The 72089-nt window shown below is 42.7% G+C and overlaps 1 protein-coding gene and 2 long non-coding RNA genes across 3 annotated transcripts; 1 reads left to right on the top strand and 2 right to left on the bottom strand.

The window, feature by feature from the left end:
• Window positions 1–3755: 3755 nt before the first annotated feature.
• Window positions 3756–5171, bottom strand: LOC136837965 (uncharacterized). Its single transcript, XR_010852821.1, has 3 exons — window positions 5035–5171; window positions 4780–4865; window positions 3756–3872 (listed from the first exon to the last, which is right to left on the bottom strand). It is a non-coding gene; the product is annotated as an uncharacterized lncRNA (long non-coding RNA).
• An 18081-nt stretch (window positions 5172–23252) lies between these two features.
• Window positions 23253–40164, bottom strand: LOC136837966 (uncharacterized). Its single transcript, XR_010852822.1, has 4 exons — window positions 40065–40164; window positions 37232–37389; window positions 23988–24143; window positions 23253–23393 (listed from the first exon to the last, which is right to left on the bottom strand). It is a non-coding gene; the product is annotated as an uncharacterized lncRNA (long non-coding RNA).
• A 19736-nt stretch (window positions 40165–59900) lies between these two features.
• On the top strand, window positions 59901–68697 carry LOC136837944 (uncharacterized). The gene is made up of 3 exons (XM_067102813.1): window positions 59901–60023; window positions 61484–61572; window positions 68106–68697. The coding sequence occupies exons 1-3, from the start codon at window positions 59901–59903 to the stop codon at window positions 68695–68697; spliced, it is 804 nt and encodes a 267-aa protein (XP_066958914.1).
• Window positions 68698–72089: the final 3392 nt, after the last annotated feature.

Here is a 72089-nt window from a genome sequence, read left to right as displayed (position 1 = left end):
GAGTGTGGCATCCAACTGACAGTTAATGAAGGCAGTGTGGAAATGTACGTATATTATTGAGGGAGAGAAGAGGATCAATGATGAATGATACTTTCTTTGGATGGAAAATAAGTGGTTATTTTGGATGATGCTGCATCAAAGAAATCTTAGGTGAATAAGCTCAGGATGTTGCAGTTTGGAAGAACTGGCCTGAAACCAAGGTTACTGGATAATTTAGTGTGTTTTGCAAGTAAAGTGTTGATGTTGAATGCAATGTGTCACACAAAAGACAGGAGCTTCCATGACAATCAAATACTACAAATGTGAGCTTCTCTGTTTTAAAATACTAATACTTATATTATTGGGATCTTGTTTAAAACCGGGTTCAAAATAACCTAAATACATGAATAGCATATAAATAATACAGAATGGCCTCAGATTAATGAATAATCCCACAACTACACATTTCACCAACCAATGGACAACATCGTCAATAACACAACCACAAAACTACTTTGGTCATTACCATAAAAATCCAGTGAAGCCCTACAGCAACTGAGTGGATGACCTCAACTCCTCCAAACTTGTTGACCCAAGAAGCACCTCAACCTACAATGCATTGCAATGCGTAACATTTATTCTTCATTCATTCTTTGCTCTGTGCTTGATTCTCTTGATTAGAATCCTTTGTCCCAGGAATACATCTAATGTAATTCCTAAAATGGAAGAAAGAGAATATGCAAAGAGGTGTAGTAAAAGGAATGAAAGGGGCTGCAGCTGGGGGCGAAGAGACGCTGCAAAGAACTTTAAGTAATGACTACAGTGCACTGTGTGAGGTCCACTGATGGTACAAACCTCCTGTGGGAAGTAGGCCAGATTAAATGACCAGTTGTTGTATTGAAATTATATCTGCACGAAGCCAAACATCATCTGCTGGTGGCACAGAAGTTACGTCTCGACCAGACACCACTTTGTGGCACATCACGTTACAGTACAGCCTACTTCTTTCTCATGAGCCTAAAACTGAACTGAATGTTTACCACATAAAAATTTGTATGTTGGTGGTAATACAAGAGCAACGATTAACATTTTGTACAAACCTGGAAATGCACCTTTAAAGGGAACAAAAAAACCTGTCAAATCCACAATGTTGGCAATTTTAACCCCATCAGCTCGTTTACATTTTACTTATCGTTTTGCTTGTCACAGCTCTACATCTAAGAATTCAAGATCAACATTATACTTAGCTGCCATTGTCTCCAACTGGTCCTGCTGTAAAAATTTTGGGGAGGAAGGACCAAGAGATGATATTGAATGGAAAAGGGATTTGTTGGCATCATCAAATCTTGACTCAATTTCAGTTAGTGGCCTGTCCATTACTGGATAATAGTGTGTTTTTGTATCCTTTCTGTTCCTCATGCTTACACACTTCTCTATGTCCAGTTGTTTCCAAGACAACAGCATCCTTTAGATGCCTCGGTAATCTATGTATTCTTTGCTTGGCAGGTGAAACCTCAATATTGTGTGTCTGGGGCATCGCAACTGCCTTCTACCAAATGCTATGCCATGCTTTTTCTGAGTGCACCAATCATTTGGGCAGCTGCTGAAGATCTAAAGATGGTGACTGAAGCATATTCAACACAAGCTTCGTTTTGGTGTGGGGTGAACATCACTAAGCATAATATATATGCAAAATTAAGGTTCATTAATAAACTTCTTGCAGCATGTGCATGCTTACCTGTGTGGCACTGGGATGAAGAAATCTCTTCAAGGGTACTTATGACAGCAGGAAAGGTATCAAGGAAGCCAACCAGGATTCTCCAGACAGTACCTACCACTGCACTATAACAAAACTGGTTACACTAACACCATGGACATGAGTGGCCAAACACCCACAGGTGTTTTATCAAACTTTTATAGTTCACATTCAGATCTGCATTGAAAAAAAAGTTATACTGTACAGACAACTTAAAAGAAAAAAGAAGTTCCAACTTGACGATCAGTTAGAGCACAGCAAGGTATCTTCACACGATTGCACCCAAAGAAAATGGGCCATCTCATGACTTCCTCCAATTAACAACAGTTTCCAGTCCATGCTAAGGAATACAATATAAAAGGTTTGCTTTATATTTCCACAGGAAGTTTGTACAAGTGCTGATAACTATGATGATATACTGAAACAATATTCATAAAATAATTTTTTATTCATACCTGTACACTATGATTACAATGAGTTTACAAGACAATAAAAATGAAAACAGTGATCAGAACCTTATATGGAATGGAATATAGAATTTAGGACAAAAGCCAAGCGCTGGGACCTGTGGGGTCATTCAGCACTGAAAGGGAAATAGACAGTGAGAAGGTCTGAAAGGTGCAACGAGAGAAAACCTCGCTGTTGCATTATTGTTAGAGAGGGTGGAAAGTCAGATGGAAGAAAAAGAATATGAACAGAGGTACAATATGGCATTGTCAACAAAGTCTCACAATGGCACAAAATGTGTCTTAAATGTGGTCACAAAAAATATCTGGCTTTCTTACATAACATATCCAGACAATTAGGAAACTGTTTGAGTGCCAAGAAGGATGTCATAGGTATACTTCGAGAGGCATCATAATTAATATCACGCATGCTCACTCGAGATTAAAGTTAAGAAGTCCCTGTTGATTCTTGCAAAAATTGCAAAAGGTTATAACATCAATTGCAGGTTCTGCAATAACTGTCTGAAATAATTGAGGATAGTCATGACCAAGTGCAATGCATTGTGACTTCAACCAGCATCTTATTTAGTCCTAAGTCATTTCAATTTTAAGAGGATGAACAGAAACATAAACAAACGCAATGCGTTTAACTTTTGGGACTAAAAATTAAAAGTAAAAATTAAGCTAACTGACCTTACTTTATCAGGTATCAGTAGAATATAAATACAAAATGCACATATCACTGGTTAGCAATACTCAAAAATGATGGTTCAAACAGGGAATGACTCGTAAAACTGATATTCTGAATTAAAATTCTGAAACAGCTAATGCAGTGCACAGTTAACATTCAGTCAACTAATAAAAAGGTCCAATGAACAGTTTCTACAAGATGCTGGACAGTTACGAACAAATCTAGTTCTGACATTCAGGCCTCATTCCTGATTTCATTGTTGGCAAGTCAATCATGATAATGAAATTATACAATCACATACACATATCAGTTACAAAAGAAGCAGTTATAAATTCAAAAGAATAGGATACATTATTTATATAAATACCACCCACTACCATATATGAACTTAGATTTTGAAAATACAGGAATCTAAGATTTAAAAGAATACATATTACAAAAAAATATTGACTGTGTACATCAAGTGGATTGAGCAGCGGAAATTGCATCAGCACAATTTACTTAACCCAAAATTATGAAAAGTTTATATAAAATATACTAAGCAACAAGGTTCAAGTTACTACCACAATACACAGCCTACCCATACCTCTCACTAGGGGTCAGTTAGACATTACTGCACCAGTCGTAAGGGAAACCACGTATGCGACTTGTTATAAATATAGGAAAGAGAATTCAGAACAGAATGGTCTTCAATGTGAAACCATTTACATAAAATGAGAGTAGTTTATTTTTCTCTTAAGGTAAAACAGCAAAACATAATCAACTTGCAGAAATATTTTTTTTATATTTGCAACTGCTCAGTTATGTAAATTGGTAGTAACTGCATTATACTACCTAGTCTCTAAGCCTCCATTATAAAGATGGATGCTGAGGAATCAGTGTTTCTGTACTAACAGGTAACCGAGCAAAATGCATCACATCTCTACCTTCATCTTGCTGCAATTTTTGTATAGTTTCTTATGTGCTTATGGCTGCATAATTTTCAGGATTCTGGCAGTAACTGTGAACATCCCAAAATGAGGAAAAAATGAATGCATTACAGACTTGTGCCTAGTCATTAGCAATTAATTTTATGGAAAAAAACAATATTATTAAGGGCACAAATCCAGAATTTACCACAAAGAGATTTTTCCGTAAGTTAAAGGCGAAAAGAAAGTATAAAAGACTTGAACCTGGACGAGAGCAGTAAAAGGATTCATATAAAAAGTAAATAAAGGATTTGTGATGGAAAAATAAAAAAATGCAAATAACAATGTGTGCATTTCAGACATTGAAAGAGGTTGGCTATCATTTTACTTTACTCCATCTTTGCTCTACTTTTTTTTTTTTTTTTAAAGTTTCAATGTTGCACACCTATCGCCAGAGAGAGTGAAGGGACGGAGAGGGGAGGTGAACACTAACTTTGACTTTAATTTTAACCAAAGACCATAACACAAACTAGACAGAGAAAGGGTTTACACAATGTATGCACAAAGTGTATTTACACATACTCAACATATGGAGAGAAGATCACATTATGATTGTTTATGTAACTGAGCATCATGTGAAAAATGGACCAGTAAATGGTTTCAACCCACCTTAACATTGGTTAATAGTAGTGAAAATGGAAGGGAAATAAATGGCATACTATGAAAATATAGAAGGGAAATAAATGGCAAAAGTACTGCTGTGCACAAAATATCGTGAATGAAACAGCACCCTACAGTGCATTATTTTTTTCAGTCGCAGTTCGTGGTAATTAAAGTATTAATGCATTGTCAATGTTGTTGTAAGTTATCATTATAAATGTAACAAACTGTCCTGCAGACATGACTTCTAATTAATAACATACTGAAGATGCTTATACTTGCAAAACTTAACATTTTTGTGTGACTGCTACTTACAATCAGAAATAAGCCATTACATACCTTCAAGAAACTTTCGGCAATCAAAAGCACACAGAAATATAGAGTATATTTGAAATATTAGTCAGTGTGCACACTCATAATGAAATCTGCAAATAGAAAAGTGTACCAATGAGAAAAATTTGGCAAATAATTTTAAACATTATAGTTACAAGAGCTAACTTCATCAAGCAAAACTCAAATGGAAAAAAAGTGAGGAATGTCTCGTTCTTCTAGCAATTATGAACGCTATATTACACAAGGAACCCTCTTTCTCACCTCAACTGTAGCACCAGGCTCCTAGTCCAACCTTGGCTGATTTTCTTGTTGTGGGGTAGTGGTAGTCGTCATGGTATTTGAGGATGGCGGTGAAGAGGAAGCAAGGGTTATGTTAGGATTTTTAGTATCAGTAGCCATGGTAAGGTTCGCTTGGGACTGGTAAGTTCCATTATTCTCTTGAACTTTTGCTTTGACACATACACTGGTAGTTTGTCCCATGATAATATCAATATACACTTCTATCTGAGGGATAGGTAGTTCAATGAGCATTATGGGTGTGCCCCAGTAATTGAATGTGTTGAATGCAGGGTTGTTGTCAAGATGGACGTGAGGATGGCCCTCTGTACCTGGCACAGTAAGGGAATTACTCCGAGACTGGACACCATCCACAGGACTTGAGAGTGTGTTTGGAGGTATGGCTGGTGCAGTGGATTGCACATTTACTTCGTGTTGACTTAAGGCTGACTGCTGGGGGAACCAAGGGGATGAAGACTTTGTGGAGAGAGATGTTGAGGTACTGGTTATTGCTTCTATGGCTCACTTTCTAGACAGTCCATTCCTGATATCCCACCTCCATCTGCCTCGCCTTTCATAATCTTGCTGCTCTGGGGGAGGTATGGCATCACAAGGAAGTTTTAGCCTATTCTTTCTTATCCTCTTCACTTTCACTATCACCTGTTTCTTGTGTACTGCAGTTTTTTTCCCTGTAAGAAAGACCAAGATCTTTTGTAAAATGAAAGTTTATGTGTGTACATAAACACAATTAATCTTTCTTCAGCAGCCACAGTATGAATGTGGCACAGGCGGTTGTGCTGATTTTTTCAATGGAGCTGCCAGCTGTTAAGAAAACTGACTTAATGCTGGAGGTAACACTGAGACTACAATCAGTGCAACATTCAAATTTAACTACTGAATCATGAACCACTTCATACACACTCATCTGAGCTGAATAATAATCATTACTGAAAACCACTAAGAAAACCCTTCATTACTCCACAAACTGGTGAAACCAGATCTCTTTTCCATTTATATAACCAGTGCTTTAGTGAACCATCTCAAAAACCTAAATATGCTTTAGTGGTGTGCTTGAGGCATTTTATAGTCACAACCTCTGTGTCTTTCAACTTTTTTCATTCTTATCATTATGTTCACTATTCAACAGCAATCTAACAACCAACCACTTTCAGAACTATCAAAAATGTGCAAAAGTTGCCAAAGGAATGAACACAAACAGTTTCAGTTTTAACTATGAAATCTAATCTTGGCTTCCAACACAATAAAGCAATAATTTAAACCATAAGACAAATAGATTTCAATGTTATTTTCAGTTAAAATTGCTGACAAGATTTTAATTTGTTCACTTGATATACAAAACTCCATAGAATTTATTGTGTTCTGGCATTTATACAAACTACTCAATTAATATTCTGCAATCAGAACTGTTATCAAGAGAGACAGAACACATCAACCATTCCACGTTCCATTACCTGCTTCCTGACTGTCCATTTGTTTCTCTGGTCTTGCTTGATTCATGCATAAGAGAACAGCCATGAGGACATGGCAAAAGACTTAACTCTCCCACTTAACAAGTAACTCCTCTGTCTACATCTTTAACTTAATTTTAAAACCATTCATAAAATCAATAAAGGGCATTAATCTTCTAACATAATGCACTCCATAAAAACTGTGGTCTGCTATGTTCTTCTACACAGCCTAATGTGGGGAATCCTTTAACCACAGACCATATTCCTAACAGTAAATTTTTTCTGAATGATCAAAACTTGTTACCTCATACATGCTCAATCAAAATCCTCAACACAGGTCCTCTCAAAATCCATAAATCCAGGCGTTTTTCCATTTGGGTAACAGCATGGATTGTCTTATTAATGTCGACAAGCATCACTTCCACACATTCACAACAATAAATGTATTTGCTACTTTAGATTTTTATTTTGAGGATCCATTTACTTAAAATCTTAAAATAGTGTTTAGGATATAGCTATAATAAAATACTATGAGGTAAATGAAGACGAAAATATTCTGTTGTCTATTAAATGTTCAACTACTATCATTTCACGGCATCAGAAAAAACAAGGAAATGAGATGTGTCATCAGAGCAGTCCACCCATAACTTGAAAATGAAACCAACTAACGTCCAGACATTAATAAACATTTAATGCAAGAACACTGATAACACAGACAGCCTCCACTGTACTCACATCAGCTGGAAACCTTCACCTTGAAATAATGAAGCAAAAACAACCCCAACAAAAAAAAATCCACAACAAATGATGAAGGCAAGTTCGACATTCCCCAGACATTGCACAAATTATTTTAACATCTTCAATTACACTAATAAGGATATATTTGTTATAAATGAAAAGGCCTTAATAATTTGTATGTACCTGAAACCCATTTGCAAACAAAAAAGAAATAATAAACAAAAGACTAACAATATTGTGACAACTTAATGGATAACATTCAAAACACTTAATAGCAATATTTTCTTCATTCAAACGTCAAATAACGTGTGATAAATGCAGAGGCAACAAATATATTAAATCCAACTTCTCATAAGCATCAAATCAAAGAAACATTACTGTTACAAAAATAACAAAAAAAATTAAGGTCCCAATCAAGACAAAAAACGTTTTCTCTATAACAAAATTTGACCATCGACAAAAACACGTTTACTTTTTAAAAATATCTTACCAGTGTTTCACATAATCAAACACTATGCTATCTATGTATCTCAAAGGAATTTCAAAGGTTTCAAGAAAATGAAACTAGGCTGTGCTCATTCAAACCTTATGGTAATATGAAACTCAGTGGATAATGCTTTGGTGGAAATTACCCAACAACGAAAATTAATAAATGATAAGACAAGCGTACAGTACTTGGTCATGGGACACAGAAGCATCATTAGTATAATACAATATGGTGGCCAAGTTCAGGAAAGTTTGTACTCAAAAGCAGAGCGCAAATTAGACAACATTATCAAGGATGAAATCTCCTAACACAAAGAAAATGAAAAACATAATGCCCAATAAGTGACGTATATTCATGGACACGGTTAGGGAACATAAAATACAGGGCTGAAGGCCATCAGTAGATGAAGGCGGAGGGAATATTTGCATGTTTTTGCACAACTTCGTGGGCCATGACCCTGCGCCTTACCGTAACCCCTTCCAGCTGCTGCTACCAACAGCTGTGCCGCAGCTGTCGTCCGACCATCACCACAACTCAAGTGACCGAGACCGAGCTCTCCATGGAATTCTTCGACAACTTGGGCAAGAGGAAATGGGAACTGATCCCTTCCAATATATCCCATTTTTGGCAACAACACCGCTGAGAATTCGTCATAAAACTCCGTCAGTTCCTGAATCTCTACAAAATGGGCATCTTGAAGTTCTCATCAGTAGAGACAAAGGCTTGGAGAATATGGAGACCAAATGGCACAGTAAACACATGTGCCCACAGCATTCAACCCCCCCACCTCCACCCCACTCCTTCTACCTCGATATCTCCCACAAACCGTCTGAATTCACGTCTGCTTGGAACAAACGCCAAACAAAAGAGCCCAAAACAAACTATTTCCCCAAATCTAAACGCAGGTTTTGTTAAAACTTACCTTTCAACTAATGTGGAAAATATGAACCATTACACAATTTTAACAGCGCTCAATCTCAATTATCAGCACTACCAGCAAAACAAAAGTTCTAAAAAGAAAAAAAACACTAAACAGTTTTGGCCATTTCAGTACCGAATGACTTCCTTTCCAATCCTCTGCAAACATAAAAGAGGTAAAAGTCTAGTACAGAAGAGTAAGAGGAACAAAACAAGAACGTGATTACTGCCACATGAATCTTGTACCTACCCACGCAACTCAGCAGACAGCAATAATGTGAATAAAATACTGAGGTTCATATTTACTTCAGATTTATACTTTTGTGTGTCTACTTATTAAGTCTTCACCATTTCCTTTGCACCTTAGGTTAACACAATGCTGGAATAGAACAGTATACATAAAACACCGTTTCTGGTTTAAATGTTACAATAAGACGTGCCCTGACAAATTGCGCCATATCGTGTAATATATAATACACTACACCCACAAGGCATAACGAATTCGATATTAAACAATATCTCTTACTTAGCGTTTGTGAACGTGAGAAAAAATCACGTCTGTATGAGACAAAAATTCAGAAAACAATAATTATTCTAGAAAATCACAAACATTGCAGCGCTATTGTCCCAATTAATTCAAAATCACTGACTGCAAACAACACTAAAGAAGATTAAGAACAAGAATAAGAAGAGAATAAAAGAGCTGCAAACACAAAAGCCCTCAAGAACACAGCCACATGAAGCCTGCCATTTGGCTCAAAACTTACACTATATTTACCCATAACAATAAAGACATACAGATAAACTTGAACGATGAGGCAGGAAGGAAGGCAGCAGAAGCCATGGGCGCAAAGCAGCGAACAATGCAAAAGGAAATGAAATCCTTAATGACCTTAAATAACATGCTAATGTATTTCCCTCGGATGGCTCAGGGAAAACTAACAAATGGTTAGTTAAGCCACGCTTTCCTCTGGGATATCTCTCTTCTGGCTGTTGACTTTCCCCCCACTGGATATACCACTGCCATCTTATCACACCACGCTTTGTCCCCCAGACCTAAACATGGCAGCTTCTAACCACAATAAGCAAACAAGCGCATAGACCAAACTCCCGTGACCATACATCACCAATTTCATCGGTATGATGTACAAAACTTCAGCCTGACGGATATACAATTCGCCCATAAAATCGTCTGCTTAATCGCGAAAATATAATGGATGAAATATAACGTGAGTTTGAAAATTAAGAACAAATCTATTATCCAGCTAAGTCGGTCTGTCAACAATTAAGCTTCTTCCACAAGGATCACACCACTACAAAAGGATGCACTACTCTACCGTAATGGCAGTTTATATAAAAAACAACTCACACACTGGCGATTCAACCCGACCCTTAGCGGCAATTTATATGGAAGAATACGCGTACATCAATTCGCATTCACTCTACTAGGAAATGAAGTGACAGCACCTTTTCTTACAACGGCGAAGAAACAGCAGAGTTATATGTGTCATTACATACCTGCATACGAGAAACTGAACTGACCACCGAAAAAGTTCTCCATCTAGTATAACACAGTGTTACTCGTGGTACATAATTATCAAAGGCGAGGGAAGAAAACCTGTGCATAATCACCCATCAGAACAGCTGTACTCATTATAAGGAAACTTCCTCCTCCCTATCCCAACGCCATTCCAGCCTTCTCTCTCTATCCTATCTCTCTCTCTCTCTCTCATTGGACGCCTCTCGTTCTGCTGGAATGGTCGATATCATTCTCAGCTATCATTTCTCTGAAGGGTCTGAACGCAATCTCCGGCCGGCCAATGAAGAATTAGAGGAATTTATTTCTGGTGATAGAAAATTCACTTCTCGCTATAATGTGGTTCGCATTTCCTCATCCCACAATAAGCTGTAGGTCCCGTTGTTAGGTAACCAATTGGTTCTTAGCCACGTAAAATAAGTCTAATCCTTCTCCAGCCTTAGGAGAGCTGTTAATCAGAGAGCTCAGTGGTCTGTTAAACTAACGTATACTTTTTCTCTCTCTCTCACTTCACTGGAACAGCTGTTAATGTCTTCAAATCCATCTTGGCGAATCTGACTTTACAGTTGCCATAGAATTCTACTGAAAATCCTGTAAAGCCTCGCTAGAACGACATCGTTGTGAAGGAGCTGCAAAAAGCATTCAATAATGCCGAATAGAAGAGGTGAACAATCAAACGTATCAGCACTGTCTTTACGGTGGACGGCCGAAAAGAATTATAGTGTTCTTAAAGAAACTACGGAATCATCTTAGTCTTTTACCATTTCCGTATAACGGAAAATAATTAGGTCTCTTTTACAGAAGCACACGATCACCGTACTCGAGGACACTCTTGATTGCTCACTGTAGACGATGTTGAAAGTAACAAATCAGGAGAAAAATCAAATATAACCAAACAATTAACACGTATGAACAATATAAAACTTTTCAAGTACAAATACGAGACTAGGATAATAATAAAACTGAAAATGGCCTCTGTAGAAGAAGAAAACTTGCGTAGACTTCCCGATGCCAACTCCACTTCCTCCCTCCCACCCAGCCTTCTCCTCCTCAATCCTCATCCTCCTTTCCAGCAGCCCCTCCCTTTCGATACCATGCCTTGGTTACCATGCCTAAGTGAATTGGCCCCAAAAATAGACATCAACCACCACAACCACAATCACCCTCTCCTTCCCCTCCCCCTCCCCTCCCCACGACATCTACATCAACCCCCTGCGACGAAAGCTGCTCCTTCTTCCTTTCTTCCCTTCTCGTTGCTTGTCTGTTGCAGCTGGTGCTGCTATCGTCGTCATCCGTCGCCCTGCTTCTTATTTTTATTATAACAACAATTCTTTTACAGGTGCGAACTGTCAGGTGACGAAGAAACATCGTATGGTAATAATGAAGATGGAGCTTCTCGATAGGATTTGCAATATATGAGTCACTTCTGAACACCAAAGCACTGCAGACTCAAAACTGGACTACTTACTGAAGTTCCTCTAGTACACAGCCAATCATTGGTCAGATTTACTGAAAAAATGCATCTTTCTTTCTTCTACATCACTCAAGAAATTACATAAAATGTTTTCCATATTGTCACTTGAAGAAAAAGTCAAGTGAAAATCTGGTCAACAATGACACTTTGCATACTGATGTGTTTATGTGACAGAGAGAGAGAGACAGAGAGAGAGAACACCACCTAGAGAGAGAGAGAGAGAGAGAGAACAGTGTGTATTTATTATCTTGGGCCCCACAACCCACCTTTCCAAAGCAAACACAACCCTGACATCCTTCTTTCTTCCCTTCCTTCCCATGTGTAATCCAAGTGCTTATCTCACAACACCATCACCCCAGACCCCTTTCCACATGTCGTGGGTGACTTTCACCCTCCAGCCTTTCCTTTCCTTTCCTGCCCTCCAACTCGCCTCGTGGCCTTCCCAAAAGTAAACTTCCGGCGCAACCCACAGCATAAGCCTGCACCAGACGCGCCCTCCTGGACAAATGTATTGCAAGGATCGAGGTAGGGCGGACACCTTAAACCAACTCCTGTACAGTGCCACGCACATGTACGTACATATGTACGTACAGGGCAAGTCAATGATGCATTGTCAGGAAAATCTGGGAAGGGGCTTTCACTGGGATACTAATCTTGGAAACAAAACTTATACTAGAATGAAAACCTGAATACCACGCACCTTCTACCATCAGCACTATAATGTGGCCACCCCATATACTGCACTAAATTCACCAATGTTTTAAGATATCCCTGGATAAATTTTTAAACTGCATAGTGTATGGGTTTGTGTCAAATCTGACACAAACCCATACAGTACGCAAACGTATTTTTCCGACGTTATGCAAAAACTAATTATACATGTGCCATACCAGGAACATTAGACCTGGTGGCAGAGGATTAGGACCTGTTCTACTGCTCCTTTTGAGGAGGAGGAAAGAGGAGGAGGAGGAGGAGGAGGAGGAGGAGGAGGAGGAGGGAGGAGGAGGAGGAGGAGGAGGAGGAGGAGGAGGAGGAGGAGGAGGAGGAGGAGCTTCCATAAATCAAGTAGCGTGGAACGAAAATGAGATATATCCAAGTCTCTCTTCCCAGCTTCTTCCTCCAACCTTACGGAAAAGGCAAAACAGCCCACTCAGGCCAAGCCAATAGTGCCATTACCCTGCCTCACACCTGCAAACTGTTACGTTGCTTACTCTGAAGATATGATCCTGAAGGGAAGGAACACCGCCCTAAATTTCAAGATGTAAATCAAACTGAGCCTTACCAAAAATCATTTCAAAATGCCGCATCTTATTTCTAAACAAGGTAACATTCCCTTCACTGCAAGTTAGTCAATGTCTGCATGTAGCAGCTTGTGTATGAGTTCACCATAATGTATAATAAATACATACATACATACAATAGTACATACACACACACATATATAATATATATATATATATATATATATATATATATATATATATATATATATATATATAAAATGTGTGTGTGTGTTAACAAGACGAATCAAGACAACTGAACCCCCTTAACTTGAGATTAACTGTGGGTACGAAGACGAATACGTACTGGTGCACACTGTCAAGATTCTGTACAATTACACAGGTGCGCAAAAGCACACACACACACACACACACAAATGTCTAACTGTGAAATTGCAACATAAGATTCCCCTCTCACACATTCAAAGCGACTTATGATATATTTATACACATCCACAAGTAATTCACTCATATAGCTAGAGGAGTTGAAATAAACACACATGGTTAGGCTACGCTCCAGTCAACACATCCATTCTCACTCTCACCTTTGGCATTACTCAACACGTATTTTAGGAGTCAACAGAAATACTCAATAGACCAAATAAGGATTACCCTAACTAGGGTAGGATTTGCGATGACAGTTTACTAAGATCTGGCTTTATTATTTATCCCACTTAACACACGAGCACGCACACGCTTTCACTGACCCAGTCCCTTCAAGAAACCATACAGAACACTTGTACTCACTTTTGAAGGCAGGAGCTAGGGATCTGAGGTGTACCAATGACCAAGACGCCGTCTTCATTGTAGTGCAATCCTGTGGTGGACGCATCTGCAACAGTACCGATGAAAGGACCAAGGTTCTGAAATGCTGCTACAAGCACCCACCTGGAAAGAAAAAAGAAAACGTTCTCATTCACAGTTCAGCGCGAGCTTCCATTTCCTCATCTGAGCTGAACAATAATCATTACTGAAAAACACTATGAAAACTTATTACCACACAAGCTGGAGAAACCAGATCTCTTATTTATATAACCAGTCTTTAGCGAGTCGACTAATAAATATGCTTTAGTGGTGTGCTTGAGGCACCTTATAGTCACAACCTTGTGTCTGCAAGAGAGACATAAATATCATTATGTTCACTAAGTAACAGCAAGGATAACCCAGCCACTACAGAACTATCAGGAAATGTGCAAAAGTTGCAGGGAATGAACACAAACAGTTTCAGTTTTAACTATGAAATCTAATCTTGGCTAGCAACACAATGAAAGCAGTAATTTAAACCATAAGACAAATAGATTTCAACGTTATTTTCCTGTTAAAATTGCGACAAGATTTTAATTTGTTCACTTGATATACAAAACTTTGAGGAGAATTTATTGTGTTCGACTGATATACAAAACTACTCAATTAATATTCAGCAGATCCTACAGGCATCCATCGATGGTAGCACAGCAGGGAAAGACCTGCAATACTTTCTCCTTACCTGCTCTGGTCTGTGAGCAAAGAGACGAAAACTGGAGACCATTTGTTTTTTCTGGTCTCTAGCGAACATGCACAAGAGAGACGCCCATGAGGACTTCTGCGCAAGCTTTACGAACTCCCCACACGCCGTCCTCGCATCAGCACACGAATTTTGAAACCTGGAAAAAATAAAAGGAAAGAGCGTTGAAAGTTAACATAATGCACTCGTACTGTGGTCAGCTATGTTATACCTTGCCTCATGTGGGGGACATCCTTTAACTCGGCAGACCATAAGCCATAACAGTGTATTTTTTCTGAATGATGAGAAATACCCTAGCATGCTAACAACGCTCTCCAAAAGGTCCTCTCAACTATACACAGAAGATCCAACGCTGGGCTGGAGACAGAGTCGGGGAAAGCAGCATTGGCGGGATTAAAGACAAGGTAGTGAGATGTTGTCTTATCTTACATCTCACTATCTCACTCCCAAATGCCTTCATTCCCCAACAATGCCTAACTGCCTTCCATAAGCGATAACAGTGCTGTATGCTAACGACACTCTCCAGATCCGACACACACAAGTTGTATCTGCTGGGCTGGAGTTGGAGCCGGGGTAAGCAGCATTGGCGGCATGAAAGACAAGGAGGCGAGATGATGTTCGTATCTTACATCTCACCCCTCAAGTCCTTCCTCCCGACAATGCCTATCATCGTCCTCCTCCACGTACTGGAAATTTCACTTGGAATGTGAAGAACCTCTCCACATGATTCAAGTCTCCACAGTACCACAAGGTATACAAAACCTTCTCAGTCACTTTAAGGCTACAAAAAATGAAGTTCAAACAATGAGGCCTGAAAAACACTGCTTTAAACATCAGTTTATCACAGCAGTTTACAAGCATCGCCAAACAACATGAATATTCAATATCTAATACGATCACAAAATAAAAAAGGCCTCTTCAATAGGTATCATGTCATCAGTGTAAATATAGAAAAATGAACCCATTACTGTTACTCAAATAGGACAAAATACAGGTACATTAAGACAAAGACGTTTTCTGTATGACATCTCCCAAGTGGAGAAGTGCATTCAAAATACCAGTATAATAAGACACTATTCAGTCCTTCATTCAAACTTCAAAATAACGGTGCGGATAAATGCTAAAGGCAGCAGTAAAGCATTTATGTTTGACAACTACTAATAAAATCATATATCACAAGAAACATTACATAAACAAAAAATAATATAGTACATGAAAAATTAACTGCCTAGAAATCATACAGTACAAAAATTAAAATATACAAAATTTGCTTAAGACATCATTTCAAAAACACGCTGCTTATCTTAAAAATATAACAACACTACATATACTTAACTAGACGTCAGAGAGAGAGAGATCAGGGAGGGGTCATGTACATCCGTCCACTGACTAGTTCTTCTGACAACACCAACAGCGCTGCCTGTGACGTCTTCCGAACCTTCAAGAGGAACTCAAAAGGAAGTTCAGGTTAATTATAAAATATGGAATGGAATGGAATATAAATTTAGGCCGAAGACAACGCGATGGGACCTATGAGGTCATTCAGCGCTGGAGGGGAAACTGAGAGCAAGAGGGTTTTCAAAGAATAACAGGAGGAAAACCTCAAAGCAGATGAAGAAGAAATATGAATCAATTGTTGGGAGAGGTGTAAAGTACGATGGAAAAGAGAATGTGAACAGAGGTACATCCAAAAAATTTTTAAAAAGGAATGAAATGGGTTGCAGTGGCGGAGGTGGTGGTGGTGGTGGTGGAGGAGGGCGGGAGATCACCAAAGGTTGAGTGCCATACGATGTCCAACATCCCCGCATCGCACCCACTTTGATGACCGCCGCAAGAACCCTCCTTTTATTTTCTGTCTTCTTTAACTTCGCCTTCTCCTGTTCCCTATGTTCAGCAGGTCGTCAGGAGACACACCGAAAAAACTCACTTCCAAGGTCGTCCAGATCACTTACCGACCTCCCTCGCTTAAAAGCAGATGCTATGATGTCAATATATAAAGTTCTTTATTATGTTTCATACCTTATTTATAAATGAATTAAATGAAAACTCAGACAACTTAATTATCAGAACAAAACTTACTACAATCGAAGGGTAAGATTCACCATATAGTGATAATAAACCTGGACATCTGAAGCTTTCTTATTTATTTACATGGGAATAATACCTGACTGACAAAAGAACCCAATAATAATCCTCCAACAGAAAATGAAGACAGTATATACATACAAAGGATATGGAGAAAAAAAATGTTGCACTATACCACTAAAAGGGTCAGAAACCAAGCTCATCAATCAACACACCTGCGCAAAATCACGAGTAGGCTAAACGTAGAAGGCAACTGGGGCTGATCGTGGACGTAGAACCCGTGCTTCTCGAAGAGAGGAGTTGCGTCGTCTCTCATCAAAGCCGGACGTGATATGATTGAATGCAACCCACACATCACATCCACTCTGATAAGCGACGCCGCCACACCAAATTAGCTGTTGGTTGCTGGACTTTCTAACAGGGGGGCCATCCACAACAAAAAGTAGGGGGTATTCGGGCCAACATTTATAAACAATTGAAACTTAATTACACTTCCATGCGAATGATATAAGGACCAGTATACTTCAAAGTTTATACAAAAATATGCATTTTCATAAAATTTTAGGGGTAATCTTTCGGTACCACTATCTGCTCACTTGGCTGATGGGCGGGGAAAAAAGTAGGGCCGCTTCATACACACACGAAGGAAATATCAAAACCAAAGTCAAGTGGCCACGAGGCAGCCCTTTTCTTTCCCATCCTCCACTCTCTCTCTCTCTCTCTCTCTCTCTCTCTCTCTCTCTCTCTCTCTCTCTCTCTCTCTCTCTCTCTCTGTGAAACGGCAGAGACCAAGTAATCTTCGAAACTCGCCAAGTAGTCTGTGATATGGTACATCACTACACACCACAGATCACTTAACGGATCCGACGACCACAACCCACAGCATTAGCCTGCACCAGACACGCCCTCCTGGACAAATGTATTGCAAGGATCGAGGTAGGGCGGACACCTTAAACCAACTCCTGTACAGTGCCACGCACATGTATGTACATACGGGGCAAGTCAATGATGCATTGTCAGGAAAATCTGGGAAGGGGCTTTCACTGGGATACTAATCTTGGAAACAAAACTTATACTAGAATGAAAACCTGAATACCACAGATCAGCACTATAATGTGGCCACATAAATGCACCAATGTTTTAAGATTCACCCTGAATGTTTTAAGATATCCCTGGAGGAGGAGGAGGAGGTAGGGGTTTGTGTCAAAATCTGACACAAGGAGGAGGAGGAGGGAGGGAGGAGGAGGAGAGGAGAGAGGAGGAGGAGGAGGAGGAGGAGGAGGAGGAGGAGGAGGAGGAGGAGGAGGAGGAGGAGGAGGAGGAGCATAAATCAAGTAGCGTGGAACGAAAATGAGATATATCCAAGTCTCTCTTCCCAGCTTCTTCCTCAAACCTTACAGAAAAGGCAAAACAGCCCACTCAGGCCAAGCCAATAGTGCCATTACCCTGCCTCACACCTGCAAACTCTTACCTTGCTTACTCTGAAGATATGATCCTGAAGGGAAGGAACACCGCCCTAAATTTCAAGACGTAAATCAAACTGAGCCTTACCAAAAATCATTTCAAAATGCCGCATCTTATTTCTAAACAAGGTAACATTCCCTTCACTGCAAGTTAGTCAATGTCTGCGTGTTGCAGCTTGTGTGTGAATTTGCCATATAGTGTATATACTGTGTGTATATATGTGTATATATATATATATGTATATATGTGTGTGTGTGTGTGTGTGTGTGTGTGTGTGTGTTAACAAGACGAATCAAGACAACCGACCCCTTACCTTAGGTTAACTGTGGGGACGAAGACGAATACGTACTGGTGCACATTGTCCAAGATTCTGTACAATTACATAGGTGCACAAAAGCACAAACACACACAACTATCTATTTGTGAAATTGCAACATATAATTCCCCTCTCACACATTCAAAGCAACTTATGATATATTTATAGACATCCACAAGTAATTCACTCATATAGCTACGCTCCAGTCAACACATCCATTCTCACTCTCACCTTTGGCATTACTCAACACGTATTTTAGGAGTCAACAGAGATACTCGAGAGGATAAATAAGGATTACCCTAACTAGGGTAGGATTTGCGATGACAGTTTACTAAGATTGGCTTTGTTACTTATCCCACATAACACATGTGCACGCACATGCTTTCATTGACCCAGTCCCTTCATGAAGCCACACAAAACACCTGTACTCTCTTTTGAAGGCAGGAGATAGGGAATTGAGGTGTACCAATGACCAATACGCCGTCTTCAATGTAGTGCAATCCTGTGATGGACGCATCTGCAACAGTATTGACGAAAGGACCAAGGTTCTGAAATGCCGCTACACGCACCCACCTGGAAAGAAAAAAGAAAACGTTCTCATTCACAGTCCAGCGCGAGCTTCCATTTCCTCATCTGAACTGAACAATAATTATTACTGAAAACCACTATGAAAACTTATTACCACACAAGCTAGAGAAACCAGATCTCTTATTTATATAACCAGTCTTTAGCGAGTCGACTAATAAATATGCTTTAGTGGTGTGCTTGAGGCACCTTATAGTCACAACCTTGTGTCTGCAAGAGAGACATAAATATCATTATGTTCACTAAGTAACAGCAAGGATAACCCAGCCACTACAGAACTATCAGGAAATGTGCAAAAGTTGCAGGGAATGAACACAAACAGTTTCAGTTTTAACTATGAAATCTAATCTTGGCTAGCAACACAATGAAAGCAGTAATTTAAACCATAAGACAAATAGATTTGCACGGTATTTTCCTGTTAAAATTGCGACAAGATTTTAATTTGTTCACTTGATATACAAAACTTTGAGGAGAATTTATTGTGTTCGACTGATATACAAAACTACTCAATTAATATTCAGCAGATCCTACAGGCATCCGTCGATGGTAGCACAGCAGGGAAAGACCTGCAATACTTTCTCCTTACCTGCTCTGGTCTGTGAGCAAAGAGACGAAAACTGGAGACCATTTGTTTTTTCCGGTCTCTAGGGAACATGCACAAGAGAGACGGCCATGAGGACTTCTGCGCAAAGCTTTACAAACTCCCCACACTCGTCCTCGCATAAGCACATGAATTTTGAAACCTGCACAAAATAGAAGGAAAGAGCGTTGAAAGTTAACATAATGCACTCGTACTGTGGTCAGCTATGTTATACCTTGCCTAATGTGGGGGACATCCTTTAACTTGGCAGACCATAAGCCATAACAGTGTATTTTTTTCTGAATGATGAGAAATACCCTAACATGCTAATGACACTCTCCAACTATAAGGTCCTCTCTAAAACACACATTAGTTGTATCTGGTGGGCTGGAGTCGGAGTTGGGGAAAGCAGCATTGGCAGAATTAAAGACAAAGTAGCGAGATGTTGTCTATATCTTACATCTCACTACTCAAGCCCTTATTCCCAACAATGCCTATGCATGCTAAAATCCTGTCCTCCGACGCTGGGCTGGAGTTGGAGTCTGGGAAAGCAGCATTGGCGGCATGAAAGACAAGGTGGTGTGATGATGTCCATATCTTACATCTCACCCACTTTGATGAGTCTTTCCTCCCGACAATGCCTATCATCGTCCTCCTCCACCTACTGGAAATTTCACAGGAATGTGAAGAACCTCTCCACATGATTCAAGGAAGACAGTACCACAAGGTAACAAAACCTTCTCAGTCACTTTAAGGCTACAAAAATGAAGTTTAAAACAATGAGGCCTGAAACACTGCTAAAGTAAGTTTATACAGTATCGAATTAAACAACAACATGAATATTCAATATCAATACGATCACAAAATAAAAAAGGCCTCTTCAATAGGTATCATGTCATCAGTGTAAATATAGAAAAATGAACCCATTACTGTTACTCAAACAGGACAAAATAGAGGTACATTAAGACAAAGACGTTTTCTGTATGACATCTCCCAAGTGGAGAAGTGCATTCAAAATACCAGTATAATAAGACACTATTCATTCCTTCATTCAAACTTCAAAATAACGGTTGGATAAATGCTAAAGGCAGCAGTAAAGCATTTATGTTTACAACTACAATAAAATCATATATCACAAGAAACATTACATAAACAAAAAATAATATAGTACATGAAAAATAACTGCCTAGAAATCATAAAGTACAAAAATTAAAATATACAAAATTTGCTTAAGACATCATTTCAAAAACACGCTGCTTATCTTAAAAATATAACAACACTACATATACTTAACTAGACATCAGAGAGAGAGAGAGGGGTCATGTACAAACCAACTGACTAGTTCAATTCTACAACACCAACAAAAGCGCCTCTGTTGACGTCTTCCGAACCTTCAAGAGGAACTCAAAAGGGAAAGAAAGTTCAGGTTAATTATAAAAAACCCATGGAATGGAATATTTTAGGCAAATATTTATAAACCTACAGGTCATTCAGCACTGGAAGGGAAAAGACGATAAGAGGGTTTTCAATACTTGAGAGTTTATACAAAAGAAGAAATAACGATTGTTGGGAAAATTTTAAGAACAGAACAGAGGTACAGTAAAAGGAATGAAATGGGTTTTTCAGTGGCGGAGGTGGTGGTGGTGGTGGTGGGGTGGTGGCGGATTTTCACCAAAGGTTGATGCCATCAAAAATCCAACATCCCCGGCGCACCCACTTTGATGACCAAATATTTCCTTTATTTTCTGTCTTAATTAACTTATTCTCCTGTTCCCTATGTTCAGCAGGTCGTCATTGCAGACACACCCAAAAAACTCACTTCAAAGATCACTTACATTCCCTCGCTTAAAAGCAGATGCTATGATGTCAATATATAAAGTTCTTTATTATGTTTCATACCTTATTTATAAATGAATTAAATGAAAACTCAGGCAACTTAATTATCAGAACAAAACTCACTACAACGAATAAGATTCGACCAGTGATAATAAACCTGGACATCTGAAGCTTTCTTATTTATTTACATGGTAATAATACCTGACTGACAAAAGAACAAATGTAATCCTCCAACAGAAACCAATGAAGACAGTATAACATACAAAGGATATAAGAAAAAATGTTGCACTATACCACTAAAAGAGTCAGAAACCAAGCTCATCAATCAATCTTTTGTCACGTACAGGGCAAGTAATAACTGGGACTGATTGTGGAAAATCTGGGAAGGGGGACGTGGGATACTCATCTTGAAACAAAACTTATATGATTGAAAACAACCCACACATCACATCCACCATCAGATATAATGAAACCGCCACACCAAATTAGCTGTTGGTTGCTGGACTTTCTAACATATCCCTGGCCATCCACAACAAAAATAGAGGTATTCAAGTTTTTTATAAACAATTGAAACTTAATTACACTTCCATGCAATGATATAAGGACCAGTATACTTCAAAAATATGAATTTATCTTTTGCAAAAACTGCATTTTCACAGTGCAGGAAGGAAATATCAAAACCAAAGTCAAGAAGTTGAACATTTTAATTCTCTCTCTCTGGTGTGAAACTTTAGAGACCACTAGGAGGAGGAGGAGGAAAAAGAGGAGGAGGAAATAGGAGGAGGAGGAGGAGGAGGAGGAGGAGGAGGAGGAGCAGGAGCAGGAGGAGGAACTAGGAGGAGGAGGAGGAGGAGGATCACTACACACCACAGATCACTTAACGGAGGAGGAGGAGGAGGAGGAGGAGCCTGCACCAAATCCTGGACAAATGTAGCGTGGATCGAAAAGGGCGATATATCCAAGTCTCAGTTCCCAGCTTCTTCCTCAAACCATACGGAAAAGGCAAAACAGCCCATTGTCAGGAAAATCTGGGAAGCCAATAGGGATACTAATCTAAACAAAACTTATACCTCACACCTGCAAACTCTTACCTTGCTGACTCTGAAGATATGATCCTGAAGGGAAGGAACACTCCCTAAATTTCAAGACAAGATATCCCTGGATAAATCAAACTGAGCCTTACTGTCAAAAATCACAACGAGGAAAATGCTGAATCTTATTTCTAAACAAGGTAAAAATTCCCTTCACTGCAACGTTAGTCAATGTCTGCCACTTGTTGCAGCTGAAGTGAGAACTTCAAAAATCAAATAGTGTATCCAAATGATGCATATGAATTTCTAAACTTCCCAACTTCTTCCTAAACCTTACGTGAATAGGCAAAAATATATATATATATATATATATATATATATATATATATATATATATATATATATGTGTGTGTGTGTGTGTGTGTGTGTGTTAACAAGACGAATCAAGACAACCGACCCCTTACCTTAGGTTAACTGTGGGGACGAAGACGAATACGTACTGGTGCACATTGTCCAAGATTCTGTACAATTACATAGGTGCACAAAAGCACAAACACACACAACTATCTATTTGTGAAATTGCAACATAAAATTCCCCTCTCACACATTCAAAGCAACTTATGATATATTTATAGACATCCACAAGTAATTCACTCATATAGCTACGCTCCAGTCAACACATCCATTCTCACTCTCACCTTTGGCATTACTCAACACGTATTTTAGGAGTCAACAGAAATACTCAAGAGGATAAATAAGGATTACAATAACTAGGGTAGGATTTGCGATGACAGTTTACTAAGATTGGCTTTGTTACTTATCCCACATAACACACGTGCACGCACATGCTTTCATTGACCCAGTCCCTTCATGAAGCCACACAGAACACTTGTACTCACTTTTGAAGGCAGGAGCTAGGGAATTGAGGTGTACCAATGACCAATACGCCGTCTTCAATGTAGTGCAATCCTGTGATGGACGCATCTGCAACAGTATTGACGAAAGGACCAAGGTTCTGAAATGCTGCTACACGCACCCACCTGGAAAGAAAAAAGAAAATGTTCTCATTCACAGTCCAGCGCGACCTTCCATTTCCTCATCTGAGCTGAACAATAATTATTACTGAAAACCACTATGAAAACTTATTACCACACAAGCTAGAGAAACCAGATCTCTTATTTATATAACCAGTCTTTAGCGAGTCGACTAATAAATATGCTTTAGTGGTGTGCTTGAGGCACCTTATAGTCACAACCTTGTGTCTGCAAGAGAGACATAAATATCATTATGTTCACTAAGTAACAGCAATCATAACCCAGCCACTACAGAACTATCAGGAAATGTGCAAAAGTTGCAGGGAATGAACACAAACAGTTTCAGTTTTAACTATGAAATCTAATCTTGGCTAGCAACACAATGAAAGCAGTAATTTAAACCATAAGACAAATAGATTTGCACGTTATTTTCCTGTTAAAATTGCGACAAGATTTTAATTTGTTCACTTGAGATACAAAACTTCGAGGGAATTTGTGTTCACTTGATATACAAAACTACTCAATTAATATTCAGCAGATCCTACAGGCATCCATCGATGGTAGCACAGCAGGGAAAGACCTGCAATACTTTCTCCTTACCTGCTCTGGTCTGTGAGCAAAGAGACGAAAACTGGAGACCATTTGTTTTTTCTGGTCTCTAGCGAACATGCACAAGAGAGACGCCCATGAGGACTTCTGCGCAAGCTTTACGAACTCCCCACACTCGTCCTCGCATAAGCACATGAATTTTGAAACCTGCACAAAATAGAAGGAAAGAGCGTTGAAAGTTAGCATAATGCACTCGTACTGTGGTCAGCTATGTTATACCTTGCCTAATGTGGGGGACATCCTTTAACTTGGCAGACCATAAGTGATAACAGTGTATTTTTTCTGAATGATGAGAAATACCCTAGCATGCTAATGACACTCTCCAGAAGGTCCTCTCTAAAACACACATTAGTTGTATCTGGTGGGCTGGAGTCGGAGTTGGGGAAAGCAGCATTGGCAGAATTAAAGACAAAGTAGCGAGATGTTGTCTATATCTTACATCTCACTACTCAAGCCCTTATTCCCAACAATGCCTATGCCTTCCGCTGTAGGAAGATCCGACGCTGGGCTGGAGTTGGAGTCTGGGAAAGCAGCATTGGCGGCATGAAAGACAAGGTGGTGTGATGATGTCCATATCTTACATCTCACCCCGCAAGTCTTTCCTCCCGACAATGCCTATCATCGTCCTCCTCCACCTACTGGAAATTTCACTTGGAATGTGAAGAACCTCTCCACATGATTCAAGCGAAGACAGTACCACAAGGTATACAAAACCTTCTCAGTCACTTTAAGGCTACAAAAAATGAAGTTTAAACAATGAGGCCTGAAACACTGCTAAAGTAAGTTTACACAGTATCGCCAAAACAACATGAATATTCAATATCTAATACGATCACAAAATAAAAAAGGCCTCTTCAATAGGTATCATGTCGTCAGTGTAAATATAGAAAAATGAACCCATTACTGTTACTCAAATAAGACAAAATACAGGTACATTAAGACAAAGACGTTTTCTGTATGACATCTCCCAAGTGGAGAAGTGCATTCAAAATACCAGTATAATAAGACACTATTCATTCCTTCATTCAAACTTCAAAATAACGGTGCGGATAAATGCTAAAGGCAGCAGTAAAGCATTTATGTTTGACAACTACTAATAAAATCATATATCACAAGAAACATTACATAAACAAAAAATAATATAGTACATGAAAAATTAACTGCCTAGAAATCATACAGTACAAAAAATTAAAATATACAAAATTTGCTTAAGACATCATTTCAAAAAACACGCTGCTTATCTTAAAAATATAACAACACTACATATACTTAACTAGACGTCAGAGAGAGAGAGAGAGAGAGGGGTCATGTACGTCCGTCCCACTGACTAGTTCTTCTGACAACACCAACAGCGCCGCCTGTGACGTCTTCCGAACCTTCAAGAGGAACTCAAAAGGGGAAGAAAGTTCAGGTTAATTATAAAATATGGAATGGAATGGAATATAAATTTAGGCCGAAGGCAACGCGATGGGACCTATGAGGTCATTCAGCGCTGGAGGGGAAACTGAGAGCAAGAAGGTTTTCAAAGAATAACAGGAGGAAAACCTCAAAGCAGATGAAGAAGAAATATGAATCAATTGTTGGGAGAGGGTGTAAAGTACGATGGAAAAGAGAATGTGAACGGAGGTACAGTAAAAGGAATGAAATGGGTTGCAGTGGTGGTGGTGGTGGAGGGCGGGAGATCACCAAAGGTTGAGTGCCATACGATGTCCAACATCCCCGCATCGCACCCACTTTGATGACCGCCGCAAGAACCCTCCTTTTATTTTCTGTCTTCTTTAACTTCGCCTTCTCCTGTTCCCTATGTTCAGCAGGTCGTCAGGAGACACACCCAAAAAACTCACTTCCAAGGTCGTCCAGATCACTTACCGACCTCCCTCGCTTAAAAGCAGATGCTATGATGTCAATATATAAAGTTCTTTATTATGTTTCATACCTTATTTATAAATGAATTAAATGAAAACTCAGACAACTTAATTATCAGAACAAAACTTACTACAATCGAAGGGTAAGATTCACCATATAGTGATAATAAACCTGGACATCTGAAGCTTTCTTCTTGATTTACATGGGAATAATACCTGACTGACAAAAGAACCCAATAATAATCCTCCAACAGAAACCAATGAAGACAGTATAACATACAAAGGATATGGAGAAAAAAAATTTTGCACTATGCCACTAAAAGGGTCAGAAACCAAGCTCATCAATCAACGCACCTGCGCAAAATCACGAGTAGGCTAAACGTAGAAGGCAACTGGGGCTGATCGTGGACGTAGAACCCATGCTTCTCGAAGAGAGGAGTTGCGTCGTCTCTCATCAAAGCCGGACGTGATATGATTGAATGCAACCCACACATCACATCCACTCTGATAAGCGACGCCGCCACACCAAATTAGCTGTTGGTTGCTGGACTTTCTACCAGGGGGGCCATCCACAACAAAAAGTAGGGGGTATTCAGGCCAACATTTATAAACAATTGAAACTTAATTACACTTCCATGCGAATGATATAAGGACCAGTATACTTCAAAGCTTTTACAAAAATATGCATTTTCATAAAATTTCATAAAACCATATCTGCTCATTGGGCGTTCACACACGAAGGAAATCTCAAAACTCAAGTCTCTCTCTCTCTCTCTCTCTCTCTCTGTGTGTGTGTCTGTGTGAAACGGCAGAGACCAAGTAATCTTCGAAACTCGCCAAGTAGTCTGTGATATGGTACATCACTACACACCACAGATCACTTGACGGATCCGACGACCACTCACATTGACCTGAAGAAGCCATCTTGAAAAGCACTACCATAACACCCAATGCAAATCACATTCAATACAAACACCTCCAATAGAGAAGTGACACAAAAATAACGCTGTTTCTGGACCACGGTCGCCCAACATTAACCTTCTCCTCCTCCTCCTCCCCTCCTTCAACGTTGTTGGTGTTGGTGATGGTGGTGGCAACAATGGGCAACGTTGACGGAGGAGGAGGAGGAGGAGGAGGAGGAGGAGGAGGAGGAGGAGGAGGAGGAGGAGAGCCCTTACTTGGTAGAAGGTCCATATACAGTAATCAACCTTCAACTTTTCTCAAAGTTCGAACTCTCATAACCTCACTTCACTACTTTTCCTTTACACAATGTACTTTTCCTCTACTGATTACAGGCCTCAGTGTTCTTACACTGATTACAGGCCACAGTGTTCTTTTCACTGCTCAACCAGGCGACTTATTTCAATGTCACGAAAATTTTCTCCATCTGGTAAAGTAGGCATGACCAATATTCAAAAAGAATAAAGATGGTGAACACAAAGTTATGAAGTTGAAGGTAAGGTTGGGAGAGTTTGAGGTGGAAGCTTGTTTTGTAGTACTGGGAGATGAGCAGATGTCATGTTGTTTCCTGTTTGGGATAGATTTCTTGAGGAAGAATGGATTGGTAGTGGATGTTGGGACAGGAGTTCTGGTGAAAGACGAGGTTGTAATAGGGAAGATTCAAAGTGAGGCGGTGAATATGACCAGGTTTGTGGGAATGATTGACAGGAGTTTGAGTGAGGGGAAGGATGTACTGGAGTTGGACAAGAGAGAGAATGAATTGATGACAGCGGAGGACGTTGAGGAGATGCAGCAGAAGTGCCTCCTGGTGAGTGAGTTGAGATGTATTAGAGAGGGAGTACCTACAAGAAGATGGCCTTTGTTGTTGAGTAAATGGATGCGGTTTGCTAAGAGATTTGTGTTGTGTGAAGGAGTGGTGTATTTTTTCAGAGAAGATGGGAGAGATGATGTATGTTCCAGTGTTCTTGATGACTGGAGCAGTAGGGATGTGCATTTTAGTCCATGATAAATATGGACATACGGGGAAGTTTAAGTTGATCAAGTGTATGAAAGAGCGGATGTTTCCCCCGTATTTGAGGAAGATTTGTACAGATGTGGCAGTCACATGCGAAGAACGTCAGAAGGGAAAGTATCACAGAGTGTATGCTAGCCCATCTGTTTTGAAGTTGAGTATGAAAGAACTGTTTGAGTTAGTGGCGACTGACTATGTGGCTTTGCCAGTAATTGCGAGAGGAAACGTAGGAGTGATTGTTATGGTGGATCATAAGAGTAAGTTTGTAAGTTGTGCAGCTGTGAAGAATAAAACTAGTGAGAATGTTGCAAGAGTGGTCAGCATGGTCTTGTTGCCTCCGTGCGTGAGAAAGCTGTCAAGAATGTTGGGTGATAATGGGCCAGAGTTTGTTGGTGGACCATTTGAGCAAATGTTGAAAAACGGGGCATCGAGCACGTAGTAACAACTCCATACATGCCGAGCGCGAATGGGTTGGCGAAACAAACCAGGACTCTGAGTGAGACGTTATGAATGTTGGCTGATAGAGAGAATGAATGGGATTTGTTGTTAGGAAGAGTGGTTGTTGTTAGGAAGAGTGGTAGCGATGTATAATGGGTCAGTACATAAAAGCAATGGCATACCTCCGAGTGAGTATGTAATGAATTACAAGAGGTGTGTGAGAGCGAGGTTGGATTTGAATGAAGGCGACCGGGATATGTGGAGGCAGGCAAATGAGAGGTTTGACAGTTTCGGAGTGGGTGATAGGGTGTTGTAGGAAGTTGTTGAGAAGGGAAGACTGACAGCAAGTAAGATGTGTAAGAAGCATAAAGGTCCAAATGTAATGAAAACAGTTTGGTCTAATGGATTGAGATATGTGCTAGAAGATAGGAATGAAGAAGGAAATGTAAGGGTAATACAATTCTGTGTCAAATGGGGTAATGTACTGTCGTACACCTTCGGCTCCTGAAATGGACTCCGGCAAAGGGGCAATCTCTCTCCATACCTGTTTAACATGTACACAGATGCCCTGAATGTCAAACTGAACTACCTCACTCCCAATCAGATGCACTATCAACGAAACAACAATAAACATCCTCTGTTGCACCGACGATATGGTTCTGATTTCCCCATCAGTGCAAGGTCTCCGGCGACTCATCGACACCTGCCGCCAATATGCACAGGAATCTGATATCCCATACAATGAAACCAAGACCCAGTGTATGTTGCTGCTCCCGAGATCGCTTGAGCATATTGCAGAACCACTAATTTTCCTTGGAAATCATCGTCTGGAATTCGGGCATGAATTTCCGTATTTGGGGCACATTATCACAGACGACCTAAAAAATACGGTAGACAAAGAACAGCGGCATCGTAAACTATGTGCGACTGGCAACATGACTGCAAGGAGGTTTGCCTTCTGTCACCGAGAAATGAAACTGCTGCTCTTCCGCTCGTACTGCTAGAGTATATATATGGGTGTTCCCTTTGGACGAACTATACCCAAGAAACCAAGAGACGTATCACTGTTGTACACAATGACATTCTGAGACGCCTCACAAACACTCCTCGCTATCACTCAGCCACGCAGATGTTCACAGAGAACCGCCTGGATAATTTGAAAAACACTGTGAGGCGAACAATGTCCAGTCTGATCATCCGACTGAGAAACAGCAGCAATTCGCTCATACAAAGCATCCTAAGCAGTGAGGCAAGAAGATCTAAATTGTGGGAAAGATGGAATAATGAGGCATCTGTTCCTTAAATGACTTATTCTCTATTTTTGCAATTCTGAAGTGTCATCTCCAGAATCTGTCATTATTATTATTATATTATACAGGCAGTCCCCAGTTGTCAGCGGACTTGGTTAGTGGCGATCCAGTTTTACGGCGGTTTTCAAAAATATTCATAAAAAATACAAGTTTTTTAATGGCTCGATGTCCGGTTGTCGCAACCGGTTATCGACGGCGATAACCAATTAACTTAGCCGATAACCGGTTATCGGCGGCATAAGATACCCCCTCGCAGTAGACAGGAACTCATTTCTGAGAGTACTGTAACTACACTTGACCAGAGAACGACCTGCCCACTGCTTGGGTCAACTGCGCACGCGCATGGCGGATGAATACCAAACAACCCACAGCCTCAGAAAGCATATTTTCATCAATCTGTGCGTTCCTTTCACTGAGATAGGCTACCTACTCTATTGCTGCCATAACAACTTTAGTGATTTCACCATGAGTCCCAAATGCCAGAACCCTACATCTGATGGAATTGCCGACAAGAAAAGGAAACCCATCACGATGGACCTGAAATACCACACCGTTAAGGGTTTGAAAAGGGTGGGACTTTTTTTCTTTTTTCTAGGCTGTTTGGACCTGAGTACCCACTGCCATCAGACTGAGGTTTACTTGTAAGTTCATTGCATATGCCATGAAAAACTTGCAGAACTACTGTGCAGACCATAGTAAAGGATTAGGGAAATTAAATTCCACATTTTTATAAGAGTTATTATGTATTAGGGTCAAATATCTGGCCGTGACGCGGTAGCATTTCCGCCCAGGGCGCCTGACCTCCTACCAAAAAATGTATTTACAAGGACTTCACATGGTTCTATATTATTAATTTGGCAGTTAATTATAACACATTTTTTTAATAACACTTCAATCCTTTGCAAGCTTTCTCAGAATTTCATATTCCTGTGGTTTGACCAGGTAAATACCAAATGAAAATGTGCAAGTTTGGGTAGCAATCGGCGAGTCCTGGGCGCTATTTTGCCATAAGTATACCTTAGTTTAACCAGACCACTGAGCTGATTAACAGCTCTCCTAGACAGGGCTGGCCCGAAGGATTAGACTTATTTTACGTGGCTAAGAACCAATTGGTTACCTAGCAACGGTACCTACAGCTTATTGAGGAATCCGAACCACATTATAGCGAGAAATGAATTTCTATCACCAGAAATAATTCTTCATTGGCCGGCCGGAGACTCGAACTCGGGCCCAACAGAGTGCTAGCCGAGAACTCAACCGACTCGTCCAACGAAGAACTGCTATTTTGCCATACCATAATTTATAAGTTTTCATGCTTTTGTGTGTAAAATTTACATGAAAAATGCATTACAGTGTACTGTGCTGTACTTTTGTTTTTGTACATAAATATGATACAAAGACAATACATATGTCCATTTGCGTGATCAAGAAAAATAGAGATTGTTCAGCTGCACTGGTTTTATGAATACGTATGGCAGTTACAAAGACTTCACATGGTTATATATTATTAATTTGGCAGTTAATTATAACACATTTTGTTAATAAAAATTCAATCTTTTCCAAGGTTTCTTAAAGTTTCATTTACTTGTGGTTTGACCAAATAAATATCGAATGAAAATATTGTACAGTATGCATGACACACATCCAAAAATATGCATTCACAGTACGTACAGTACTGTACAAAGACTTCGCATGCTTACTATACAGCACAGTACATTACACAGTATTTCATTTCAGTTGGCAGTTACGGTAACTCACTGTTTTAATGAAACTTCAATCTTTTGAAAGGTTTCTTAAAGTTTCATTTCCTTGTTGTCTGACCAATTAAATATTGACTGAAAAGGTGCAAATTTAGCAATCGATGCCATGGACAATATTTTACCCTATTAAAGATTACTGTATATTTACGTTACGGTCTTTTGAATGTACAGTGTACTACTACAGCACAGCACTGTATGTACTGGAGCAGATTTGGGGGGACAACATGTAAGCCTAATTTTGTAACAAATGCCCGGCCTCGCATAAGCTAATGCTTTTCTTTCAAGTGAGATGAACACCGAAATCGGCCATGCCCTTGCACTTAGCAGAACTACTGTTCAGTCTATAGTCAAGGATAAGGAACGCATTGTACAACACATGAAAGTGGTGCTTCGATGATGGCTGTTACTCATGGTGCTGCTACTAGATTAGGCAAGCAACATAACCCCAATCTCGTGGAGATGGAGAAGTTATTGATGGTCTGGCTCGAAGACCAAAACCAACGTAATGTTCCAGTAAGCCTTGGTATTATTCAAGAGAAGGCTAGGCAGTTGTATGAGGCAGTAGTGCAGAAGAAAGGGGAGGGTAGTGGAAGTGAACCATTCATAGCCAGCAGAGGCTGGTTTAATCGTTTTAAGGTTCGTGCAAGTTTGCACAACCTAAGTTGCAGGGTGAGGCTGCTAGTGCAAACGAGGAAGCAGCACAAGGTTTTCCTAGTTAGTCTCACTGAAATCATCAGGGATGGAGGCTGTACTGCTGACCAAGTTTTCAATGTGGACGAGACAGGCTTATTTTGGAAATGTACCCCTAGCCGTACATACATATCCAAGGAGGAAAGACAACACCAGGCCATAAAGTCAGTAAGGAGAGACTGACTTTGCTTCTTGGGAGCAATGCCAGTGGTGACTTCAAGCTGAAGCCCTTGTTAGTGTATCTGGCTGAAAATCCAAGGGCACTTAAGGGAATTTTCCAGCCCCAGCTCCCTGTCATTTGGAAGGCTAACAAGAAAGCACGGGTCACTGTTGCTACCTTTGAGGAATGGTTTAATGATCACTTTATGCCAGCAGTTAAGAAGTATTTGGAGGAGAAGGGTCTAGAATTTAAGGTTCTGCTGGTGTTGGACAATGCCCCTGGTCACCCTACTAATCTGGGTGAGATTTATCCTGAAGTGAAGGTAGTCTACCTTCCACCAAACACTACATCGCTTCTACAGCCGATGGACCAGGGAGTCATTGCTAACTTCAAGGCTTACTACACCAGGAGGACATTTCGCCAAGTCCGCAGGGTCACCGGAAACAGCAGTGACAAGTTAGATGTCAAGCGAGTCTGGAAGGGCTACAGCATTTTAGATGCTGTAAAAAACATTGAGTCTTCTTGGAATGAGGTCAAGAAATCCAATCTGAATGGGGGCTGGAAGAAGCCGTGTCCAAATTTTGTGATGGATTTTACGGGCTTTGAGGAGGGAGAGAGTCTTGATGTTGTGATAAATAGCATTGTTCAGTATAACAAGAAGCTTAATTTGGAGGTGGAAGCTGAGGATGTGAACAAGCTGCTGGCATCCCATGGAGAAGAGTTGTCAGCAGAGGACCTCACTGAGCCAGAGAAGCAGATGATCGAGGAGGAGGAGGAGGAAGAGGCACCAGCCCCAAAGGCCAGGGCATTAAGTGTTACAGCCTTGTTACAAGCTTTGGCCTACTTTGAGCAAGGGCTGGTACTGATTGAGGACCAACATTTCACTGCAAGTACAGTGTGTACTGTACTATACAGGGGTTATGAAGCACGACAGTTTGAAAACAAGTATGGAAATACTGTACAGAAGTACTGTACTGTGGTGTACTCTACAGTACTGTACTTTAATTAATACTGTATATATTACATACTGTATACTGCACTATGCAGTTCTAATTTTAACATTCTCATTACAGACTACTATGTACTGTATATAGTACTTCACATAAGTTCTTCGTTGGGCGAGTCGGTAGAGCTGTGGACTAGCACTTGATAGGCCTGAGTTCAAGTCTCCAGCTGGCTGATGAAGTGTTAGAGGAATTTACTTCTGGTGACGGAAATTCATTTCTCGTTATAATGTGGTTCAGATTCCACAATAAGCCGTAGGTCCCGTTGCTAGGTAACCAACTGGTTCTTAGCCACGTAAAATAAGTCTAATACTTCGGGCCAGCCGTCTCTAGGAGAGCTGTTAATCTGCTCAGTGGTCTGGTTAAACTAAGGTATACTTAACTTTAGTTCTACTTTTAACATTCTCATTACAGAATAATACGTATACTTCACATTCATCAGCAACAGTAAGTAATACCCTGTACGTACAGTACTATACAGTGACAACATGGAATGCAGGTATGTACGTCTTGTAGAGGACACCCAAAAGCTTGTAAGGTTAGTCTTTCATCATTTTACAGTACTGTACAGTATATTGTACTATAAAGTACTACTAAAGTAAATCCTATACAAGGTATATAAAATATAGTTTTCATTATGATGCCGATAACCGGTCGGAGGCGCCGTACGATTTTTTCGGAGCCCGCAGACTTTATTTTCAGTTTTCGTCGTGCCGCTCGGAACGGAACCCCGCAGACAACCGGGAACTGCCTGTATTATTATTATTATTATTATTATTATTATTATTATTATTATTATTATTATTATTATTATTATTATTATTATTATTATTATATTTCTACATTTCTTGTTATTTTTTTCATTTTTACTTCTTATTATTACTGTGATTAATATCACTGTAGAGTTTTGCAATTTTTAATATTCATATTTAGCCTTCTGGACCTGACTTCTATAACCACCTAAGGTCCCCAGATGGAAGTTAATCGTCTGCAATCTGTATTTTTTATTGTTATCATTTTCAATGTTTTTCTATTATTCTCCATATAATTACTGTCATTACCATTATTATGAATTCTGTTTTTTCTACTTCTTCAGCAACTGTGTGGATGGATACTGCCGATTATTGTTTTTATCATGTTACCTTATGTATCTAGACTGTGTGTATTGTATTTGTATATTCCATGTATATGGCCCTGGGCCGAAATAAAGCATGTTATTATTATTATTATTATTATTATTATTATTATTATTATTATTATTATTATTATTATAATCAGCTGAGAACATGGAGAGAACCACCTAAATACATAACAGGGCATCCCATTAGGAAGTTATTAAGGGAGGAAAGGGGAGAGGAAAGTGAAGAAATAGAGGAAGATATAAATTGGGGAGATGAACAGCTAGTGTTGGTGGAACCTAAGAGAAAGCCTAAAAGGAGGTGTAGAAAGAGTACGGGTACAGTACCTGAGTTGTTTGCAGAGAGTACCCGAGATGGGTTGTTTGATTTTGAGGGGTCTGAGAAGCCAGTAGGCACGAGAAGTGAGAACACCCTTGCGGTGTTGTTTGGTGGATGGTGAGAATGAGGGTGTGATTGATTTTGAAGGATTTGAGTGGGATGTGGAAGGAGGGAACTGAGTGAGTACAAGGAATTTGGACGAGGATACGCAAGAGTTGGATGAATTGGAAACAACGCCAAGTCGTGGGGAAGACGGTATGTATAGTGTGTGTGAGTTTTCTTTGAGTGAGTGCTGAAAGAGTGAGTGCGAGTGAGAGAGAGTTAGCAGTGCTGGAGAGTGTAAGTAGAGGAGTTTTGGACAGCTTGAGGCGGAGTGTGGAAGAAAAAATGAGAGTATGGAAGAGATGATAGCAGCCATGTCAGGTGTGAGGGAGGTTGGGACCAAAGTAAGTCTCCAGAGTTTGAATGAGCTTGGTGTAAGTAGTCCAAAACGAAGGCCAGGTGAGTCTAGTGTGGTTAGAGTGGATTGAGTGAAGGAGAGGTGGTGCATAAGAGGCCATGGACCCAAAGTCAAGGTCCAGTTCGTGAGTATAAATGGGTGGTAAGAAAGGCATTTTGAAGGAAACAAGATTTCCTTTATTTGAGTAAGGGGGAGTGTGGCAGGCTAAGTTTGGGTTTGTATGATGAAAGATGGTTTGTGTGAACTGATTGTTTTGTTTTTGTGATGTTTTTTATTATGTTTATTTTGTGTTTTTGTTATGAGTGTCTGATGTATGTTTTCATGTTGTTTTTTCTTTTCTCTTTGCAGTTTGCTTGAGTGTGATAGGGTGGAGTAATTGGCTTCCCCCACCTGAACCGGAAGAGGCTTTACCTAGTGCACACTGTGCTCTTTTGGGGACGGGCATGGAATATGTTTGTGTCAGCTTGTCTCGCAAGGCCGAGTACGGGACCTTGTCTGGCTGTGAGTCAAGCCATGGGGAGATTTTGTTGAAGACCTCTTCAGGTAGTGTCGTCATGGTAACGTCTGCCTTGGTCTTCTCATCTGTGATGCGCGCCATGTGGAAGTGAGCATCAGCGCTCAGAAACCAAGATACTGTGTTCTGGCGCGAAAACGGGGGGAGCTTCACTGCATCTGGCTTTGTGGGCGAAAGGGGAACGCAGACGATTTCCATGTTTCCGGATTTGCATTGTAATTCAGACTCTGCCATCTTTACTGTCACACACCAAAACGCGAGTACACGCCATATTTAGTCTGCTAATGGTGTTAGAATTTGAGTGGTCGACGTGAGTCGTGAATGGCAAGGGCCAAAACCGTTCAAAATGCCAAAACGTGCCCTTGCAGGGACGCCATTATTAGTCTGTTAATGGCGTGGGTTTCCTCTGAGGAAGGAGCTTTCAGAGGCCTAGACTGTGTCGCCGTTTTGAGTCCGCTAAAGGCTCTCAGAAGGTAAATGCAGCCGTACTTCTAGCCTGTTAATGGCTGGGCCAACACTGCATGTTTACCTGTCACTCCTCAGGTCACCAGTTGTGAGATTCAAGGCGACAGGTCTGGGTATGACCGATTTATTTTTCGGAAGCAGGTATACATCGAGGAATGCGGATGGAAAGGTGGTCACTGACCTGTGGATCCCATGTCACGCATTTGGGCAAGAATCTGTGTTTGTTAGATGACATATAAATGAGAATAATTCGTGTTACAATAACGTACAAAGGTGGTTACATACATCAGCGGAAAGGCCGGACAATAATACATATGAAGAGATATATAAAAATATGAAATAATAACAGGTAATATACATGACGAGATTAATGCAGAAATGAAGAGGCACTTGACGCCTTTACAGTACTCATCACCTGCATATTCAATATATGATCACTCCCATGACTTCAAGGGAGAGAGAAAATGGTGTAATCCCAATAAATTTGCTGAAACAAATATTGTTAAATGCTTGAGAAAAGTGGCTACCTGGTCAACAATTGGTATCAAACTATTAACCAAGGTACTGGAAAGACCCACTGGCCATGAATGATACCACAGATGAGTCTACCCATGACAAATGATTACTGCAAGATATTTTGTGGCCCTAAAAGTGATGTCAGCTTACACTAACAGGTACCTATTAATTTCATGACTGTTGTATCCTTGTGGTATCCTAAGATATATGTATATTTATTGCTTTGCTTTTTATGATGTCTGAAGGTTTTGCAACCAATTTTTGCTCATTAGTAAAGCACATGCAACTGCACATTCTCAAGACTTTCATATGTTCAGCCAATGGCTGAATGCTCCCGTACGACATTATGCACGTGCACATTGGGAGTCTTGGACGAACCAAGTCATCCCTTAGCAGGTTCGGCACAATATCTAATCACCCCAGCCCTCTTAACATGAAATGCATTCTATTAAGCAAGCAAAATCTTCTGGTGTTTTACTCATCAAAACACATTCATCTAAATGCAACAAGTCTGTCAACTATCTGTGGTTACTTACCACAATCTATCTGTACTGCCTCATTCACAGGTGCATAAACAAAACTACTATAGTTCAAAATCAACTTTGAAACTGCATTGTATCTTACCAGGATTGATGTTCCTCTATTCCAACAGTCCTGAGAACCACAAGAAGAGATAACGCTGCACACACCAAAGCTCCTCTCTCACCTGTTGTGTGGCAGGTGGCAGTAACGCCCAAGATCAACACCTGTCTCTGTCTCGTCAAGGGCAATGCACCAACCACCTGAAAAAGGAGTAATATGCCAATATTTAACTGAATGTATGATAGAGGCTAATCTAACAGTTGTTAGTATCAGTTAAATTACAGTAGTAAATATTACAGGTGTTTAAATGTTTCACCTCAAACATATAAAATGCCACTGTTTCGTTTAACCTACCTGGCCCATACCTGACCTAACATACGAGGCAACTTAGTCTTTCACAACTTTTCCCATTCTAAAGCCTTTGGAATGTGTCTTTCTGATTATAGGTCTGCATAAATATTTCATGAGCTGGACACCAAATTTCCATTGTATAAGGACCACCCTCCTGCTAAGGAAGGAGTTCATGTCCCAAATCACGTTAGGTTACATTTTTCTTCTTTTTTTACTTTCCTGTGGTTAGTCTTAGGTATAATCTGGGGGTAAGGGGTTGATTAAACACTTCCAATGGAAATAAACGTCCAATTCCCCCAAATCACATAAAAAGCCGCCAGAAAGACTGATTTCGCCACAGAAAGAACGGACAGTGACATTCCAAAGATTTACCTAGCCGTTGTAGGCTACATATGAAGCAGACTCCTCAATTAATCAGGTCTATTATATACTTCCATCATTCCTAGTGGCGGCTTCCCTTCACCTGAACCGGAAGCGGCTTTACATGGAATGGGAAATCGACACTGGGCAACTACCAAAGGAGTCGAACAGTTGGTGTGTCCGAGCCATTTTCAAGTTCCCCACAGTGGGAGTTATTATATGTCAGTTACTGAAGACAGTGACTGTCCTAAATGGGATCAGGGTTAGAGAAAGTGCTTCAATATCTGTAGGCCGACTTTGTTGTGAATGAGATCTCAGATTCTCATTTGGAGGGAGAGAAGGCCTTTGGTGTAGAAAAAGACTGCATGAAGAAATTCCAAAGTAATTTCTGCCCTCAGCTTGCATGTCATTGCTAAAATAAACTCCATAGTGATCCTCAAATTGTGTGTTGACTTTCGTGATTATCTTGGATTATTCTGAGATGAAGTGCTGAGAAAGATTAGGAACTTGAAGGGGATATACGCCAGAGTTGGGTTATCTGTTGATAATAGTTGGACTACTGATAGTATTAAGTTAGGCTAAGTTAAATATAGGAAGATTGTTTTGGTAAACTTTAGTGTTAAGTAGGAAATAAGTTAGATTAAGTACTGAAAGACGATAATTGGTAAACTGTGGCAAATGTAAATAAAATTAGGATACGGTTTTGTTTGAAGGTCTTCAGGCCACTGTAATGTTAAGGTTAACATATTAGGATAGGTGCAGAGGCTCCTAACCCTTTCGATCAAACAAAAGACAAAATGAGCAAATTTCAGGCCATTTATTACAAACCAAAGCCATGAAATAACACCAAATACGAAGAAATGAGGCCAGAACTACATAGTAGCTCCGCGGTGGTGACTGCCTTCTAACTTAACTTTTACTACAGTTTTTTGGTTGCTAATTATGAATTTACCTTTAATTTCTAGCGCTCAAGTGTAATTAACCTGTAATTAACCCCTGAAGTCCATCCAACAAGGGGTTTCCATGCGCGATCTTCACAAGACAGAGCACGGGTATATATATACGTCTGTTTCGAACGGTTCATATTCTGTCTGGCAAGTGCAATAACTTGTTAACGTATGGGTACCCAACCCACCGCCCCGGGCCAGTACTAACCACGGCGAAGGGACATTCCATTTGGCCGACAGCAAACAGATGCTTAGGGCCAGTACCAGAACCCCTAAAAGTGTAGAAAAAACCAGTTGAAGAGGTAAAAAACCGGTGCAGAGCTAATATGTAGAAAATTACCGAAATAAGCCCAAATGAGCCTACATCAATTGACGGGAGGAGGAGGAGGAGGAGGAGGAGGAGGAGGAGGAGGAGAGGAGGAGGAGGAGGAGGAGGAGGAGGAGGAGGAGGAGGCTACATCAATTGACAGGAGGAGGAGGAGGAGGAGGAGGAGGAGGAGGAGGAGGAGGAGGAGGAGGAGGAGGAGGAGGAGAGGAGGAGGCTGCATCAATTGACAGGAGGAGGAGGAGGAGGAGAGGAGGAGGAGGAGGAGGGAGGAGGAGGAGGAGGAGGCTAGGGAGGAGGAGGAGGAGGAGGAGGAGGAGGAGGAGGAGGAGGAGGCTAGGGAGGAGGAGGAGGAGGGAGGAGGAGGAGGAGGAGGAGGAGGAGGAGGAGGAGGAGGAGAGGCTTGAGGAGGAGGAGGAGGAGGAGGAGGAGGAGGAGGAGGCTACACATCAATTGACAGGAGGAGGAGGAGGAGGAGGAGGAGGAGGCTACATCAATTGACAGGAGGAGGAGGAGGAGGAGGAGGGGAGGAGGAGGAGGAGGAGGAGGAGGAGGAGGAGGACCCACCACCTGACCCCAGGGAAGGCTACAAAGGACAGCAGGAGGCCTACTTCACTCCCACCGAAAGGAGGCCTAAGAGTTATCAGACAGTTTAATTCCACAATGTTTCACCGCCATTTTCATCCACTTAGTAATATAATAATAAAGGTCTGTTGTCATTATTCCAGGAAAACGTGTGGGGGAGGGTGGCCAACCGCCCTCCCATGTGGCCAGGCTGAGCATCCCTGGACAGCCTTCACATTTCCTCGTCTTATATCTCTCTTTGTAGACGTCCGTTTCGTTAAGTGTCTATTCAAATATCAAATTACGAACGCCCCCTATTATTACTTACTGGCACATTGCGGTTCCTCTTCGTTAACGAAGAAAAATGATAAAAATTCAAAAGGCATCGTCGGTCACGGGGTTCACAAGGTAAACACACTGAAGGTCGAGTCGTTCCAATAACAAAAATCTCGTTGCCAAAACAAATACGATTTTCCAGATTTCTTTTGGGAAAGTCTCATTAAAATTTCGTGTTTGAGAAATAAACCTCTTTTTAATCATTTCAATATGCTTATATGTTACGCCGATTCCAGTTAAGGTTGAAAAGAACAAGTCTCGGGAATGAAGAAGAAGAAGAAGAAGTCTGAGTTTGTAAACGATCTTTCGAGAATGGCGACGTTCATAAGCTAGACGTAGGTCCCAGGATTCTTTTGCCATTTCATACGTCACTTTGATTTCACGTTGTAATACAACGTATCCAATTTATGGCATAATCTTTTAAGGTGGAAATTTATCATTTATTTCAATTTCCTGATAAAGGTAATGAAAGTTTATTTTAGCAACTGTTTTGTGTTGGCTATAAAATAGTTAAGAACGAAGCCAATGCGTACTGCGTACATCTGGTGATCATTCTCACGGATTCCTAAAGTCTTATAAAAATAGACTTGAGCTCATTCAACAATTCTTCAACAATATAACTGGCGATAATAATTACTGCTCTGTATAATAACTTAATTAAATATAAAAGGCTTATGTAGTTTTTAATATATAACTAAAAAAAACACAACTTTAGTGACGTCACTAACACCAATCCTGTAAAAGAATAAGGAGGTTTCTTTATTCCTCTCGCCCCGTGGATGCACATTTTAACAAGGGGTGAAGTTGCAAGCCAGTATTCTTCTGACCTCTCGGAGGAGAACCCTTGCACGATATGAACATCCTTAAAAGCGCTTTGTGTTTCTCACAAGGGATGAGGATGCAGGTCCCTACACATTTAATTCTCCACAAGGTATGAGGTGGTCAAACCCACCTGGTACCCATGCAAGAATTTCTACAAGGGATGAGGCCGCAATCCCTATTGGCTGAGAGAGAGAGAGAGAGAGAGAGAGAGAGAGAGAGAGAGAGAGAGAGAGAATGGCATGTCTCTCAATCAGTAATAAAGAGGTAACTTGAACTCAGGATGGGAATAGCCGTAATGGACCTTATGTCCTCATGATCTAGGCAGGGATTCTCAACCTTTTCAATCTGACATACCCCTTGAAGTCTTTCAGTATTGGTCACGTGCCCCTCACCCACAATGCAGCATCAGGAAGGGTGAAAAGAAGAGCATGGTTTTTGGACTTAGTTTATTAAGTTTAGATTGTGTTATATATTATGTTGTCAAAAATTGCCATTTATTCCCCTTGAATAAAATTTCCTAGTTTTCTTGAATAGGCTACTTATTTTGATGTATTTCCCAGTTTCTATGAAAAATACGTTGATGTGATTGTTTTGCTCCACAGAAGAAGTTTTTTATTATATTAACTATAGCAATGAGTATGTCTAAATTAGTACATTGATATTTAAAGTAGTAAAACACATTTTTCGCAAATTTTATCCATCTCTATAAAATTAGATGACGTCTGATTGCAGTGTTGTCAAACTTCTTCCTGTGGAGAATGTATATGTTATTTTCTTGTTGTAAGGGCACATGCCAGTAGTTTAAGCTTGCCTTCTGGACGAAACCCCTTTTTTTTTTTTGTATGTTGGGTTACGATTAAACTACTTAATGTTTGTGTTTTAGTTGATGGTTTGTTACGTAACCCTGTAGTTTTGTAGAAGTGACAACTGTGCTATCCAATGTACTCCTCCCGAGTTTTCTTCCAGGGTGAGAACATGAAGCTCTGCCTGTTTCGCAGCAAACTCCAGAAAGGCAAGTTGTAGAAGAAATTCTCGTAAAATCCAGCCCCATCACCTCGTGAACTGTCGTCGCCATTGCAGTAATTTCTTCATAAGAATATTCTGAAATCCCCCTTTTTTTTGGCCATTTATGTTTTCCTCTATCGAAGTAACGTAACGTTTTGTCAATTTTGCAGTAATATGTTAATGTTTTCTTGCTTCTTAATGTAACTTGGATGATTGTTGTGTTCTTTAAATATTAATTATATGTGTTAAACTTTTTAAATGCGTATTTGTGAACCCGTGTGGCATCACCCAAAAGAATTGGTGCAGGAAATATAGTTGATTGTTTCTCAACTGCACATTGTTGGAAAGAATGTAATGTTTCTGACTTCATGGTACATTTAAGTAAGTTAGTAAACTCCTCAGCACTGTAACTTGGTCTCATTCAAAGCTAGGGCAGGAGGGCTTAAGGTTGAATGAAATCATACCGAATGTGGGCCTAAAACTTTAAAGTTTCACCACAAGTGGAAAAACTAATGATACACCAGCAGACCTAACATACTCAAGCAATAATTATTATTATTATTATTACTTTCAATGTTAAGCCTCTGAACACTGGGCTGCGGCTTTGAGGGACACCCACACCTTCTTTCATTTCTCATAAGATCATATTCAAAGGCTTCTTCTTCTGTCCACCCCATCTCATCTCATCTCATCCCACCTATGTATGTTTCTGTTTGTGAAGACGACAAACGTCTCGCCATTTCCCACATATATTATGTGCTACTGCATTATCTATTAATCTGTCTTGAATCTCCTGATGGCTGACGATTGACGAACGCACGAACACACGTGTTTAAAGAGACGGTGTCAGGCTCTGGCAGGATGTGTGCTATCAGAGGCTTCAAGAAAAGTCAGAGGTACGAGACCGATGCTTTATTATTTTCGACAGGTGTTTATAGGACAAAAAGCAGATGGAATGGTAGCGGGCGACCCGAGACCCCCTGCGGAATTCACACAAGATTATGTTTTTTAGCAAGCATAAAAATATGTACAACATTTGTTACATGACATATGAAAGGTAGATATACATATCAGCAGAAAGGCCGTACAATGATGCATAAGATGAGGTACACAAAGAATCTGAAATAAAGACAGGTAAAATACATGACGTGATTAATGTACAACTGGAAGGGAGAAACGCAAGGAAAGAGAGGCGCGATTTGACGCCCTTACATTATAGATAAGGGAAATAAAAACAAAGAGGAAATCACTGAAAGAATAAAGAAATATAACAGATGCTCTGGAGTTCTTTATCCAATGATGAAAGATGTGTATGTACCGAGAGAAGTAAAGAAAGCTATTGTAAGAGACCGCGATGCGGTCTCTTTCGAGCGCACGTGTGTGTGCGTCATCCATCGGAAGAAACAAGACAAAAACAAGAGCATCCCGTTTTCTCTCTCTCAAGGAACACAACTTCTACCATACAATATTTCTGTCTGTTTCTCCCTAACCATTGTTGTCTTGATTTATGTACAATCACCACTACTTGCATTGCCATGCAAGCATTCTAATCATGTACTCATAATGTTCCACCGAATCTTCTGTATCAAACTGTATGTATGTTCCTGTTTGTGAAGACGACAAACGTCTCGCCATTTCACATGGATTATGCTACTGCATTGTATTCATTAATCTGTCTCGAATCTCATGCAGTTGGCCACATGTGGAATTTCCTGGCATTTCCATTGACATATGTTTTATCATTGTACGCGACATGTTTCACAATCGCCATCTGTTTGTCTGCCGACAAACACAGATGTCTGGAAACATTACCTCTGTTTTGCTCCTGCCTGTGTGTAGAAATCTACTTTGCGGCTCGCACCAGCCAATAACTACTTCGAAGATTCTGTACATTCATTTTCAGTAAGGAGCCACCAATAAACCAGACAACACCCAGCCAGTATGTCACTCTATACCGTCCTTACACTGGTGACCCCGGAGTGACCACCAAGGGAGACGATGGCAGACATCTGACCCAAGATGACGACCCACGCACCAACGAATCCTTCGTCGTCTCCCCGCTCCCAGCCGTTCCCTAGTGCTCAGGAGATGTCCGATCCTCCGAGATGACCCACCCCACCACAGGAACCCTGGACGCCTCCTCCAGGTAGCCTGGCGCAGCCCCCGAACTCGCAACAGACGACCTAACCAACAAAGGAGCGATGTACCCTTCAACCCGCTACCGTCCTCCTCGAGCTCCTGCTGGCCGGCGCCGCCCTTCAGCTTCCTACCCGCCCAAGCCTAAACCCTTCGCGCCCATTCCAGTTGTCAGCAAGACGATTTCTGCATCGACGCCTTGCTCGTTGGGGGGGGGGGGGAGTATTGTAAGAGACTGCGATGTGGTCTCTTTCAAGCACACGTGTGTGTGCATCATCCATCGGAGGGAACAAGATAAAAACAAGAGCATCCCGTTTTCTCTCTCTCAAGGAACGCAACTTCTACCATACAATATTTCTGTCTATTTCTCCCTAACCATTATTGTCTTGATTTATGCACAATCACCACTACTTGCATTGCCATGCAAGCATTCTAATCATGTACTCATAATGTTCCACCGAATCTTCTGTATCGAACTGTATGTATGTTTCTGCATGAAGATGCCAAACGTCTCTGCCATTTCACATACATAAGCATTGCATTGTATTCATTAATCTGTCTCGAATCATGCAATTGGCCATATAGGAATTTCCTGGTCTTTCCATTGATGTTTTATTGTACGTTTATTATGCTCTCTCACAATCGCCATCTGTTTGAGATGTCTGAAACATTACCTCTGTTTTGCCCTGTCTGTGTGAAGAAACTACTTTGCGGCTCGCACCAGCCAATAACAACTTCAAAGATTCTGTACATTCATCCCCCACCAAAATCACTTTCTATGTATCATAATAAAGTTTTCATTAACTCACCCATCCTCACAGACCTCATCATCAACATAGAGTTACGGCTGCTCTAGGCTAAGAGCTTCCTGTTGGGCACAAGCACTGTTAAATCTAAAAACATCAAGGCACAATTGTTTACGGGCTGCTCGTTTTCAGTAAGGAACCACCAATAAACCACACAACACCCAGCCAGTATGTCACTCTATGCCATCCTTACACTATATTCGAGGGATTGTTAACACGGAGAGCTGGACAATTACAAGTAAAGAGAGAATTAGGTCCAAGCCTCAGAGATTAAAACCCTGAGAACAATAAACAAAACAAGGAGAGATAAAATGAGAATGTTAGGAGAACAGTAGGAATGGCACCTGTGATGAACAAGATTGGGAAGGGACAGCTGAGAAGGCGGGGTCATCTAACGAGAATGGATGAAAATAAAATTGCAAAGAAAAGATGGGACTGGATACCAGAAGGAAGGAGATCGAGAGGTAGACCTTGTAAGCGCTGGAAGGATGGAGTGGAGGAGTTCCTGACAAAGCACAGCATACCAACAATCGAAGAGCTTAGAAGAGATGGAATATTTGAAGACAGAAGAGATTGGAGAAGACGACTGATTCCAGTGACAGGCTGAAAGCCTACCTGGGAGTGGAAGTGAAGTGACTATGCTTTGTAATCTTATATTATTCTTTTATTTAATAATGTCTTTTAGTTTTCACACACGCACCCATAGTATACACACACACGCAGATATACATATAATATATATATATATATATATATATATATATATATATATATGTATATATACTTATACTCACTCTAAGGCCAAGGTAATAAATGCGCCCACTGTAGTCCTGTTCTTGTCCTTCACGGTTCAAGCTCACGGGACGCATTTAACTTATTATCAACTAAAATTCTTCGTAACATATGGTTATTATTTCCGAGGTAGAGCAAATTGGATATTAAAGGACGTTTCAGCTTACATTGATTGCAGAATCACGAGAGATGTGATAAAAGTCATAATATGCTGTGCGCAACAAACGCACTACACGGTTAGCATGGCAGAGGTGGGTGGATATCGTCTCTAAATACAAAACCTGAGTTCGACGGGCGATTTGTATAAGGGAGACGATATCCACTTATACCTCACTTGCTGGCCGCATGAGTTAAATGCATCCACTGTGAAGTCCTGAGTTCTTGTTCTTCGCTGGTTCGAGCCTAACAGGACTATGAACTTATTATCAACTAAAATCTCTTCGGTAACATATATGAAAATATTATTTCGAGGTAGAGCGAATTGATACAAAGGACGTTTATAGAAGCCATTGACTGTATATGAATCACGTGATGTGGATAAAAGTCATAATATGGCTGCGCAGACAAACGACCACAACGTTATTAGCATAGAGGTGGTGGATATCGTCTCTAAATACAAAACACCTGAGTTCACGGGGATTTGTAAGGGAGACGATAATCATTTATACCCCAATTTGCTGGCCACGTATTAAAATGTAAGGTGTCAAAGAAACGAGCACGAAAAGTTACTGCTACTTTATTACAGATCCAGGCAGTTTGCATACAGCCGACTGACGCCGCCCGGCGAGACAATGGAATTGACTGCGACCTGAGGTCGAAACAATAAAATACAATATGCAGTGAACGAGTACAAATTACAATACAAAACATACAGAATTACATAATATGGATAAATCTTGATGCTCAGAATGAAGAAACATGATACACAATGTGTGACATTTGTATAAATACGACAAAGTAAAAATGATTAAAATGACTCGGGTACATTTTAGGTGCACTAATTGAGCTTGAAGAAATGGGAAGTCAACAAAGAAAACATGCTCAGCTGGAGACTTAATTAATGGCGCCACCGAACACTACGCGGCGTCGATGTAGATTTTACAAATACTCCCAAGACGCAGGACGCCAGCCTGACTAATCCTCGTATCTGCTGACGCTGAAGGTGCCGTTCTGAAGATAACGAGGTTCTCGCCCGTGAGGCTGCTGTTGGTTGGGCGGTCCTTCCTGGGCGTGCTGCGCTGCAGGGGTGAGGGCGTGCTGGAGTGCGTTGGGCGGGAGGTGCCGCGCTTGTCGACTCTCCGACAGGTGCGGCTTTAAGCGTCTATTGAAACTCAGTCGTCCTTGGTTGTGAGTGCCAGCTGGAAGCCTTGCCGTTTCGGTTCCAGCACGGAAGGTCCCCTGTAGGCTTGGTTATGGTGGACGGATTTGCAATGCATCGGACGAAGACGCGGTGGCGGATGACAGCTTGTGGCGGCGAAGGTGGTTGCTTGTCGGCGTATGAGCGCCCGCAAGGGCTAACTGCCGCCACGCCATGGAGCCGCCTGCAGTGATGTGGGAGTGGCGTTCATATCCGTCACGCTCTCCCGGCACCACGAGGGGTTCCCCAGGTTTGTTCAGCTGCAGATGGGCGCCGCCGGGCTCTGGGGCAGTTCTCAACCCGAGGAGGACCCACGGCAGCTGATGTTTCCAGTCCTCGGTGTGCAGCGGCCATGAGGGATGATCGGGACCTGTGGAACCGCTCGACCAGACCACTGGCCGCCGGGTTGTACGCCGTGGTGGTGTGATGAGTGGTTCCCAGTAGCTGAGCCAGGGCAGACCATTACTCGGACAGGAAAGCGGGACCCCTGTCAGTTGTGATGTGGTCCGGGATGCCGAAGCGGCTGACCCAACTGGCAGGGCTCGCGCATGCGCTGGTGGTGGCTTCTGTACGGGTGTGGCTGGCCAATTGCCGGAACGGTCTACCACCGTCAGGAGGCATCTGGATCCGCCTGATGGGAAGGGGCCCGACGACGTCGATGTGATGTGGCCGGGCGGCGCTCCTGGCTGTGGGAAATCGCCACCCCGACTGGCGCGGTGACGACTCCACCCACTGGTCTGGCACCGCAGGCACCTGTTTTGCCCAGGTCAGTGCTGCCCACCTCCCGTACAGACGAACTTTTTGAAAGCAGTTTACGTGAGTCCTGCCGGAGGGGTGTGAGAGGCCGTGCACTATGTCGAATACCTGGCGGCGGCGTGAGGTCAAACCAAAGGGCAGGGCTGACCTGTGCTGATGTCACAGAGCAGGCTGGGCCTTCGGGGCCAGGGTCACTGCCCTGCCACTCTGGAGGGATGTGATGGCAAAGCGGTATGCCGGGTTTCTGGGTCAAATGCCTGCCTCTTCTGGCAAGGTCCTGGTAATCTACACTGCTGCACCAAGTGCCTAACCTTGACGGAGAGGGCGTCACGGGATTTTTCTTGCCGGGAGGCCTGAGGAACAGGTACCCGGCTATGGCTGAGTGGCGCTGTTGTCTGAAGACCATGCATCCCCTTGCCTCAGGAAGGCGTGAACCAGTGGCTGATGGTCTGTGAAGATTGTGAAGGGCGTCCTCCAGGAGGAACTTGAAGTGCCGAACTGCGCTGGTACATCGACAGAGCTCCCTGTCAAAGGTGCTGTAGCTGGTCTCTGCGGGATTGAACTTCTTGCTGAAGAAGGCGATGGGTTGGGGGGGCGCCAAGTGATGATTTGCTCCAGAACAGCACCGCAGGCGACGCACTGGCGCTCGTCGTCAGCTGGAGGGGGCTCAGACTTGTGTGCCAAGGCGATTGCCTTGGCGAGGCGGCCTTCATCAGGAAAAGGCCTGTTACGGTCCCAAGACAGGACTTCGGTTGGCCTTTAGGACTTCCACACAGGGGGTCAAAGCATCCAGGGGATGAACCGCCTGTAGAAGTTTACCATCCCAAGGAACTCCTGGACGGCCTTGATGGAGGTGGGTGTCGGGAACTTGGCTACGGCTGCTACTTTCAATGTAAGAGGGCGGACGCCTGTCGGAGACACCTCGTGACCCAGGAATTCTGCTTTCTGGACGGCGTACACTTGAGTTTAAACGGACGATTTGCGGTCAGTTTCTTTTGGAGGCACTGAGGACTGCCCTGATGTGTCTCTGGTGTTCGCCAGAGACCTGAAAATATGAGAATGTCGTCGACGTAGGGGCAGACGAGAACTTTAGGGTCCCCAGGATGTCCATGAGCCGCTGAAGGTGGCCTCCATGCTCTCAGCCCAAGGTGGAGAAGGCGCACCACATAGGGTCCGGAAGGGCTTGATGATGGCTGTCTTGGTATATCCTCTGGCACAACAGGTACCTGGAAATAAGATTTGCAAGGTCCAATTTAGTGAATATTTTGGCCCCGTGAAAGGAGGCCGTGGAGGTCCTGCATGTTAGGTAGAGGGTAGTGGTCGGGCTCTGTAATGCTGAGCGCCTCTGTAAAGCTGCCGCAGGGTCTCCAGGAGCCGCTCGGCTTCTGCACCATGTGAGGGGAGGCCCATGGACTGGAGTGCTTTCTGCAGATGCCCGTCTCGCTCCATCTCCGCGAATGCTTTTTCAGCCTCCTTAGCGCTTGAGGAAGCTCATGAACTTCACATGTGTCGGGGCCCTTGGCCTATATGGTATATGCCATGCTTGGCTGGGGCCCCGGGACTTGGCGGCTCGGGCTAAATGACCAGGAACTCCGATAGGTGTGCATACTGCGGGGGCGACGGCGCTGATGGTGGGTCTGGGTCCTGCCGTTAACGGGAGAGACCGGCAGAGTCGGCATCGAGGGAGGCGCTGCGCCCCACGACTAGTGTTAAGGCCGAAGTGCGCCTGGTGCAATCGCCCCCAGGGGAGTGGGGTTCACGTCTGGGCGACAATGAAGTCCCAGGAGTAATTCTGGCCAAGGATGGAGATCACAGGAGCCTGGTGCCAGGAGAGGATGGGGTTCCTCCCGCTGGCGCCAGAAAGCGCCGGTCTGGTGCTGCCCGTTGCGTCCTCTCTGATGCTGGAAGACCGGGATGAAAGGCCCTGGGGTTTACTCAGCACTGGTCTCGTCGGAGACGGTGTCGTGACGTAAAACCTGGCCAGTTTTGAGGCCCTGCTCCTTCGCTGCTACGGCGGGCTCATGTCTCTGGTTGGTCGCCACCCCGCTTTTTTGAACGGGTGAACGAGCAGGGCGGCAGGCAGTTTCGGGCGTCCTTTCCGAACCACTTGTGGTATGACAGTAGCCCGGGACCCTCCATCTGCTGTGGTTCGGTGGACGTCTGTTGGCGATGGCGCGACGTGGCTGCTCTACGCCCTCTTCAGGGTGGATGAGCTGACCGCTGTGTGGGCCGGTTTTAGCTGCTGTGAAGCCTGACGGAGTCTGTGAGATGTTACGCCGCTCTAAGGAGGTCCGCGATAGGCATGGTGTAGGGGTGAGCTGACTAAGGCGCATTCGGGAGTGAGTTGGCGAAGGCAGATTTCCGAGCGAAGCTATCTCCTGCGCCGCTCTTTTGTGCCACCCAAGTCTGGTAGTGACAGGAGATTCACGACCATGCTCCAAGCGTCTCTTGAATTGAGGTCGTATGTGGGTTTATGGCAAGGTCGATAGCACGTACGGCCTGGGCCGCGATGGCAGGGAGCAAGCTTCGAGGAGGAACTTTTTGTGGTGCTGTATGTGAGGGTGTGTGTTTCGGTACTGCAGATGAGTTTTCGTACACACCGAAGGGCGTTGAGCACTGTGTCGGCCTGTAGGATTCGGGCCCATTGTGGTCCGCTGACTGAAGTGGTTTCTCTCTCCACCTCAAGTAGCCACATCGGGAGCGTGGGTTCTGCGTAAACGGGCGGCAGCTTTACGAGGGCGTCCCGCGATTGTGTTGCCCGGCCGCCCGGTGTTCGGGGCGCTGGTGTGGAGTTGCGGAGGGCCGAAGGGCGGGGGCGGGCGGGTGCGATGGAGGTAACCTCCAGTCTGCGTGGGTCCGCCGCTTAACTGCATGAAGGAGGGGATATCCGGCATCCATGCTCACCTTGACCCTTTACTGGAGTGCACTGCGCCAGTGCGCGACTGCGGCGCCATGTGGTTCCGCTTAGTGACGCTGGTGGTACGCTGGACGAGTCAAAGCTCGCCAAACGCTGGTTACAGCGCCGTGTTTAGGCCGCTAAGATGCGGAGAAATCCTGGAGCCAAGACTAAGTCGCCGTCAGTCCGCTAATGGCCCGGATACTCCGGGGTCACCTTCACTGTAAGGTGTCAAAGAAACGAGCAGGTAAAAGTTAATGCTACTTTATTACAGATCCAGGCAGTTTATATAACGGTTTTACCGACGCCGCCCGCGAGACAATGGAATTGACTGTGACTCCAGGCCTAAAATAATGTAAACAATAATATGCAGTGAACGAGTATGAAACATACCATAAAACACAGAACTACAATATGGATACAGTCTTGATGCTCAGAATGAAGAAACATGTGATACGCCAATGACATTTTGTATAAATACGCGATAAAGCAAAATTTACTTAAAATGCGTGACCTGGCACGCTTTAGTGACTAATTGAGCTTGAAGAAAATGTGGAAGTCACTAAAGAAAACATGCTCAGCTGAGATTTCTAATCAATGGCGCCATTAAACAATGATGCTGGCGCTCGATGTGTGACTTTGCAAATGTGTCCATCAGTAGTCCTTGAGTTCTGGGTCCTGCTGGTTTGAGCCCACGTGGACGATGAACTTATTATCAACTAAAAAAATCTCTTCGGTAACATATATGAAAATACATTATTTCGAGGTAGAGCAAATTGAGACAGCGACGTTTAGCTTACTGATTGTAGCCTATAAGGAATCACGGTGATGTGAGTAAAAGTCATATATATATATATATATATATATATATATATATATATATATATATATGAGATATATGTATATATATATATATATATATGTGTTATATATATATATATATATATATATATATATATATATATATATATATATATGTGTGTGTGTGTGTGTGTGTGTGTGTGTATTATATGTGTGTGTAGGCCTACATGCTGAAAAATTTAACAAAAAGCGTGAAAAGGAAGGTATAGACAATAAGATATTATATATATATATATATATATATATATATATATATATACATACATATATATATGTTATATATATATATATATATATATATATATATATATGTATACTGAAAATTCTGAATGAAAACGGAATAAGAGGAAAGATAGGCCTCTACAGGCATTAAGATAATGAAGACAACACAAAACTAAGTATGTGCTTATCTATACCACGAAGGTTCTTGAAAAAACTTGGATTATAGACAATGTACGATTTTTTCTGCAGTTTTTGCAAGCTAAACAGCCATTTTGTTTACTTTAGCAAATAGAAACTTTTCAGAAAAATATCTAGGATGGCTGAGTCATTAGGTTTAGGTGAATGATCATAACAATAGTGTCATTCCTTATTGAAAAGAAAATTGCATGGGCGGTGGAAGACTTCTTGCAAAAAGGCTGATAGACCTTACTTGTTTATAATTTTTATCCTACTAACTTCAAGAATGATGAATGAAGATAACGAATCTATTTAAAAATTATTACAATATATATTCAAATTATTTTATAAGTATATGTACAAAATTTGAATAATTTGAATAATTCTCTAACATAAAACTAGTATGATGTCTTAGACAAGGAAAGTGGCGCTTTAGAGCTGACTACAGTTTGAAAGTGCTAAGCTCCTTTGTTTCCACCTCCTCCTGACAATAACAATAGACAAATATTTCAAGATAATCGCAAGTGAGTGAGTGTAACTACGAAATCATGTGTTTAGGCGCTTTAATTTTACGTTACCTTTCTGACTGTTAATAGGTATGTTAGCGAAGTATGTAATGGTTACGTTATAATAGTTAAAGTTGGGTTAAGAGTACGTTTTAACTGTAAGAACGATGTATCGTGATAGCCTAGGGTCTTCGAAATTTGACGTTTCAGAACTAGGGAACTACTGTAGTCTACTCCACTACTGTAGTCTACTCCATTGATCGAGCTGTCAGGGTCTCTGAAGATCGAATGATTGATAGCCAACCATATGTATCATGTACTGGCTTCAGAGCAACATAGACGCCTTCATCTTTTCTTGTAAGCTCAATTATCCTGAGCAAACCATCCCAGTCTAACCATAGGATAGGCTAGGCAAGAACTTACCATAGACTTTGCATAGTTGAGAATTATATAACAGCTGGTGTAGCCTGGGCTGTGCCTATTGAACTGTAAGCCTCTCAATTAACAGATTGGTTAACCGTACAGTAGAACTATGGGGTTGCTCCGCCTAGGGTATTACCTTGGAAATTGACTTTTCCTATAGTATTTTGTATGCTTATTAACAGTTTACTGTTATGTGTCCCTACACGATATACAAACCGCTGGTCCTTTACATTAGGAATTACTTACAGTGGAGCTGGAAACAGCCGTTGATCTTTCAGGCAAGGTGGTTAGGCAGTTAACTCTCATCCGGGAGGCCCGCCTCTCTAGATGTAAACATTCCAATTTGCTTTCGGCCATCATGCGATGCAGACGTGGGTTTCGGTAATTCTAAGCTGAAGAAATTAGGAAGGCTTATGACAATTGATGTTTGGTTATTTTATTTGCTGAACAAGCATTTAAAATAATATTTTGTCAGTCGCCAGAATTAAATGTAATTGACCTTGAAAACTGCACGCCTGTACCCGCGGTCACACACAGCCTGCGGTAAATTACAGTTTAGCAGCAGCCGACCTGCAAAATATTACCTAAACTCTAAAGCAAGCAAAATAACAGAAAACGCCAATTGCCATAATTCAGCCCAATGCAATACTATCTAAGTTCAGAACGGAAACAAAGCATTAACATTGCTTAACTTGGGTGGCCTCATAGGTCGCTGTAGAAATGGTGCTGGCGCGCTTTATCTGCACTTTTAAGATTCCTGGTGCCTCGTATGTTCTGGCAAGAGGTAATTACTTTAAATTCTTGTTCAAAGTAAAATAACACAGGAAAACATCACTGTCAGTCTCTCGCAGCTCGCTACGCAGAAACTGCAGCTGCTGATTGGTGAACCGAAGCTGAAGTAATACGCAGCTAAGGCTTAGAATCATAGTAATAGTAATGAATAGTGCGTTTTGGAATGGCTTCCGCTTATCCATTTATTCGCCCTTTTTTTACGCTTGTTGTTCGTGTTCCAAATGACATATATGACAGGAAATACAACAATAAGGTGCCCAAACCTTTTCCCAAGTTATTTACCCCACCAAAAACCCTGAATTCCCAACAGGTCCCCCTTACTGTTAGCTATTCTTGAAAGGGTTTTACCACACCCAAAACCCTGATTCCCAATGGGTCCCCTTTACCGTCAGCTACAGTTCTAAGGTAATTTACAGCTTAATTACATTTGACCGCCAAAATATTACTTTTTTTAAATTTTTTGTTCAGTATGCAAAGTTCAGTAGAAAATGTCAACTGCCATAGCCTAGCTCACCTTGGACAACTGGCTTAGATCTACTGTGGGTTCCTTCGCTCTCTGCCCTAATAGTTGTTGAGCTGTTTTCTACTGGTGGGATCTTTCTTTGTTGTTGCTTGTGTTTATATGTGTGTGGTTGTGTATTTTGATATCATGCAAACCCACGAATCTGACAAGCCTGTTCATAAGGCTGCCTTCGTTAGCGTGTGTGTCCTGGGGTTGGCGGCAAGAAGTGCTGTAATTTCCGCTCTTAACTTGATGTTGATTCTCATGCCCTCTGTACCTCCTGCAGGGTACATGATTGTTCCAGAGACTCTACTTGTGCTGAGTGTTGCTTGTGGTTGGCAGAGCAGTGGCCGAATTTTGAAGGGAGGGAACGGTATCAGAGGAAGGCTGCCAGGGCATCGTCTAAGGGTTATACCCCCCAACTACGCCCTTGGTGGCCAACCCTTCTCACTTGGGGGGGAATGCTTCCCTTGGATCGATAGGAGTCTCCCACAACTAACCCGACTTTTGCTCCTTCATGTATGGTGGTCGAGCATCTCCTTGGTAAGCAGGCAACGGATTTGAAAGCAGCTTGACTCTCCTCGGGGCTTTTGGGCCCTCCATCCCTGGAGGGCCTCCTGTCACCTGGTGAGCTCTCCGGTGGTGACCCACACTACTCCAACCACAACCACTACCACGGTGACAATGACAGTGTTCGCGAAGATGCCGGTGACTGTCTCCATGCACTTCCAAACTCAGTGACTTCTGTCCCAGCATCCCAGCATGCAGTCCCCCTGCCTCCAGGTTTCGCTGTGGCCCTGCCTTCCCATGCTGTGCCATCAATGATGGTCACCTTGTCTGTTGCCCATATGATGGTTCCTGCTGCTCCTGTGATCTCTGCTGTCCAGGCCGTGGTTGCTGCTCCTTCTTCTCTGGCTGTCCCGGCTGCTTCCATTGCCGCTCCTGCTGCTGCTGATGCTCCTGCCACCCAGACCGCTCCTGTTGCCCTTGCTGCTCCTGTGATGTCTGCTGCTCCCTCTTGGATGGGGACTTGACCACCATCCTGAAGAAGGTGATGGAAGAAGAAGTCGAGGAAGAGGTCCTATAAGGTGCCATTGTTGTTGTTTTCATCTGCTTCGTCTTCATCGTCTGCTGCCTCTTCCCCTGTAAACAAGCCCAACCATGGGACTTCTAAGGGAGTGCCTACCTCCACAGGTGAAGCAGTGGGATCTCTTGTCGGCTCTTCCCAGCCTTTGGGCTCCGAAACTGAATCTCTTACTTCACCAGGGTCTTTGTTTTGGGAGCCCCAGGTGTGCAAACCTTGGTTTGTGCTCCCATCGCCAGTGCTAAGAAGTCCTCTTCTAAGACTGTTGCTGTGTTGGTTGCTCAACAGGGTTGAGTCACTCCGAGTGCAGGAGTCTCTAAGGAGTCTCGAGCATCCTGAACCAGTGCTGGAGAGACCTCTCACCATTCCGCTTCAGGCATAGAGCTGAGACATGCAGGTGTCTCGGTTCTTCCTGCTGGCACTACCACCAATGCCCGGCCAGGTTCCCAAACTGGCGTCTCAGTCCTGAGGGTCCGAAGAGAGAGAGAGAGAGAGAGAGAGAGAGAGAGAGAGAGAGAGAGAGAGAGAGAGAGAGAGAGAGAGAGAGAGAGAGAGAGAGAGAGAGAGAGAGTGTTCCCTGTTGAGTCTTCTTCGTGAGGTTCCCAAACTGGTGTCTCAGTCCTGAGGGTCCGAAGACCTGGAGAGAGAGAGAGAGAGAGGGTTCCCTGTTGAGTCTTCTTCGTGAGGTTTCGGCCTTGAAGAAGACTGGGGCATGTCAAGAGGACAGCGCAAATTCTCGCCAGCCAGCCACACATTCGACCCTGCTCAGCCCCGCGATCAGCTTAGCTCGCACAAACCTCTCCGCTCTCCTCAGGACAGTGCTTCACCAAGGTGTATACATTCTCCTGGACCCGTGTTGTCGTCATCACTGCTGGTTGATGACCGCGCGCGGCCCGCTCTTCCTGCTGATTCTGCCCGATCCTCCTCACCTGTCCCCTCAACCTCCTGGGGTTTTACCAGGATGCGCGAGACGGACTGGAGGAACTCTGGAGAGTCCTCTTCTCAGAGTTCGGCTACAAAGGCCTACGTTCCTGGCTCGGTCCTCAGATCGACTCAGTCGTATGCCCGAGTAGTTCAGGATGGATCTAAGGGGTCTGCCAAGGTTCTCCCTCCTGCCAGGAGAGTAGATCGGGAGGACTGCACCCTGGAAGGACTTGAGGGTCCTTCCTCAGGATGACACCCCTGAAATATGGAGGGCCTTTGCAGAGATCATTGCGCTAATTTGTCAGCACAATGATCTTGCAAGGCCAGCTCTCTGGATTGTGCCTCGAAGCCTTCTGGGGCCTTAAGAAGGAACCAGAGGTTTTGGTGGGGCTGCTGTGGTCCTTGCTTGCTGAGAGGGTGCTTGACCAGGTGAATAATCCTGCCTCTGGCCAGGAGAATTCGCTTCAGTCGAACCGCTCGGACAAGCTCATTCCCCCTCCTGAGGGGGTCCTTACCGACCCAGCAGGATGACCCGGGCCTGGGTCTCTCGCTGCAGCACCTTGTTTCGGTAGGGGTCTCCCTTTCGCAGCAAGAGGCAGCGAACCTGGAGGCTACCACCATGGCGGCCCTCCAGGCAGTCTCCTGGCTGGATCTGTGGTCGTTCACAGTAACCAAGGTGGCTGCCTCCTCAGGTGCTATTATACTTGGAGAGGACTCCGCCTTCAGGAGGCCGTGCCAGTCTGGAGTCCGGTAGAGCCATCTCCTACCTTGCCCACCAGACAGTAAACCCATGGGCAAACCTGGTGCTGAAGAGAAGGGATGCTGTCCTGAGTTGGATCGCCAGGTCTGTAGGTTCTGAGTCAGTATTTACCCTACGGAATGGACCGTTGCTGGGTTCTGCCTCTCTCTTCCTTGGAGAGTTGGTGGATGCTGCGGTGGACAAGCGTCGGGCCATAGGCAGTGACCGCCTTGTCCATCAGGCAGTGGCTAAGACTGGCCCCGGTGGTGCCACTGCAGCCCAACCTTTCGGGGCACCCAGGAACAGATCAGGATGACCCAGGCTTGTGGCTAGCAGGGAACCCAATTTGCACTGCCACACAGGGCTGCACGTCACTTCAAACCAGTGGCAGGGGAGAAGAGCAGGTAAAATGCGGCACCCGCCACCATACTTGTTGCTTCATTGGACAACATGGCAGCAATACGGAGCCGAGACTTGGGTAGTGGATGTCATTCGGGAGGGGCATCTACTTCCCTTCGAGTCTTGGCCACCCCTCATCCACTCCAGTCCATCTCCTAACCTACGTTCCTGGTTCGATGAAGGATCTCTCACTCAGGCAAGAGGTGCAAGCTGTGCTGAGTAAGGGCACTGTTGAGTTGTGTCGGATTGGTCCCTAGGCTTGTACAGCCGTGTCTTTCTCGTAGAGAAAGCTTCAGGGGTTGGAGACCGATCATAGACCTCTCTCTCTCTTGAACCAATTCGTGTGCCAGAGTCAGTTCACAATGGAGACAGCGAGCTCCGTGCCTGCCTCAGTCAGGGAGAACGACTTCATGCTTACGGTAGACTTGAAGGATGCGTATTTCCAGACACCCATCCATCTGTCCTCCTGCAAATACCTTCGCTTTATCCTCAGGGAGATGGTGTTCCAGTTCAGGGCACTCTGTTTTGGGCTCTCGACCACTCCTCAGGTGTTCACACAAGTGTTCACCCTGGTGTCAGCTTGGGCCCATTTGCACGGGATACTTCTGTCAAGGTATCTTGACAATTGGCTTGTCCTGACGAGCTCCCGCTTGCAGTTGCCTCAGGACAAGGATTGGCTCCACGAGTTTTGCCATAATCTAGGGTTTGTAGTAAATCTTGAGAAGTCAGACCTCACCCCCAAGCAGAGGATAAAGTACCTGGGCATGCTGATAGATACTGTAGCAGCAAGAGTCTTCCCCTTGGACTCTTGTATCAGCAGGTTCAGGAAGGCAGCACAGCTGTTCCTGTCTCAACGGGAGCAGCCAGCTCAGCAATAGCAAGTTGTCATCCTTGGAGAAGCTGGTCCCTCATGAGCAACTTCACCTTCGTTCTCTACAGTGGAGACTGAAAGAGTACTGGTCCCAGTCTCGAGACCCTCGATCCTTTCTCATTCCTCTCTCGGAGGAAGTGAGAGAGGATACAGACTGGTGGCTGGATGACAGGAACCTCTTACTAGGAGTATGCCTGCATACTCCCCCTCCGGGCATGCCTCTGTTCTCAGTTGCATCGACCGAGGGATGGGGTGCACACCTGGAGGAGTTGCTGACTTCGGGAGTGTGGAACCGAGACGACAAGCACCTTCACATCAATATCCTGGAGCTCAAGGCAGCCTTCCTGGCCCTCCAAGAGTTTCAGGATTGAGTGATGGGACACTGTGGTGTTGATGAGTGACAACACCACAGTGGTATATGTCAATAAGCAGGGGGGTCTCGTATCCCTTCTGCTTCACCAGTTGGCAATGCAGATGCCCGAGTGGGCGGTGGCTCACTCAATAGAGCTGTCAGCCAGGCAAGAGGAATGTAGTGGCGAGACAAGCTCAGCTGCCAGCATCAAGTGATATGGACAGAATGGTCTCTTCACTTCAACATCACGGAGAGGGAATGGTCTCTTCACTTCAACATCACGGAGAGGTTGTTCGATCTGTAGTGGCGTCCAGTCATAGATCTGTTTGCCACCCGGCACAACAGAAGACTTCAGGTCTTCTGTTCCATCGTACGGGGCCCATGGGCTGCTGCAGAGGATGCTTTTCAGTACCCGTGGGACAACCTCGACATCTATGCCTTCCCTCCATTTTGTCTGATTCACAGGGTGATCAGCCAAGTGTTGGTCACCCAAATCTCAGGATGATTCTGGTGACTCCCGGCCATTTGGTATCCTGACCCTCTAGCTCTGTTCTCCGAGGCACCAAGGGAGATTCCTCCCTGGCTCAGCCTTCTGTGTCAACCCCACGTAGAGCAGTACCACCAGGCAGTGCAGTCCATGTCTTCACGGCTGGCGGTTATCCAGAATCTCTTGCGAGCGAGAGGTTTTTCGCGCCACACAGCAACGGAGATGGCTGGATACCTCAGACAGTCCTCTGCAGAGGTATACCAGGGAAAGTGGGCCATCTTGTGTGGTTGGTGTCGTAGACAGGGTTTCTCCAGTTGGAGCTACTGTTCAGCAGGTCGCGGACTTCCACAGCTTCCTTCGCCATGAAAGGCTATAGGGCTTGCTCACAGGTCTTGTGGCTGAAAGATGGGATATCTCCTCTTTCGAGATTTCACTACTGATGAGCAGCTTGAAAGATCTTGCCCACCAGGGATCTCAGGCCCCGCGTGGGATGACTCTCGCTTTGAGGAGCCTGACTCTGCACTGTGTACAAGCTTACGAGAGTTGTCAGACAGGATCTGACCTCAAGACCTTCTTCCCGTTATCCTGGCACCGGCTAAGAGAGGAGAACTGACATTCTTCCTTCCATGTTAAACACTCAAGGATGGGGGATCAGTTATGCTCAGTTTCGCCCTGGATTTCGTAGCAAAGACTCAGAACCCATCGGTCCTTGATGCTAGGTTCGAGTCTATCACGATCCCCTCCCTAGAGGACTTTGTAGATAATGACCCAGACGAGATGCTACTGTGTCCTGTTAGAGTGCTGCGGCGCTATCTGAAGAAGACTCATCATTTCCAGCCTGAGTGTCAACGACTTTGTTAGCACTGCCTCGTCCAGGAAAGGAGTGTCCAAGAACACGATTTCTTTCTGGCTTTGTGAGATGATCAGGAGAGCGTACTCTGCTGCTGGCAAAGATGACACCAGTGCCATCCGTGCGAGAGCTCTCAAAGTCAGGGGCATTGGTCCAGCCCTCACATTCCAGATGAATCTGTCAGTTCCTCAGGTACTGAAAGTAGGGGTGTGGTCTTGACAGACCACTTTCACTTCTTTCTACCTTTGGGACATTGCCCACAAGTCCTGGACACTTTTTTCTGGGACCTGTGGCTGCTCAACAAGTTCTAGCCATCTGCTCCAATAGGGACAGCCCTGACGTGTATCTCGCCTAAGATGTTCTGTTGTGGATATGAGAATGACTGGCGGAGTGACTGGCCTCCTTTCTTCTGTTTTCTTCTCATCCTTCCTCCTCTTCCTCTCGGGCAGAGAGTGGATTTGAGCCGAGACATACTGGAACTGTGGTCGATGCAGGCAAGTCAACACATCGAGCTCCCGGTTCTATTTTTCCTCTAGAATTATAGAAGCAAACCTGCTCCTTTCTCTAGCAAGGAGAGGAAGGAGACCCTGACAATAGGGCAAACCCAATACTTGTATTTGCCTTATTGTCTCTGACTCTTAAGGTTCATCCTAGCCTATTTTCATATGAGGTTACGTTTCCCTCCCTCATTCGAAAAATACCAGAAATCTGACAATTATTCATGAGTTAAAGTAAATTGTATTTTTCCTAACTATACAACCTTGAGGTCCTTTACATTACATTTGTTCCGACACAACATACAAACCATCGGTCTTTGACATTAGGAATTACTTATAGTGAAGCTGGACACAGCCACTAAACTCTTGAACAAGGTGGTTAGGCAGTAACTACCGTCAGGTAGGCGGGGAATACCCGCCTGCCCGGATGTAAACATTCCAGTTTGCTTTTGGCCATCATGCGTTGCAGACGTGCTTTTGGAGCTCTTCCCTGACTGTCGCGTTTTTATTGTCCCGTGGATCTTTTCTATATTTTTTTATATATTACGCAGTTTGATATTTATTAATATACAAACTCAATGAAGTTGTGATACCCTTGCATGCTTCACCGTTTCAAGGCCTGTGTTTTAGTTGATAATACAAGTATATTTAAAGCGAACCAAGTGGTAATGCTTCTTCTAGTAGCCCTTTATTTAGGTACTGAAGGTGTTCTGTATGTTCGGAGATATTAGATTAGGACATAATATCTTCACTCCCCTACATTGATCGGGACCTAACAAGTTTGCTCCCCTTTTGGGGCTCCCGCCCTCTGTGTACAAGGGCATGACTACTCTCTTTTAATTGTGCTGAGTGTTGTTTTGAACGCTGCTTTCATGGGAGAGTTGCGGTGGGGAGTGGGGTTGGTGGTGTCATCTGTAAGTTTTGGCTCACGGCCCCTTCTTTGGTGGACTCCTCCTTCCTACTCCTGTAGGATCTTCCTTATCTCTCCTTCAGGAGAGATCTCTCTCCTTCACCCTCTTCGCTCGCCTCATCAGGCAGACTGGGAGGGGTTGGGGGTGGGCAGTCAGGCAACTCCTTCTCAAGGGCCTCGCCATGTAGGGCAGTTCCTCGGAGCAAGAGGAATTTCCCACTAATCATCTTTGCTTTTTCTTTCAGGTTGACAGTGAGCATCGTAAGCACAGCAGTAGTTGGCTGGACATCTCAGTTGGGATATCTTTGCATGAAGGAGTCCCAACGTTCATACAGTGTTGCTTCTGGATCACTACAGTACCTGGGTTGAATGGCATAGTCCCACGTGATCATTCCAACTCGTCCCGCCGATGTGGATCATTACTGCTCAGCTGCTGGCCTTCATGTGGCTGCTGTGGCACTGCCTCTGGTGTATCTGTGGTCCATCTGCTCCATCTCTTTCCTGTGTTATGCTCCTGTTGGCTTGGCAACAGTCTCTGGGCGGCTCTTCCTGGTCTCCTGCCGCAGCTGTCCTGATCGTTCCTTTCGCTGCTGGTGACTTCGTGTGACGTTCCTGGCCGTTGCTGTAGCTCCTGCCTTTCGAACCGCTTCTGTAGCTCCTGCATCGGCTGTCCTGATCATGCCTGCCGTTTCTCCTGGTGGTCAGTGTCCTGGGCCGCCTCCATTGTGAACCCTCTTAGCTGCCCTGAAGGTTACGTTGTTTCATGTCCACCATCCTGTAGAGGATGGAGTGAAGATGAAAGAAGTCGCCCTGTGGAAGTAGCCTCTGTCTTCTTCAACGTATCTTCCATTTTGTCTTCTGCTGCCTCTCCCCTTCCTCTCCCGAGGTTCGAGGGGGTCCCAGGAACCGGATAGACCTCCATCGGCCAAAGGAGAGGAAGGCTTCTTTCTTCCCCTGATGCCCTGGAGTTCAGGACTCGCCTCAAGGAGTGGCAGTGGGACTCTCTTGTTTGCTCCTCCCACCTTCGGGCTCGGAACCGATTCGCATGGGCCTGCTGAGAGTTTGTGTTTCTCGGGAACCTCAGGCGCAGACTGGTTTGGCGCCTCCGCTCAGTCCTAGATGTTCCGCCTCTAACGTGGTGCTGCTTCGCGTCATTCGAAATGGGCCCGGAGTGCTCGAGATTTTGTGGAATATCGAGTGTCCCACTCTGGTCTGGAGAGTACTCTCCTCGGCCCAGTTAAGGAACGGTGCGAGAGAAAGGGCCGAGGCACCCAGGTGTCTTCAGTTCTTTCTGCCAGCACTACAGCGCTCCCGAAAAGCGGCACAGTGCTGGTCAGGTTCCCAGCTGCGTCTTGATCCTGTCGGTTCGAACAATTCAGAAGGAGCAGGAAAGAGGATTCCTTCGGGAGTCTCAGGGGACGTAAGGGACTGACTTCCTGACAGACAAGTTTCCTCGCTGCCTCTTTCCTCCTGGGGCAGGAACCAATTTGCACTCTCTGGGGTCTTTGCATTTCAGGTGCCGGTAAGAGCGTGGCCTCAAGAGGCCACGCCCTCGTTGCCAGTCTTAGAAATCTGCGTCTAAGACTGGTTCTGTTCTTGGCTCTTTTCGATTTCTTAGAAAACCGAAAGCAGCTGCTCTCGATTTTTGGGAGTCTCGTAGGTCGCTCGAATTCTACGAATCACGAGTGCTCTCCTGGCAAAAGGCACAGGACGAGAGAAAGTGCTGAGACACCCAGGTGTTCCGACATTGCCCCAGCTGCTTTGTATATTTGGCCGGGTTTCATCCTTGTGTCTGGGTTCGAGCACGCAGATAGCAGACACTCTAAACCTTCTTCTCGAAGGGTCATTTGGTTTCAAAGGACTTTAGAGTTCAGAGCAGACTAGACAATTAAGTAAATTAGCTAAAAAAAATAAGCAACTTAATCTACAAGAAAAAGATAATGAATGAATCAAACACCACATTACAGCAGACTTTCGATACATGTTACCAGTCACTTTGGGAGACGATTGCAAATACTTCCCTATTACATTTTGTTAAACAATAACCTGAGCAGACTACAGTACTGTATTAAAGTTGCATAACACACACTCATTCAGGTGCACACGTTGTCATACACCAAAAAAACAACAACTCTCACTTTCTCTCTCTCTGCTCAAAGTATAAGGTGATATGAAACAAATGATTCTGAATAGCAGCACTGGATAACTTTATATCTAATTTCTCCAACTTATAACAGCATAAGGAGCATCGATATGTATCAAAGATGACTTGCCTCCTTCCTAGCTGTGCAAACATGAAGTCTTTTATATGGATTACCTTTGGTGGCAAAAGTTGGTCCTTTCACTGAAGCTTAATAACAAGGTAGTTGACTAATGGCAGCTTCACTGTCTTCCTTGATGTCATGGACACAAATGGTGTCAGTTAGAGGTGAGATAGTGACAGAATGCAAACATTTCAGCTTTCCAGTCACGTAGGTGAGCAAGGGAAGGGTAGGTAACTCTTGTAACCACTTGTACATCCTGACATGTGTGATGTTGAGGATGACAGGGCCCTAATCCATAGTATGTCTTATTTGCAACTTTACTCTAGGGCCATATTCCAGACAACTTTGCCAGACAACTCATACACCCGCTTGAAGTCTTCCTGGTGTTTCCTGTTACCGACACAGTTGTCAACATTTAGTCTGACATGTAGTCTAGCACACGTGGCACTGTATAATTGCACATGACAGGACAGCAGCACTCTGTCTTTGTTCTCAACTACAAAGTTTCAAAGGGACAGGATCAGACAAGAATCTTATCTCTCGTAAGATACTGACTGGTTCTGAGTTTCTTACAAATTCAGGAACAAACAAGAGTGAGTGCAACACACATCCCTTCGCGTGCCAAGCTAAGTTCGAGAAACCATGCAATTTGCCTTCTTTCCTCACCAATGCTAAGGCTAGAGGACAGTCTAGTCACTTCTCCATACAGTCTCACACTGGAGTTCACATGGTGCCTGGGTGAGAAAGCAAAGGACAAGAGTCACATTAACCACTGGAGAACTGGGTTCTTAGGGCGGGCAAGACTGTTCAAACCTCCTCTATGAAACTTCTACTAAGGCTGAGAGGTCCAATCCTTTCAACTGGAAGACTCAGACAATGGTGAGCATAAACAGCAAAGAGCTTGCCTCAGCAAAGACAGACGAGTCTCCATGATCTGCTGAAAGTGATTCACACCAAAGGGGTCGCCCACTGGTAACATCAATCCAAGCACAAAGGGTAGATCTCTCGACTCCTCAGAAAGAGGATCCCATTCAGTGTACAGCTAATGAAGAGCTGCCAGGACTATCTGATACTTGGGTGACCAGCACTGCTGATCATCCAACTGATCAGGTTCGACAGTGGAAAAGCACTGACACTGAGGCCATCCCAAAGGTGCCAAGTCTTCACATACACAACGAAGGCTATAGTATGGCAAGCAACATGTTGGTGGTTGGGGGGGGGGGATATCTTGATTAGTCATGTGGTGAATCGGTCCATACAAGTGGTTTCCAAAGCTCAAAGCTTTAATCTATTTGTGGGTACAGGAGCCACACCATGTCCATGGCCTGCCCCTGGTAACTGAACTAATTGGCCAACATATTCCGTTTGAGCAGAATATATCTGCCTGACAATTTAAAATCAATGCAATTAATGACCAAATGATATATAGCCTTGGAAACACTCAAAATACTATTATGGGAACTATTTGGATCTTAATGCAAAAAGTTTTGGCAATACTGTACTATAGTATTGTACTTTAATTCCTCTCCATCATCAAAAATAATATCAGAAATGGTCAAATGATGGTCATATGGTTTTTTCCCCATATGAAATATACAGTACTGGCCATGTGAATAATTAGTACAGTATATTTACTGAGAAAAACTTGAAGGTTTGCATAATCTAAGTCCACTGCTGTTGCTCTGAGTGTGTTCTACTGGTTCTTGGGCACTACTTAAGCAAGCTATTGGGTCTATCTCTTATTAAAAAACTACATACCCTTCCTAACAAATTAATCTATTGAAGTAGCCTATCTAGATGTTGTCTAACTGGCCATTTTCACAAGTGTCTACAGTTAATAACGGCTGCCTTGCATGAACAAACTCATAATGGAGATCATATGTGATGTATTTCATATTACTGTATAGGCAAAAGTGCAATGACCCTTTATCCACCTGGAAATTCTTTGCACTGATAAAAGCTTCTCTGGGACTGGGACAAGGGGAAATGTGCGCCTCCTAAATATTTACCTTCCTTCACGGCAAGGAAGATGCCGTGCACAATATATACCATGGATGAATCAGGGAGGTGCCCTCATGCAAGTTGGGGCCCATTACCTTCTAACTTAACTTTTTCTACAGTTTTTGGTTGCTAAAAATTTATATGTTGCCAATATGAACCTGTAATAACCACGTCCATCCAACAGGGGTTACAGTTTTGCCATATTAGTTATGGTGGGGGGGCTGGAATTGTCATACCTAACAAGTCGTAATTTGATGTAGAGCTCTTTTAAAAAATGTAGGTTATAATATCATATCGTGTATTGGCAACTTATAAAATAATACCGGGTTAGGTTCACAGGAATTTCTGTATCATGACTTGGATAAGATCTAGCCTCTGGTGCTTTAGTTCACTTTAGGCTTCAGCCCACTGCCAGGTAAGGACCAGTACCGTGGGCGAGGTTAGCTTCGCGAAGGTAAGATCAGGCTGCATCCCTGTTATTGGCCTCATAAGACATTTGCTTTTCATTCTGAGGCCACCACTGACTGAAGATATGAGCCATGCAGTTTCTCCACTACTTAGGCCTAATGTAGACCATTGACTAACTCTGGGTTCCTAGTCCCCTAGAGTAAAATCACCCTGTTCACCCATAGGGCCCTCCCCCAAAATGCTAACCTATAGAATGGGGCTGCTCAAAATTTTTAGCAATTTGCATAAAAGTAGCCTATGGCCAGAAATGCATAAGACACAAGATAGCCTGTGGACCAAATGAAACCAAATCAGGGGTGATATAAATGTTCCCCATGATGGAATCTAATGAATTCTGACATGTCTGAGGGCTTATTCATTAATTATGTCTTAAAATTCACGAATTTAGATAGACACCATCTTCCTTTGCACTGAATTGGGAGGTGAGGACTCGCCGCATATCTCTGCCGTTTCAAGGCACTTGTCGGCCATATATCGCCACCATATTTGATAAATACTATGGCGCAATTGCAAATAACATTTTAATATAATAATATAATGGTTATTACTCACGCTGGATGCGTATTTCAGCACTATAACACTTATGACGCGAATGTAAACAAACAGTCGGGAGGAGCTCGACTTCCCCGGAGGCGTTCGGTGATGCAAAACCTCACTTTGCCTTCTCTCCTTTTCTTATTAATCTCATTTATTCATTATCTTACCATTCTAAATTCAATAATATACGTTTATTCAACTTTTAAAATTACAATTTTATGGATCTCATACTTTTAAAAGGCGTTTTTCATTTATTGTCGCTAATTACGATCATACTGACAGGTTCCCTCATAAGCAGCTATTGTTGGAGATGTTCAGTAATGCAAAAAGTCATTTTGACCTTTGTATTTTTTTTATAAATAATGTTCACTCATTATTTATCTTCATAAAATTAAATAATAAAAATATTAAAACTTTTTAAAAATACTATTTTATTGATTTAATACTTTTAAATGCATTTTTCATTTACTGTCGCTAATTATGATCACACTGACAGGTCCCCACCTAAGTTGGATTTGTTCAGTGAGGGGAAAAATTAATGTTACCTTCAATGTTGTCATTCGTTATCGATCGTGTTTATTCATTATTTCACTTTAAAAAATCCAATGGTCATTAATAATTGAGGCATCAAAGATATTATCTTATAGACTTCATGCAAATTAAAGCATCTTCCATTTAATGTCGTGAATTACGACCACACTGCCACCCACCCTACAATCTATTTGGTACCTCCAAAAACTTTTTACAACATTTTTAAATAGATATGACGTTATCGGCGTTATTACCCGTCATTATTGTAGTTAAATGACTTATTATTGAATTTGAGATCATGATTTATAATTTATAATTTATAATTTATAATTTATAATTTATAATTTATAATTTATAATTTATAATTTATAAGGGAAACAGGAAATGGAAGGGAAGCGGGTAGGGTGGGTCCTTCCTTGAAGGCTTTTGGTTGCATTTTCATTGACGATTCTTGCGTCTCCCTCTCCCTCCTACCCACACCCCCCCCATCTCCCATCCCCCTGCCTCCTCAACCCCAACCTCCCCCATCCTCCATCCTCCCCCCTCCTCAACCACCCTCCATGGACAACCTCCTCCCCTCCTCTCTCCTCACCATCCTCCCCCATCCTCAGCCTCCTCCTCATCCACCCTCCTCCCCTCCTTCTCCTCATGGACAACCTCCCCTCCTCCTCCTCCCCCACCCCAACCTCCTCCTCCTCCTCCTCCTCATTCTCTCCTCCTCTTCATCCTCCCCTCCTCCTCGCCTCTTCCTCCCCCTCCCTCTCCTCATCTCCCCACCTGCCCTCCTCCTCCTCCCCTCCCTACCATTCCCCATCCCTAGGACACCCCAAGGGAACCCACAGTAGCCCCTAGGAAGAGAGCTAGTAGCAGTAGTAATAAGAGTGTTAATAGCAGTAATAATAACATTAGCAGCAGTAGTAAGTAAGAGAGCTAGTAGTAGTCTTAATAAGAGTGTTAATTAGCAGTGATAATAAAATTAGTAGCAGTAGTAATAATAGCAGAGCTATTAGCAGTAATAAGAGAGTAGTAATAAGAGTGTTAATAGCAGTAATAATAACAACATTAGTAGCAGTAGTAATAAGAGTGTTAAAGCAGCTAATAATAACATTAGTAGCAGTAGTAATAAGAGTGTTAATAAGAGTGTTAAAAGCAGTAATGATAACATTAGTAGCAGTAGTAATAAGAGTGTTAATAGCAGTAATGATAACATTAGTAGCAGTAGTAATAAGAGTGTTAATAGCAGTAATGATAACATTAGTAGCATTAGTAATAAGAGAGCTAGTAGCAGTAGTAATAAGAGTATTAATAGCAGTAATGATAACATTAGTAGCAGTAGTAATAAGAGCGTTAATAGCAGTAGTAATAAGAGTGATAATAGCAGTAATAACATTAGTAGCAGTAGTAATAAGAGTGTTAATAGCAGTATTAATAAAAGTGCTAGTAGCAGTAGTAATAACATAGGTAGCCATAGTAATAAGAGAGCTAGTAGCAGTAGTAATATGAGTGTTAATAGCAGTAGCAATAACATTAGTAGCAGCAGCAATGAGAGTGTTAATAGCAGTAATAATGACATCAGTAGCTGCAGTAATAAGAGTGCTAGTAGCAGTAGTAATAACGGTGTTAATGGCAGTAGTAATAACATTAATAAGCAGCAATAACATTAGTAGCTGCAGTAGTTAATAGCAGTAGTAATAACATTAGTAACCTCAGTAATAAGAGTGCTAAGTAATAATAGAGTGTTAATAGCAGCTAGTAGCAGTATTAATAAGAGAGCTAGTAGCAAGTAATAATAACAAGCAGTATTAATAAGAGAGCTAGTAGCAGTAGTAATACCAGTGTTAATAATAACATTAATACCAGTAAAAGTGTTAAGAGAGTGTAATAACTTAGTAGTAGTAGTAATAAGAAGTGTTAATAGCAGTAACAACTAACAATTAGTAGCTAGCCCAATGTTAATAATAGTAATAACATTAAGAGTGTTAATAGCAGTAGTAATAACATTAGTAACCTCAGTAATAAGAGTGCTAGTAGCAGCAGTAATAAGTGTTAATAGCAGTAATAATAACATTAGTAGCAGTATTAATGAGGAGAGCTAGTAGCATTAGTAATTACCAGTGTTAACAGCAACATTAGTAGTAATAACATTAGTAGCCACAGTAAAAGTGTTAATAGCAGTGGTAATAACATTAGTAGCAGTATTAATAAGAGAGCTAGTAGCAGTAGTAATAAGAGTGTTAATAAGATATCTAGTAATAGTAATAACATTACTAGTAATAAGAGTGTTAATAGTGTAATAATAAGAGTAATAAGCTGCTAGTAGCAGTAGTACTGTCAATGTTAATAGCTGTAGTAATAACATTAGTAGCCTCAGTAATAAGAGTGTTAATAGCAGTAGTAATAACATTAGTAGCAGTATTAATAAGAGCTAGTAGCCACAGTAATAAGTAAATAAGAGTGTAATAACATTGGTAGCAGTATTAATAAGAGAGCAATAATAACAGTAGTAGAGTATTAATAAATAACATCTAGTAGCATTAATAAGAGATCTATGAGTGTTAATGAGTGTTAGTAGTAATAACATTAGTAGCTTCAGTAATAAAAGTGTTAATAGCAGTAGTAATAGCCTTAGTAGCAGTATTAGTAGGAGAGTCTGACAACCATTGCAATGACTGCAAGTTGTTAACGTTCAAAGTGGTACGCGTTTAGCAAATATGGTGACTGACGTATTGAACTGTTAATTCATAGTAGCATTAGTTGGATGGGATGATGGATTTATATTTCTGATTAATTTTATAATCATTTTGTAATTAATATTTGTGATAACATGAAACTGACAAGACCTGGAAATAGAGATATAAGAGGAAGTGAAAAAGTGACAGATAAGGACAGTTTTTGACTGTCCCTTTTTTCTTCAAAAATAAAGGACAGGCGGGTTTCAAAGGGGACAGACTGTCCATAAAAGGACAGACCTGGCAACCCTGCAGGCCCTGGAGTCAGCCTCAGAGACCCTGAAGAAGAAGAAGAAGAAGGAATTCCCGTTGCCTCTCTTCCAGGATCTGGAACTGGAACAGAGAGACACAACAGAAAACGAAGCCTTTGTGAGATCTGCTCTCTAGCCTCCACCCGCCCTTACAGGTGACGCCTTCTTCTAAGGCCCTTTCTTTCGTTAATTCAAATCAACTCCTCGCTCACTGAGGCCTGTTCGAGGCTAGAAGTCCCCCACCACAGGGTGCGAGGCTACAATGAGCTCAGAAAAAAAGAGGCACGAAGACAGCGTTCGTATGCAAGACCTCGACCCTGACTTCAGCTCCACAAAGCAGTTACTTATCACTGCCTGGCGTCGTCGAGTGCAGGCAGCAGAAGTAGCAACAGAGAACGTAGGGACTTATCAGAAGACTTCACGAATGAAGGCACCAAAGTGAAGGCCATCTTGTGTCGCAGTCTGCCAACAGCACCAGAGGACTTTAAGTCAGAAAGCCAGCCAACCGAGGGGCGTCTGGAACCGTAGGGGGCGGGTTGGGGGGGATGGAACGAAGGCCGGGAAAGATGATGGCGTCACTAGATCATCTCTAATCAGTGTATGATACAAAGGATAAAACCACTGTATCTTTTCCCGGTAGAATCGAAGTCACCAGTCGTGAGGCTTGATGATGAACACAGTGTGACTTCACCCACTGAGGAGGAGGAGGTTTGAGGGAGGGAGGGAGGGAGGGTTTACATCTATTTATAGAAACACCGACAGCGGCTGACTCCTGCTGGTTTGGGAGAGGCGGTGAAGAAGAAGAAGAAGACCTGGACCTATATTATATGTTACGTCTCTCTGATGTTACTAAATTATATGTTATATACCTATGTAGTGGGCAGGACAGACCACTCAACAAGTTGATGGGTTGATTGATTGATTAATTAAATGATTGGTTGGTTGATTGACTGGTTGATTATTTGATTGATGACTGATGTGTATTGAAATGGTGTAGAGACTGGCTTCATTCTGTCAGACTGGCTCCCCTGGGGATTTTCATGTGAGAGAGAGAGAGAGAGAGAGAGAGAGAGAGAGAGAGAGAGAGAGAGAGAGAGAGCAGCGGTGGGGGGCGGGTTGGCATATCATTCGTAGGAAGGTTTAAATGCTAATGATATTTTGAGCCCAAATCCAGAATGTAGACATAATCACATTGGGTTTTCTATTGTAGGAATTTTTGTTCAAATTATGATGCAGACATTGTTTTGTTGTCTGTTGCTAAAGTTGTAAGTATAACTTGGTTCTGTCATTCTTTTACGTATGATCTGTTCTCTCTCTCTCTCTCTCTCTCTCTCTCTCTCTCTCTCTCTCTCTCTCTCTCTCTCTCTCGATGGCTATTTCTCAACACAAAAAGCACCAGCCTGGGCCTACGTCGACTTCGAACGAATGCAAGTTTGAAAATACTTTGATCTTCTTCTATTTTGAGAACCATTTAAAAGAAAACTTCTTTTCAGTTAACACTGTCCAAAGCCTATTGTCATATTGAGAGAGAGAGAGAGAGAGAGAGAGAGAGAGAGAGAGAGAGAGAGAGAGAGACCCACGGTTTGTGAAACGGGCCTAAACAGTTTTCAGCAGCAGTTTTGCCTAATTTTGTTTTTCAGTTTCAATAAACTATATCGACAGAACTTGAATAAAGGCTTTTTGCCGAAGAACTCCATCGAATGAGCACATCAAATCTGTCAATCAATTTAGGGGGAAATTCTCATGCTGACGTCACGACCTTTCGCGTTTCTTTCTCCTCCTCCCCCCCCCCCCCCCTCCTCCTCCTCCTCCTGGCCATCTTGAAGCATCGGTTCAAATGCTGTTGTGTTATTTACCAGGCGTCGATAATAACTGATACATGTTATCTATATAACAGATAATATTCATTAAAGATAAAGCCAAATATCGCGTCAACCCATAGGAAATCCAGCGGCAGTCATGTTCCATACAATGGGGTTTCTGTCATGTGGCGATGTGAGAAATGTGCATCGTTTCTGTAGCTCCTGATTCCGACGCCCCTCCACCCTGTGGGCAGCCCCAGGGGCTGAA

Source organism: Macrobrachium rosenbergii, unplaced genomic scaffold (assembly GCF_040412425.1).
Source record: "Macrobrachium rosenbergii isolate ZJJX-2024 unplaced genomic scaffold, ASM4041242v1 13902, whole genome shotgun sequence".
NCBI lineage: Eukaryota > Metazoa > Arthropoda > Malacostraca > Decapoda > Palaemonidae > Macrobrachium > Macrobrachium rosenbergii.
This window is presented reverse-complemented; position numbering and strand designations above follow the sequence as displayed.

Bases quoted from the DNA above. Each gene is read 5' to 3' on its own strand.
- LOC136837944 (XM_067102813.1), top strand. From the start codon at position 59,901: ATGATCAGGAGAGCGTACTCTGCTGCTGGCAAAGATGACACCAGTGCC. The intron at 60,024-61,483 runs GTACTGAAAGTA...TTTTTCTTTCAG, and splicing joins TGAATCTGTCAGTTCCTCAG to GTTGACAGTGAGCATCGTAA. The intron at 61,573-68,105 runs GTGTTGCTTCTG...TAACAACATTAG, and splicing joins GGAGTCCCAACGTTCATACA to TAGCAGTAGTAATAAGAGTG.